We start from the raw sequence: 72,089 nt of genomic DNA on the forward strand, positions 1-72,089 counted from the left end.
GAACTATTTACTTATGCTAATTAATAAAATAAACAACATATATATTTTTTTTGTGTCTCATAACAGTTTAAATTCGTTTAACATAATTTTATGGAAGAAAGCCATTAGCTAAATTTATTTTGATAAAAGGAGCTACAATAAGATAAGTAATCAATTCTGTAACACAGGAAACTGTTACCGGTAAATATTCCACACCACATACCTAATTACCTACCTATGACAAGGCGTAGGTAAGTGACATTGGAAATTCATACAATTGTTTAACGTATTCTGGAAAAAAAATCCAAACTTATTTTCCACATTGACATTCGGATGGCAATTGCAGCTACACTACTGAACCAGCATTACGCTACTAATTCAGCCTATATACGTCCCACTACTCCCACTGCTGGGCACAGGCCTCCTCTCATGTGCGAGAGGGCTTGGGCTATCCCCCACGCTAGCCCAATGCGGATTGGGGACTTCACTGCATACACCTTTGAAATTCCTCACGATGTTTTCTTTCACCGAAAAGCTAGTGCTAATTATCAAATTATATTTCGTACATAAGTTCCGAAAAACTCATTGGTACCAGCCAGGATTTGAACCCGCGACCTCCGGATTGAAAGTCGGACGTCATATCCACTCGGCCACCACCGCGAAATTTACAGTGAAGCTGACACTGTAAATTTTCATGATAAAATTAATGACTGATTAAACGTTCTAATCACGGCAGTAACGTCATTCTTTTTTACGAAATTGACAGTGACAGCGCGCGCGTCCATGTCCCAACAGTAATGTCGCAATAGTAATGCAGTTGCAATCTGAATGTCACCTTAACCCAGAGTACCTAGACCCATTTGACTTATAACGTCGCGGACTGGTCGCTAACAAAACATAAAAACAAGGAAATTTATATAAAAATTTTACTCGGTATATTTGTTGAGAAAACACGGGTTTAAGAATCACTAAAACATCCCAAAATATATAAATTATGAATTGGTTGGTTAATACCATACATTTTTGTAATTTCAGAGGTGGGAAGTCTACCCAAGGTATACCCCATAATATATACGTAGATTATCATAATAATGTTGTCTGCTATCTAAGTCTACATATATATCTAAGCAGTCACGTATTTAGCAGTAATAGGTATGTGTATTGAATCAGGCAATGCAAAGCAAACAGTTTTGGATCGGCTCATTTGTATTCTATTAGCGAGACATCCGCTGCACACCGGCTAGATCAATACTGGTTGGAAATATGCTCGTGGTGCGATTATATCGGTACGTGGGATAAACGTGGGTAATATAAACACACAAAAAACGCAATGTGTTGCAAAGTAGGTACCTACTTATTGTATTTATACACGGTGGCCAAAAAATAAGTGCATTCCCGTTGCCAGGGAGGTTTTGGGATTATACTGAGCAACTTTTACTATGGCACCAATCCCGAACTCGCGAAAAAAATTTTACCCTCCCATAGAAAATGGACCAGCCAAAATGTATGAAACAGCCAAATTTATATTTCGCGATTTCGGGATTGAACCCTTAGTAAAAGTTGCTCAGTATAATCCCAAAACCTCCCTGGAAACGGGAATGCACTTATTTTTTGGCCAACCTGTATATTGTAGCCGCAGTTTTCACAGTTGAAATAGATCGCCCTGCATGGCACTGTATTTACAATGGGGCCGCTGAATGACAAACGTTGAAGCTTAACAATATAGTTAACGAATAATATAGGCACGCTCTCGTGCGTCGTTTTTATTACTCCCCGATGCGTGATCAAAAACGTGAACCATTATAGGTGCCAATTTGATTTCAATATAAATGCCTCGTTTGCATGATGTAATTGCGCAGCATGCGTCACTATCGCAATAACTTCGTGTGCTAGGTCTAGAATAGACTTATTGACACTTTGATGTCTGCGGAGTATAGGGACAGGACAGGATTTTTTATTTTAATTGTAGTTAATTTTAGTTTTATATTCATTTTATAACACTTATCATATAATAAATGAGTTTTGGTAGGGACATAATTATTTATATGCAATAATTATCAAATTATCTTAAATGTACGCTATAAATCATTAATTTAAGTTTGATACAATAGACCCATATTTATTGTTAATCAACAATAAATTAAATGGGGTTTGGTGTAAGGCTGGATTGTAATTCGGCTTATCGGCGAAGTGGGGGCGCGCTACGTTGTAATCTTTGACGCTGGAGCACGTAAGTGGCATTTTTCCAACAAAAATAATTTAAAGAGGTTAATTATTCCAGTCGATGGAGAAACTCAGCGTGATGCTCGATGACCTCAACCGAGTTTCACAACGGGTGGGCTTGAAAATGAACATGGACAAGGCGAAACTTATGTCAAATTCCAATGTTGTGCCCATCCCAGTCTCTGATGGGAACTCGGTACTCGAAGTTGTTGACCTAGAACAAGTAGTCCAATTAGGTAGGTCCAACTTCGAGAAAGAGGTCAAACGCCGAATCCAACTCGGTTGGGCAGCGTTCGGGAAACTACGTAATGTCTTTTCGTCCGACATACCTCAGTGCCTCAAGACGAAAGTCTTTAATCAATGTGAGTTACCAGTGATGACTTACGGGTCCGAAACGTGGTCTTTCACTATCGGCCTCATCTCAAAACTCAAAGTCGCTCAACGAGCTATGGAGAGGGCTATGCTCGGAGTTTCTCTGCGTGATCGAATCAGAAATGAGGAGATGCGTAGACGCACTGTCACCGACATAGCCCACCGGATTAGCAAGCTGAAGTGGCAATGGGCAGGCCACATTGCACGCAGAGAAGATGGCCGATGGGGCCGAAAAGTGCTCGAGTGGAGACCACGGACTAGCAAGCGCAGCGTAGGACGTCCACCCACAAGATGGACAGACGACCTTGTTAAGGCCGCCGGAGGACGCTGGATGCGGGTCGCTTCCAACTGGTACGAATGGAGGTCCAAGGGGGAGGCCTATGTTCAGCAGTGGACGTCTTATGGCTGAGATGATGATGATGATGATGAATTACTCCAACTTACATTGAAAAATCAAAACGATGTCAAGTCGCGCGAGCATTTCGCTCGTGCTTGTCCGTAAATGTACGTCTGACATCATTTAGATATAATTAGGTGTCTCAATGTAATTTTAAATTGGCCTCAAAGTTTAAGAAAATGTTTGTTACAGGGCTAAAATTATGATCATGAAATAAATTTAACAAATAGGGATATATAAATGCAGTAATAATTATTTCATCTTTCTTCTTGATTTTTTTTCTACTGTTAGCTTTTTTTACGCGTCGCGCATTTAAATCGAAACAAATAGTTTATACCTATGCGCATTTTTATTAAACTTAGTACTTAATATAAATAAAATAAATGCCTCTACCACGCGGCCAAGAACCTCTCCTCGGCCTCTTGTTGGTATCCGATTGAACTGAAATTTGGCACACATTGAGTTTGTTAGAATCAATCGTCTCGATGACTATAGTAGCAAGCTGTAGAAAAAAATACATCCAACGTAATTTTAGACAAAAACTTATTCAGCCTTAGCTTTGTATGTGCAGTTATTTAACCCTTTTCGATTTTTCTGATATTTTTTGCAAGGAAGTGCAAAAACGAACGTGGGTCGGCGAGGGAAATTTACTTTACATCTTCCACGGAAAAACTACCTACGGATTCTATGTAGTTGGATCTGGATAGGTTTTCCTTAGTCTGGAGTTTATCCAACATCACATTTTCAGTGGTTCTACATATCTAAGTTAAAACTTTTTTTAATGGGAATTCACGTGTCCTGAATATTTTATTGAAATCACTCAAGAGTCCTAAGTAGTTGAAATAAATCCGATACACATTTCTTAATACAAGCAGCCGCCGGGCAGAGTAAATCTGCCATTCAGAACTAATGGTCCAGCCCCTTAAGATATAAATCTTCAATATCCTCGGAGATTTGGGGAACGACTCTGGGTCTTTGTTAATGTTTTGGTCTGGGTGATTCTATAGAGTTAATCAAATTGTTGGGGAATAATTAGTCTTAGAAATTGATGAATTTAGATTGATTGCGCTTGGTAACGATTCCCGGATCTTAGCGATTAAGTGGTGTGGTTTTGATTGAATGGTGGGTAAATTTTCATTTCATTGCAGCTTGGTAAATTTACAAAAAAATATTAAGTGTATCTTATACCTACAAACTTCTTAATGAATGATTACACGAATAAATTCTATGTCTAATTTAGTTTATTGCCCGTATTGGATTCACTCACTGTATCATGACATCGGAATTCATAACATCAACTTAAATATTAGAAGTTAGAACGTCTCAGATTTTAAAACTAAGATCATGTTTGCCTAACTGCGTTTTATAATAAACGGCGAGTTCAATATTATCCAACATGAACTAGCTTCTAAAGTATTTTAAACGGGAAACGAGTTATTAAACTTTTAACAGTAGCAAACTATGGCAAAATAAGCTCCTCAAACAACAAAACTTTGTAGAATCACTCTAACTGTTGAGATCATAGATTGCGGCTGCGTTATGTTATAACTTGTAATCAATTTGGAGTGCTAAAAAGTTTTTCGCTGGTGTAACTGTTTGGTATTCATTTACTTACCTATATTTTTAATTAACTTTAATAATTGTCTTTGGTTTTTATTTGTAGGTTTTTTGTTGTTTTCTTGTATTATTATTTTGTAGTTTCACAGTGCCTTGGTTTTTACTGTAATGCTGTGTCACTTATTTGAGTAATAAATAAAATAAATAATTTTATCATGTGCTACTGTCCTTCAACTTCCTCTAAAATATAATAACAACCTAATTTAAACAAGCTAAAGCTTAAACGTAAGCAACTAAGCATTTCACAACCCTAGATGCTTAGGGGCTGTCCATAAATTATGTCATCGATTTTTGACGATTTTCGACCCCCCCTCCCCTAACATCATCCAAAAATCATGCTTCGAATGACCCCGTTTCCTCCTACGTCATGCTACCATCATCCGATGTCCAGACCCCCCCCCCCTAATTTGAAATGACGTAATTTATTAATAGCCCCTTACATGAATGATATTACATTATCGGTCCCTAATCTAACTAATCCTTGTCGAGGAATTATGTAGGCTTTGCGTAATGACGCGGTCAATTGTGGCTTATGTTAAAAGTGACGTGATGCTGTTATACTTTGTAACACTAATCAATAATCATAATAAATAGCTTAGCAGTCTGCAAATTTAGATTTAGTGAAACTTGTTACAGGACAGAGCAATTTTTGTCTGTTTATCTGTTTGTCTGTTTATTTGACCGCGCATCACGTGAAAACGGCTAAACGGATTTTGATGAAAACTTTACTAATCTATCGAGAAAATTCCCGGCCAGGGTATAGGCTATAAAAAATCAACCCCTAAAAGGGGGGGTAGCCACAACAGTCGAGTGACTTAAGTTTGCCCTTGAATCTTATGGCGCTACTTAGGAAGGAGGGGCAAACTTTTTTCAAATATGTGCTACCACTATTGAGTACCCTGGTAAACTAACAGATGGCGCTGAATTTAATACGTTGTGACATGAATAAGCCACCGAGGAAAGATTTTGCCAAATTAACTCTAACTTTAGAAAAGGGGTTACGGATATCAACAAAAATAATTGAATAATTATGTAAACAAATTGAATAAATTAATAATACAACAAAATTAAACGACAGTAAATTAATTGCCCCTCATTGCACAGTGCCATCTTCTGGGGAACTGAGTAAACATTAAGTAATCAAGAAAACTGAGTTTACATAGTTACGTAGTGGTAAAATATACACACATATCAACACGCGTATAATTGCATAATTATTTAAAATTATTAATTTTCTCCGTCATGAATTATACCTAATCGTAATTATATCGCATCCATATGAAATCCATATTCATACGTATATAGCACTCAATAATGGCCACGAAGGTGGGTACTTTGAAAAAAAAAACATTGACCTCTGTCATTTGCAGTGCCGGATTAACCCTTTTAAGCAAAATAAGCATTTGCTTAGGGCACCACGTCTAGGGGGCACCAAAACCGTAGGCAAAAAAACGCGCAGGCTGCATCACTATTGCAGTCGTCGTGGAGTAGGTACCTACATGAAACTTTTATACGTGTACAAGTACCCATCTAATAACGAAGGGTCGTAGCGATCAAGTAAGAGAGTGAGGGTACGTAAAAACATCTCCAACGTAGGCTTACGCGGAGGCCCTTAAAGTCATGGAAAAAATCTTGCTTTCGGGCTTGCGGCCAGCCGAGTTTTTCGACATACGTTACCGATTTTATAGCGAATTTTGCTCTCTTGCACGCCAGATTTGTCGGCCAAGCCGAGTTGCTCCTTAGCCGCGATCCTGAGACCTAACTGTCATAGTGTTATAAGGGGCCCCGTGAAAGCCGAAAACTAAAAGCATCCTATCAAGTAGCGCTTTCGAGTGAAGCCAAAGAGCGAGCAGTAGAAGAGTTGTGATTACATGCATAGATTCGATTTCAAACCACTCTTTTGCAGTTCGGCGTAAGGTCTTATGCGAGGTCTTCTGCCTTATGGCAAAGTTGATCTTCTGCCTTAATTACACTTGGGCGTGGATCCAAATCCAAGCTTTCCTCTTTCGCAGCTGGGCCTTCTGCCTTGCTCACACTTCACATTCACTTGGTCAATTCCAAGCTCTGCTTTCTTGCATCTTTTCTGTATGAAAACAACCTCGCTGAGACCCTTAAATATCGAGCCCTATGCGAAGCTAGGCTGATAGAAAACTGTCCCATCCCTTCTCTGTATGAAATCCTGGATTCGCGCCTGGTTGGGACTAAAAGTAAAAATGTACAACTGTCTATCAAATGGCGTTTTATATATCGAAATATTTTCGCGATCGCTTCGCTCGCGTTTACAATTACATTATAAGATATGATAAAGGTGACATTCGGGTGGCGACTGCAGCAGCATTACTCTGTTGTAACGTTACTGCTGCAGCACTGTCAATTTTCCTGATAAAATGATGTGACTGATTTCCATACTAAAAGTAAAAATGTACATCTGTCTATCAAATTGCGTTTTTAAATCGAAAAATTCTCGCGCTCGCTTCGCTCTCGTTTTCAATAACTTTCTAAGATATGATGACTGCAGCAGCAGTAACGTTGCAACAGAGTAATGCTACAACTGTCTATCAAATGGCGTTTTATATATCGAAATATATTCGCGATCGCTTCGCTCGCGTTTACAATTACATTGTAAGATATGATAAAGGTGACATTCGGGTGGCAACTGCAGCAGCATTACTCTGTTGTAACGTTACTGCTGCAGCACTGTCAATTTTCCTGATAAAATGATGTGACTGATTTCCATACTAAAAGTAAAAATGTACAACTGACTATCAAATTGCGTTTTTATATCGAACAATTTTCGCGCTCGCTTCGCTCGCGTTTTCAATAACTTTCTAAGTCAAATTGCGTTTTTTATATCGAAAAAATTTCGCACTCGCTTCGCTCGCGTTTTCAATAACATTATAAGATATGATGACTGCAGCAGCAGTAACGTTGCAACAGAGTAATGCTACAACTGTCTATCAAATGGCGTTTTATATATCGAAATATATTCGCGATCGCTTCGCTCGCGTTTACAATTACATTATAAGATATGATAAAGGTGACATTCGGATGGCGACTGCAGTAGCATTACTCTGTTGCAACGTTACTGCTGCAGCACTGTAAATTTTCGTCATAAAATGATGTGACTGATTTCCATACTAAAAGTAGAAATGTACAACTGTTTATCAAATTGCGTTTTTATATCGAAAAATTTTCGCGCTCACTTCGCTCGCGTTTTCAATAACTTTCTAAGATATGGCGACTGCAGCAGCATTACTCTGTTGCAACGTTACTGCTGCAGGACTGTCAATTTTCGTGATAAAATTATGTGACTGATTTCCATACTAAAAGTAAAAATGTACAACTGTCTATCAAATTGCATTTTTATATCGAAAACTTTTCGTACTCGCTTCGCTCGCGTTATTAATGACTTTCTAAGATATGGCGACTGCAGCAGCATTACTCTGTTGCAACGTTACTGCTGCAGCCCTGTCAATTTTCGTGATAAAATTATGTGACTGATTTCCATTCTCAGCTGTAATGCGGTAATGAACGTCAACTTCCTGCGTTCCTGCTTCAACTTACCAAAAAAATTCAATGTACTTAATCTCGATGACCCTAGGGAGAGGGGGCACCATGGTCTAGAAATGCTTAGGGCATCAAAATATCTTAATCCGGCACTGGTCGTTTGCGGAGTGAAACGATTTGGGACTCGCATTTTATACGCATTACCATGCATTCCCGAAAAAACTCGAATCATTGGCGAACGTCTCGCAACGCATTGAGGTTACAAGGGGCACGTGATCTTCCTCAGGAGTCTGAAGAAGACCACGGTGAGTGGGTGGCGCTCTAGCCAGGCAGGCCGCTTCGCTTTCGCTCGCGCGCGTATACCTTACGTCCGATATACATCTACTACTCTTTCGTTTAAATCACGTTTAAAATTTGAATAAGGGCGAAAAAAACTATTGATTTTGGAGTGTAGTTTTATTTAGTGGTACCTAATTGTAAAATATTTTATCTGGACTACAGTCCTCTAGCATATTCATCTGTCAACTTTACTTCAAGTTCCGCCTTCAGGGGAGAGGGAGAGAAATTGGGCTTAGAAATTAGCTGCTTACTGACACAGACCGAATTCCACGCGGGCGGAGCCGCGGGCACAGCTAGTCTTATATAAACTTCATCCACCTCAGCATTTATAATAAAAATAAAATTAAATAAAAAAACTGAGCGGTGCTCCATTCAACATTGTATTTATATGTCTTTTTTATCCCATCACAGTCAAACATAAAAACGATTACCTAATACAAACTGTTAAAGCGAGATTTGGACTGAAAAGAAAAAAAACATTACAGATATTGTGTGATGACATTAATAAATATTACAGGATATAAATAAGTCCCACAGTAAACTCTGTGTGTTGTCTCTCTTGTGTTGTGGGTACTTAGACAACTTTTTATCACCCATGACTTAGGAACAAATACCTATCACACGAATAAATGTCCTTACCGGGATTTGAACCCGGGACCATCGGCTTCGCAGGGTCACTACTCACTATGCCAGACAGGTCGCAATGGAATAAACCCTTAAACATTTGAAATAAACCACTTCATAAAGTCAGCCTTTTCATATTTATCTGTACCTACCTATAAAATTATGTTTGTAGACATACTCGTACATAGAGTGTATGATTTACGTAAATGAACGTGATACATTTTTCGCTATCGTAACGTATTGTATTCATTCGCTTCGCTTCCACCTTTTAATTTATATTTTCCGTAAAAAATATTTTAATTAAAAATGGATGCGTTGGATTTGTCTTATGATTAAAATACAAAGTAAAATGTATTAAATTGTTATTTTTACATAGCAATAACTAGCGACTCGCCCCGGCTTCGCACGGGTTAAGGGTGACTCACGTTAGACCGGGCCGTGTCCGGGCCGAAGCTTCTGGCGCTTACTTTTCTATGACATGGCAGGCGATCACGTGATGCTTTCCATAGAAAACGATGCGCCGGAAGCTCCGGGTCGGACACGGCCCAGTCTAACGCGAGTCATCCTTTACACAAAACCTTAAAGGGGCCCACTGATTAACAGTCCGCCGGGCGGTATTGGCCTGTCAGTTAGAACAAAATTTTGACAGTTCCGAACAACTGACAGGCCGATACCGTCCGGCGGACTGTTAATCAGTGGGCCCCTTAACAAATTATATACCTAAACCTTCCTCAATAATCACTATTGATAGGTGAAAACCGCATGAAAATCTGTTCTGTAGTTTTTGAGTTTATCGCGAACATACATACACACAAACAGACAGTCGCGGCGCGGTACATTGTTTTATAAAATGTACCTAGTGATAGTGATACCTTTAAAACCAAAGGATACCTTTATAATTGAACATTAAAAATTCGATATATTTTTTGTTATTGATGTTTTATACTCGTATTACTTATTCACTAAAGTATTACAAGCGAGATGCATGGTTGAGTGTTGTCAAAATGAGATCAAATTAAAAATAGGATAGAAGATACTACTGTCTCCAAACAACACAAACATAACTGTATTAAATCATTATTTTCATTTATTAACTGTTTTGTCTCAGAGAATCTCTCTTATAACTATAGCGTAGCAGTTTAATGACTGTTAAGACTAGATTAACAAGAATTGTAATTAAGAAGAACTCTCATTAAGAAGGTTATTGTTAAGATTGTGATGTGGGAAATGACACTCTAAGAAGTTATGACGTAGCAAACTGGTAATAGGTACTTAATTTACGCTTAAGTCAATATCTAATAGTATAGTAAATGAAGCAAGTTGTTGTATGGAGACCCATGCATTAATTTCTCAGTCGATGAAATTTAGCTTGGTTATTGTATAGTATGAGCCGAGACTAACATATAAATATCAAAAAAAAAAAAACACTCCTAAATTAGGTAAAAACACAAATCTGATTATATATTGAACCGAGTAATTCCTCAGTCCAAAATTATTTTACAAAATAAGTTATTTGTATCAGTATGTGATACTAGAAAAAAATCTAAAAGTTTTGTCAAACATGAGAATATTTTTTTAAGATACTTCCTTTTTTTGACGCTCATTTTCATCGGAAAATTGCTCTGTCATTTTTTTCTTCTTATATGATCTTAGAATATAATTTGGCGCAGTGGGTAAAAAAATCCAAAAAAAATGCGTATCGAAATGTATGTATTATAGAACTATTAAAAACTGAGAGTGGAAAATTTTTAGATTTTCATTTTGTAGGTATAAAACGGCAATAAAATGGCATTCTAGTGAAAAAATTAGACTGAGCAATTTTCCGGTCCAAGACACGCCAAAAAATTTTATTTTATTAATACTGGTATTTCTGCTGAGATATTTTTTTGATATTTCATATATTGTTGCAATACGTTACATGAATATGTCTGGTGAAGAAAGTTTGAACGGAGCATTTTTCCGTAAAAAGATATTAACGATTTAAGACTTTGGGTATTTACTTTAATTCTATTATTATTATTCTTTGGAAATTTATACAATACTTTTTATTTATTGATACTTTATCATACTGTAAAGTTTTTTCTGGCTGAGGAATTACTGCGGGGTCCACTATCTTTATTTACTACACTATAAGTAGAATTCGTATGAAAGGAAGGTGCCCGAAAGTTTAACCAAAGATTCCTCTTTTTTCAACACGATTTCCTACAAGAGTTCGAAAAAAAGGTCGCAAATATTGAAGATAAATGAACGTTGCAAGTTAAATAAAAGCTTGTTTCTACTTTCATTTCATTTTATTATTTACAAGTTCATAGTTTTAAAAATGTTATCATACTAAATTTACAGTTTTTCATAAAATAACTTGCGATTAGTAGTTGTAGTGTTGATACAATCCGTAAATTACGGGACTTAATAATTCGCATATTATTTGATTCAATTAAACAAAAGTTCTCCATTCAGTAGATTTCTAATACCTCATTGAATTTAGTGAGCCTACCTAGTAAATCACTACGTAAAATAAAATCACAATTATTTCAGTCGTTTTATAAAATTCCCTGCCGTTGTCATTTCATCACTTTAGTCATGTGTCACTGCTATAACACTTAAATTAGAATCACCATTTGTTTCAGTAGTTGGTTCATAAACGTTCAGGTCAGAATTTCTTGTTGTGTCACTTTTAAAATCGTCGTGTTCATAATCTTCTATATTCACTCTTGATTTGGGATTATGCACATTTAAAATATCACTTAGAGCTCCAACCATTTCAACAACGTCATTGTTGGGCTCAATAACGTCACTGTCATTTCTGAATTCCGCAACCAGGCGCTCTTTCATGAAAAAATTATGTCCGAAGTTTTCATATGTTGTCTGATGATTTTCTATATCTCCTTCACAGCAACGATGGAAAAAAAGGTTTACAACTGGTCTTCCATGGATCGAGCTCAACACTATGTACAATATAATGAGTACAAGTACGCAGAAGGTCAGGAATCTCCACCACATTTTTCCACCATTGTGTGCGACTGATCTGCGCCAGAGTCGATGACTAATGACGTCAGGAGGAAAACACTCAACATTTTTATTCGATCGACGCGTTCATCGTTCGATTGTTTGCTTCCTGCTTGGTGATGTGCGACTTTTAATCGTAACTTGAAATGCGATTTATTATTTGAATCGTAATTCAACTGTTTTTTTATGCTAAAATAGTTGTAAATTAGGTACATAAGGCCCGCGTGATTTTATTATCACGCGTAAAGGGTAACACTACTCACCCATAAAAACTTATTTTATTCAACTGATAATTAATTAAAAACGAGACCATGTGATTTTTCACTTCTGGGTAATCTTTAGATGTCGTTTAAAAGAATTCATTATATCAATAATATGAGTTTTTATGGGGTGGCCCCTTTTACTCCCTAGGGCCATTTAGCCCGAATTACCTATAACCAATGCTGAAACCTAAATAGATACCTACTTACAATTAGTTAAAAAATCTGAAGTTCGTGATGTTGTTGTGAATAATGTATTATTAGAACAAGAAATAAGAAGCAGCACCATTATTATACGATCAAGTGAGTTCGGGTTAGTCACGGCATGTCACGGTACGTTTAGATTTACGTAGTTCGACACGCCCTAACAAATCGTCAAATTAAATTTGTGTACGCGTAACTATTTTCATAAATATATTATCAATTTCAGCTATAACGTAAATACGCATCAAAGAGGCCTTTGATGTGTTATTTGATATAACTAGTAGTTCGCCCCGAACTGAGAACTCGCGGTTTGCGAAAAATTATATAGAGCGATTGACTTTGTTGCACCTACTTATGCGTATAGTTCGACATAAAATAGTAGAAAATAATTTTCAAGAAAAACAAACGACTTCTATGGGGGCCGGTGAAAGATTATTGTACATAGATGGTGCACTATGTAGAAAAGGAGGTAAAACCACCCACTTTTCTAGTAGGTAGCATTTCGTTTCTGTGTTGTTTGGCATCATTATACTTTATACCTACATTTTATGGTAGGTAATCATAGTGGTTTATTTAGTGGTTTTCCGGGTCAAGGTCCGAGTCCGGGTCCGGGTCCAGTTCCGGGTCCAGGCCGAGGTCTGGGTCTAGGTCTTGGTCCAGGTCCAAGTCCAGGTCCAAGTCCGGGTCCAGGTCCGCGTTCAGGTCCAGATAAGAGCCCGGATCCGGGTCAGGTCTGGCTCCAGGGCCAGCTCCGTCAAAATCGAAATTCGAAATCGCCAAACGTGTAGTCATTGAAGAGTTCTGTTCTGATCATCATCAGCAGTTCCACTTCGTCAAATGCGACAGCTTTTAATGTAAATTCTTGATTTTCTGATCAAAATACACAAATTTCTATACGCATGCCTTTAAGATTTGAGGAGTTCCCTCGATTCCTCATGGATACCATCATCAGACCTCGAGCTTGACAAAAATGTGGCTTAAAAACTTAACTTGCTTAACAAACATAACGAAGAGGACAAATCGCCAAACGTGAACTATGCGTTGTTGAAGAGTTCCGTTCTGATCATCATCAGCAGGTCCACTTCATCAAATGCGACAGTTTTTAATGAAAATGCTTGATTTTCTGATGAAAATACAAAAATCTCTATACGCATGCCTTTAAGATTTGAGGAATTGCCTCGACTCCTCGTGGATCCCATCATCAGAACTCGAGCTTGACAAAAATGTGGCTTACAAACTTAACTTGCTTAACAAACATAACGAAGGGGACAAATCGCCAAACGTGAACTATGCTTCGTTGAAGAGTTCCGTTCTGGTCATCATCAGCAGATCCACTTCATCAAATGTCACTTTTTTGAATGTACATGCTTGATTTGTTGATAAAACACATAAATCACTGTAAGTATGCCTTTATGATTTGAGGAGTTCCCTCGATTCCTCATGGATCCCATCATCAAAACTGGGTTTTGACAAAAACGGGACTAATATGTATGTATCAAAAAAAAATATTTTTTTTTGTATACAATCAAAAAAATAATTTTCAAAATCGGTTCAGTAATGACGGAGATATGGAGTAACAAGCATAAAACAAAATCACAATCGAATCTCCTCCTTTTGAGATTTGGAAGTCGGTTAATAAATGAGGGCGCCACTTTCTACGTAGCTGTCACATTTTTAACGTAAAATGCTTACACATGGCGACAATTTATAGTCTGTCAAGCCATTTCCGTCAGTAGAAAAAAGCGGCTAAAAAATGTAGGCGCGAAGGGTTATCGTCCCATAGAAAATTTGAATATAGCGCCTTTTTCTACTGACAAATTTGTTTGACCGACTATAGTATGGAAATTTTAGAGTTCCATTTTATTTAATTTCTACTACTTTATGTCCCACTATAGGCGGCAATGGATCGAAAATCGCGTGGATATATTACAAGGTCTGTGGAGCCCTTAACTGATACTATATCTGTGGTAAGCGGAAATATTTCCTGTCAAATGTCAAATACCTATATTATGTTTATTTTTATCTTGCTAATTATTTCAAAATGGTAAATTTAAAAACGATATTATAAAAGTGCAAGCCGAGCACTTTCATGTGATACCAAACTCGACCATACTTTCTTGCAAAAAGATGACCAGAATAGCAAGACCCCTCACAAATAGCTTTTTAGCCTTCTAAGCTCTTCTAGCTCAATAACCCCTTGATCGTGCCTGCTCATAATTTAATGACTAAAATATAATGCCCTCAACTACACGTTTACCCAATTTCATTTAAATTAGAACAAATTTACTTAAGTTCTTGTGTATCAAACTATCCTCTGATAGTTCAGCTTAAAAACATCGAAATGCCGGGACGTGCCCCTAGCTAGCCGCGTGTCCCAAGTCGAATGTAAGAACTTCGTTCGCTTCGCTCGCTCGTTCGATTATGTATTGGTCACTAAATTTTTAATTTATTCTCACACGAATGACGACCAAAGATGTAGCCGATATATGTAGGTATGCTGTTAGATAAATTTATTATGCTAAATAATGAAATAGAACTGTTAATACAAAGGAAAATCCAAGCCAAACGAAAATGTGGAAGAAGACGTAACTCGTGCCTCAAAAACCTCAGGTGGTGGTTCAAGATGAACACCATATCGCTGTTTCGAGCTGCAGCGTCAAAAGTGGAAATAGTCCTAATGATACCTTCGGCAGGAGACAGCACCATAAGAAGAAGGAGAAGAAGAAATAACAAAACCTTGAATTATAAAAAAGTTTATGTCAATAAAACTGTTTATAGTTCTTCCTTGTAATCGTTCTTTTTTAGTTTAAGTTTATAGCTTTAGTTTTAATTTTAGTTTATTATTGTAATCAAATGTAATGGGTTTATGCCTAAATAAATAACATTTTTTTATACTTACCTACTCGAATTCGATTCCCTGAATGACTTTAAAATCCATAATTATGATACTATTTTGGTATGTTTAACAACAATAGCTTTATGCTTTATTTAATAACAATTATTACATTGAATAAATTAACCACATTACCTCTATCTTGTCTCAGCTAAGTTTATATCAATCATTAATTAATGGCTCACCCGATAGAATGTGCGTCTTATTGTTTTTTTAATACTAAATAACTACGCTATTACCTATAAATCTTCCTTACTATTTAGGTATTAAATATAAATCATCCTTACTAGACTCATGTCAGTCGCGCTGCAAACGCGCGTCTGGTTTGCGCTTAATTGAAATACCGTCAGTCGTCAATTTGTATGCTGATGCCGCATGTTTGCCTGCCTCCACGCATATTAAGAACCTGATATATAGTATATGGAAGAGTTATATTTCCATAATATTGTCGATGCCTTTATTGCGCCTAACGCGACGACTACTGTTAGTTTTATTCATATACTTGTGACCCGCCCCGGCTTCGTACACAAAACTCTAAACAAATTAATTATACACCTAAATCTTCCTCAAGAATCACTCTATTGAAAGGTGAAAACCGCATGAAAATCTGTTCAGTAGTTTTCGACTTTATCGTGAACATACATACACACAAACAGTCAGACATGGCGGGGGACTTTGTTTTATAAGCTGTAGTGATTTTCACCTTGTCGTCGTCACCTTTATGAACTAAAACTTCGTCACCCACAAATTTTTAGATAGGTCCCTTTCGTAATACACGTTTTTTTAGACAATGAGAAAAAAATTGCACTGAATAAGTTTATTCGGGAAATAAAATGAACGAAATCGTTTCGTACCTACTGGCTTTATTTATTAGTTTTCAGCATATGTTTATGGAGGAAAATACATTGTATTAAAAATTAATCATAGCGGCCCCATTATGCGAAATGCTTTCATTTGTATTTTACCTACAATTTTCCTATTTAACTCCTTAAGATAAGATGAACAAGATAGATATTATAGGTATTTGGAAAAATAAAAACAAAATCTTGATTACTTAAGGTCCGGTTCTTTTCTTTTTATTCATAACATAGGGGAGACCGAGGTGAGTTGTGACAGAGGAGTCGATTTTTTGGAATCTATTAACTAAAAACTAGGTCGTAATAGCGCGCGTTTGTTAGTTCAAGTTGCGAGCTAACAAACGCACACTGTTGCGAGCTCACTAACAGTTATTAGATTCCAAAAAATCGACAATGTCACAACTCTCCTCTGACACAACTCACCTCGGTCTCCCCTACAGTTATAAGTCAATAGGTACATTATGGGATTATTTTACATTTTGTATATTTAATGAATACTTAATTAGATTAGTAATAATTTGTGTAAAAATGTCCCATAATATTTATTTATTTATTTTTTATTTATTCATTAGTTTCTATTATTATATTGGAAGAGGTAGATTAAAAAAATCTTGATAATTATAGAAATTATTTTCCTCGAGCCATGTCTTCAGGCTAATTTTAAAAGCTTTGGACGGATGCTGCATTTCTTACCTTGACCGGCAACCGATTTTACACGGAAGGACCCAGGTAGTATACGGATCTTTCCGCTTTGGCAAGTTTGTGCGAGATTGTACTTAGTTTAAAACTGTATGCAAAATTATATTGCCAAAACACGTCTAAATTAAATACTACAAGAATGAAATTAATATAAACTCAGGTTATCCAAATTTAACAGTATCTCTGCAAACAACTGACCATTGGTAAACCTTTGTTCGTTGTTATAAAGTTTGCAAAATGTTCGTTTTAATAGGTTTGTTAATGTTTCCGACAGACAAAATTAAAATTAATTGTGAATCAGGACCACGAAGAGTATTTTTATTACAGTTATTATTTTGTTAATAAAAACGTGTTATTAAGTAATTATACGTAATAGTGTGAACAATCATACATAGGATCCAAAAATATATATCTTTGTCGTTCCTGGTTCATTTAGCTCTCAAACAATCGCGAATTATATGTCCACCCATTTAAGTGAATTTAGAAGTTGGTTGGAATGATATGACTCGGCTAGTTAATTACTAACAAATATTACAAACAACTCGAATTGTTTCAAGTTTCACCAGTATTTTTATAACAGTCTGACGTGAATATATATAGTTCGATTAGATTTTCAACAAAAATACCTAACTAATATTTTGTTGGCTTTTTTTGAACAATTGAACATGTTTTATTCAATTTTCTTTGTTTACTACAAAGCACAAAGCTTTTAAGTTTTTAATAGATAGAAATAAAATCGATTTTTTTTCCTGTTTTAATAGACGCATTCATATTTTATTCATACCTAATCAAACACAAAGATAATCCGCCACACGCTTCGTAAAAACACAAGCGTACTCCGCACAAGCATCGTCATAACATAACTTTATTCTACATTAATACTACTAGGTACTAGTAGTTCGCCCCGAACTGAGAACTCGCGGTTTGCCAAAAATTATATAGAGCGATTGACTTTGTTGCACCTACTTACTCGTATAGTTCGACATAAAATAGTAGAAAATAATTTTCAAGAAAAAAAAACGACTTCTATGGGGGCCGGTGAAAGATTATTGTACATAGATGGTACACTATGTAGAAAAGGAGGTAAAACCACCCACTTTTCTAGTAGGTAGCATTTCGTTTCTGTAAGGGTCGCAGTTTTAGCCTCACGAACCCACTTCTCTGATAGCAGTTCGTTTCTGTGAGGATTGCAGTTCGAACCTAACCAAAACCACTTTTCTAGTAGCATTTCGTTTCTGTAAGGCTCGCAGTTCTAACCTAACCTAACCCACTTTTTTTCGGTTCTGTGAGAATCGCAGTTCAAATCTAACCTAACCCACTTAACGGCGCGTGCGGTGCGGTGTACGGGGGTTTGAGCGGGAGGGGCTAGTAAGTTTGGCATCATTATACTTTATACCTACATTTTATGGTAAGTAATCATAGTGGTTTATTTAGCTTAGGTATCAGTGGTTTTCCGGGTCAAGGTCCGAGTCCGGGTCCGAGTCCGGGTCCGGGTCCAGTTCCGGGTCCAGGACCAGGTCCAGGACGAGGTCCAGGTCTAGGTCTTGGTCCAGGTCCAAGTCCAGGTCCAAGTCCGGGTCCAGGTCCGGGTCCAGGTCCGGGTTCGGGTCCAGATAAGAGCCCGGATCCGGGTCAGGTTTGGCTCCAGGGCCAGCTCCGTCAAAATCGAAATTCGAAATCGCCAAACGTGTAGTCATTGAAGAGTTCTGTTCTGATCATCATCAGCAGTTCCACTTCATCAAATGCGACAGTTTTAATGAAAATGCTTGATTTTCTGATGAAAATACAAAAATCTCTATACGCATGCCTTTAAGATTTGAGGAGTTCCCTCGATTCCTCGTGGATCCCATCATCAGAACTCGAGCTTGACAAAAATGTGGCTTAAAAACTGAACTTGCTTAACAAACATAACGAAGAGGACAAATCGCCAAACGTGAACTATGCTTCGTTGAAGAGTTCCGTTCTGATCATCACCAGCAGTTCTACTTCATCAAATGTCACTTTTTTTTAATGTATATGCTTGATTTGTTGATAAAACACATAAATCACTACATGTATGTCTTTAAGATTTGAGGAGTTCCCTCGATTCCTCATGGATCCCATCATCAGAACTGGGTTTTTACAAAAACGGGACCAATCTGTATGCTTATACATACAATCAAAAAAATAATTTTCAAAATCGGCCCAGTATTGACGGCGATATGGAGTAACAAACAAAAAATATCACAATCGAATCTCCTCCTTTTGAGATTTGGAAGTCGGTTAATAAATGAGGGCGCCACTTTCTATGTAGCTCTCACATTTTTGACGTAAAATGCTTACACATGGCAACAATTTGTAGTCTGTCAAGCCTTTTCCGTCAGTAGAAAAAAGCGGCTAAAAAATGTAGGCGCGAAGGGTTATCGTCCCATAGAAAATTTGAATATCGCGCCTTTTTCTACTGACAAACTTGTTTGACCGACGTATGTACTTATGGAAATTTTAGAGTTCCATTTTATTTAATTTCTACTATTTTATGTCCCACTATAGGCGGCAATGGATCAAAAATCGCGTGGATATATTACAAGATCTGTGGAGCCCTTAACTGATACTGTATCTGTGGTAAGCCGTAATATTTCTTGTCAAATGTCAAATACCTATATTATGTTTATTTTTATCTTGCTAATTATTTTAAAATGGTAAATTTAAAAACGATATTATAAAAGTGCACGCCGAGCACTTTCATTTGATACCAAACTCGACCATACTTTCTTGCAAAAAGATGACCAGAATAGCAAGATCCCTCACAAATAGCTTTTTAGCCTTCTAAGCTCTTCTAGCTCAATAACCCTTTGATCGAGCCTGCTCATAATTTAATGACTAAAATATAATGCCCTCAACTACACGTTTACCCAATTTAATTTAAATTAGAACAAATTTATTTAAGGTCTTGAGTATCAAACTATCCTCTGATAGTTCAGCTTAAAAACATCGAAATGCCGCGACGTGCCCCTAGCCAGCCGCGTGTCCCAAGTCGAATGTAAGAACTTCGTTCGCTTCGCTCGCTCGTTCGGAAACAAACCATAATATTAATTTCTGCAACAAGCTTCGTCAAAACATCTCTAAACTAGTAGTTCGCCCCGAACTGAGAACTCACAGTTAACCAAAAATTATTATAGAGCGATTAATTTTGTTGCACCTACTTAGGTACTCGTATAGTGCGATATAAGATATAGTTGGTCAAGCAAATGTTGTCAGTAGAAAAAGGCGCGATATTCAAATTATCCATGGGACGATATTCCTTCGCGCCTACGGTTTCCAAATTTGCCGCCTTTTTCTACTGACAAGATCTGCTTGACCAACTATAGTAGAATATAAATGAGGGCACCACTTTCTACGTAACTGTCACATTTTTGACGTAAAATGCTTACACATGGCAACAATTTAGTATGGACATTTTTGAGTTCCATTTGATTTAATTTCTACTATTTTATTATGTCGAACTATAGGCGGCAATGGATTGAATGGATCAAAAATCGCCTGGATTTATTGCAAGGTCTGTGGAGCCCTTGACTGATAGATTTAAGCAAAGAGTAGTATGTATAATATATAGGACAAAGAGAGCCCTCTCGTGGAACTTTTTTGCATCCATTTTGAAATGCCATCTGTAATTCTTAACCATAAATATCAACGTCAATATTAGGGGGGGAGGGGCATAAATAGCGTCTAAGTATGTTGCGAACGTAAAAAACTTTGACTTTGAAGAAAGGCCTTCAGGATATTTACTAATACACGAAAACAGATTAGGTACTTTTAACTTGACTGTTGATGTAAATAAATTACCTATCATACACGGCTGGAATAACACACAATTGACCACAAAACACAATTACACGCAGCAGGTTGTGAATCTACCCGCCAAATATTTTTTTAAATGTTTTGGTAATAAACTTCTCAGCAACTGTGATGGCCTATGAAAACTTTTTTTCTTTTGACATTGTAAAACTGAAAGTATTTTTATTTATCTGAATTATGTCGTAGTACAGGCAATAAATGGGGTGTTATAATATTTTGAGTTTTATTTGACAAAGTTGTTTTTTTGTGACAGTCGCCTCCATGGCAACGATGGCCATAAATAATCTGTTCAACAGATATTTTTTGTTTGATCCATGCCCTGGATACAAGACTTGTATGACGTTCTGACGAAATAAAGTGAAGCCATATTTAAAAAAAAAATTTGGCGTTAAGTAATATAGATGTCGCTATTTTTTGAATAAAGTGCTTTATATACGACTGTCCCTCCCCTGGATTTAAGTCATCATAGAAATCATAGAGATTAAAATAAACTGTATCTGTGCTAAGCCGAAATATTTCCTGTCAAATGTCAAATACCTATATTATGTTTATATTATTTTATTTTTATCTTGCTAATTATTTAAAAATGGTGAGTTTAAAATCGATATTATAAAAGTGCACACCGAACACTTTCATTTGATACTAAATTCGACCATGTTTTTTGCAAATAAAATGACCAGAATAGCAAGACCTCTCACAAACAGCTTTTTGGCCTTCTAAGCTCTTCTACCTCAATAATCCCTTGATCGAGTCTGCTCATAATTTAATGACTAAAATATAATGCCCTCAACTACACGTTTACCCAATTTCATTTAAATTAGAACAAATTTACTTAAGTTCTTGAGTATCAAACTATCTTCTGACAGTTCAGCTTAAAAACATCGAAATGCCGGGACGTGCCGCTAGCTAGCCGCGTGATCCAAGTCGAATGTAAGAACTTCGCTTCGCTTCGCTCGCTCGTTCGACTACATATTAGCCTATCCCCACCCTGCAACAAGCCCGGCCCATAAGTCCATTATGCTTGCCGCATTCCTACGCTGTAAGTATGGCGATGGAACCTTGTTGGACCAGCTCGTAATGATCCCCGTTCTGGGTCTGGGTCCTCCCGTTAACGCCTGCCCAACTCCCTAAAAAGCTCCACAGCCTCATTACTTCTCGGTCCAGCATTGTAATGTACAGTCAATTGCAATTCTATTCTATTCTAATATATTACTCTCCGAAGGCCGCAAAATATGTGACACGCTCTTATGGCTCTACGAATAAGATCGTGTCAGATATTTTTGCGGCCTTCGTTGTGTAACATATTAATTGCAGGTGACTGTATACCGTACATTACTCTATATACCGATTTGATTTACCTGATGACAAGATGAAGATTATTGGAAAGCTTTTTATTTATTTTTAATGGTGTTGGGGGGTGTTTTCCTCTCAGCAAAAGCTGGTAATAAATGTCAGCTTCGGACTAAAACCAAGTTGATGACATATAAAAACGAATTTCTTATTTTAAAGATGTTAGAGAGCCTCTGTTCTACTTTCATCTTGTTGTAAGAACTTTCTTACAATTCTGCAGGTGTTTAGTATTGCAGCCTTCTCTAGCTGCACGTAGGTGTTTTGTTTTAGATCAATAAGCATGCCGGTGGTTGACAAGACTATGAGGACCATGTAGACTTTTCTTTATTCCAGATCCTAGTAACTTCATATTTATTTTATTATTGAATATTGATTACTAATTAAAAATATTTTAATAAAACAACATTTCATAACATTTTCAATTTATGTATCTGTCAGACGTTTTTTGAATATTTTCCTTAATCCATTCAAGATAGTTTTCAATTTTAGTAAACGTAAGATGTTTATTGAAGCAGACGCCCGTGTTCGTGGGGCTGCCACTGGCTATTCCCTTCAGCCTCCATTGATCATCGTCCTGGCGTTCTATAAGCATGCCTCCATAGCTCGGACATGTGGTTTCACCTGGAATTTAGTAAAAAAATGTCAACACAATCATAATTTATGTTTTAAACATGACCACCAGCCTTATAAACTTAATAAATATAATATATGTATTACATAGGCACAGTCAGCTGCAGAGAAAAGGTACCTACTTGCACATAAGTTTGTATGTAGATTGTAGGTAATTTTTAGAGTTTCATAGTCAAATAGGGACCGCTAGTTTCGCTGTCCTTCTATCTGTCTAGAGAACTGCAATTTGGCATGAATGTATGTATAAAAATTACCGTGACCCGTGACTAAGTCATAAAAGCAGTATTTGTACAGTGAGAATGTAGCTGGTTGTCGATGGTGTGATTCTCGCGGATTAGGAAACTAATATCTTTGTTTTAAGTAATGATCTGTTTTCTGTATTATTTTCAAAATTTAGGTGAAGTAGTTTCGAACATAAGGGGGGAGGGGTCAACTTCCTGACTAAGGCGAAGGTGGATTATGATGCGTCAGCTGATGAGCAGGTATTTTTAGCAGCGGCGAAGGAATATTTGAACTACAACACTTAAATATCCTAAAAGCATAGGCATAATAAATAGTTGCTACGTGTAAAAATCAAAAAGCGTCAGGCGCAACGCAACAATAATACTTGACAAAAGCCACCATTTTACTGTCCGCTGAATTTTATAGCTTCTGTACTCTGTACTGTAAAAAAATCTCAGTCACTATTATTTCTCTACGTGACTTACTTTTTTTTCGTGGATACCGTTCCATTATATGTCTCCCTAAACCACTTTACGAGTTATCGCCCAGAAAGTACGTCATAAAAATCGGTTGCGGTAAATAAAAAAACTTACTATCACCCAGAGTTGCACAAAACAATTTCATGCAGTCGTCCATCCAACTTTTTTCCGTAGACTGTAGTCCCAAGTATAGCGGCTGCAAAGGACCAGTTGCATGCCAGCCTGTCGTCTGTAAACGAAAGTCTAAAGTTAATTACTTTACACACATTACCTACTTGTATTATCTTAGGCCCTGTATATGTTTGATATTTGCGTCAAGTAGTAGGTAGGTAGGTAGGTAGTAATTACCCATTTTCACAACTGACATGAGCAATTGAGCACACAATAACGACTTTGCCCCATCACGCATACCAAACAGTAAGTTGATTCTTATTCCACGAAAATAATTACATTAGGCTTGTTTTCGACGGAAACTCATATTGACTACGGCAATCCATATTTCTGTACATCAGGCAACTAAGCATACTGACTTAACGAACCAAATAATGAGAAAATTAGATTTCGTATTACATGTTATGTAACAGTCATATTTAGGTATGTACCTATCTATTACAAGGAACAAACTAAAAATATACAGTGAATCTTATGATAATTGAATATGAGTATTACAAGTATTTATAAATTATAATCGGCATGATCAACCGTGTCATTTACGTAGTTATCAAAAACTACGTTACGTTACTCAATCTCCATAAGAAAAAAGCTTATTTACAAAATAAAAAATCCAGTAAAGTTCATTATTTAACCACTAACTATAAACACTATCTATCTATATACATATAATAAAGCTGAAGAGGGTCGAAAGTCTGCACATGGAAGATATTTGAAAAAAAGTTGGCTGGGGATACTTAGAATCGATAACAGAACACATTCCAACCGTTTTTAGAATTTTTGTCTGTTTATCTGTTTGTCTGTTTATTTGACCGCGCATCACGTGAAAACGGCTGATCGGATTTTGATGAAATCTTTACTAATATGTCGAGAAAATCACCAGCCAGGTTATAGGCTATAAAAATTCAACCCCTAAACGGGGGGGTAGCCACAACACTCGATTGACTTAAGTTTGCCCCTGAATCTTATGGCGCTACTTAGGAAGGAGGGGCAAACTTTTTTCAAGTAAGTGCTACCACTATAGAGTACCGTGGTAAACTAACCGATGGCGCTAAATTTGATACGTTGTGACATGAATAAGCCACTGAGGAAGGATTTTGTCAAATTAACTCTAAGTTTAGAAGACGGGGTACGGATATCAACAAATTTAATTGAATAATTGTGTTGATTTAATAATACAACAAAATTAAAGGACAATAAATTAATTGCCACACATTGCACAGTGCCATCTTTTGGGGAACTGAGTAAACATTAAGTAGGTAATCAAGAAAACTAAAAATGAGTTTACATAGTTACGTAGTGGTAAAATAAACACACATAATTATCAACACGAGTATAATTCCATAATTATTTAAAATTATTAATTTTCTCCGTCATGAATTATACCTAATCGTAATTATATCGCATCCATATCACATCCATATTCATACGTATTAAGCACTTAATAATGGCCACGATAATGGGTATTTTGAAAAAAAAACATTGGCCTCTGTCATTTGCAATGCCGGATTAACCCTTTTAAGCAAAATAATTAAGCGCTTGCTTAGAGCACCACGTCTAGGGGGCACCAAAACCGTAGGCAAAAAAACGCGCAGGCTGCATCAGCATTGCAGTCGTCGTGGAGTAGGTACCTACATGAAACTTTTATACGTGTACAAGTACCCATCTAATAACGAAGGGTCGTAGGCATCAAGTAAGAGAGTGAGGGTAGGTACGTAAAGAACATCTCCAACGTAGGTTTTCGATTTGACCTTTCGCGGAGGCCCTTAAAGTCATGGAAAAAAACATGCTTTCGGGCTTGCGGCCAGCCGATTTTTTCGACATACGTTACCGATTTTATAGCGAATTTTGCTCTCTTGCACGCCAGATTTGTTGGCCAAACCGAGTTGCTCCTTAGCCGCGATCCTGAGACCTAACTGTCAAAGTGTTATAAGGGGCCCTGTGAAAGCCGAAAACTAAAAGCATCCTATCAAGTAGCGCTTTCGAGTGAAGCCAAAGAGCGAACAGTAGAAGAGTCGTGATTATATGCATAGATTGGATTTCAAGCCACTCTCTTGCAGTTCGGCGTTAGGTCTTATGCGAAGCCTTCTGCCTTACGGCAAAGTTGATCTTCTGCCTTAATTACACTTGGGCGTGGATCCAAATCCAAGGTTTCCTCTTTCGCAGCTGGGCCTTCTGCCTTACTCACACTTCGCCAATTTAATTCACTTGGTCAATTCCAAGCTCTGCTTTCTTGCATCTTTTCTGTATGAAAACAACCTCGCTGAGACCCTTAAATATCGAGCCCTATGCGAAGCAAGGCTCATAGAAAACTATCCCATCCCTTCTCTGTATGAAATCCTGGATTCGCGCCTGGTTGGGACTGAAAGTAAAAATGTACAACTGTCTATCAAATTGCGTTTTTTATATCGAATAATTTTCGCGCTCGCTTCGCTCGCGTTTTCAATAGCTTTCTAAGGTATAATAAAGGTGACATTCGGGTGGCGACTGCAGCAGCATTACTCTGTTGCAACGTTACTGCTGCAGCACTGTAAATTTTCGTGATAAAATGATGTGACTGATTTCCATACCAAAAGTAAAAATGTACAACTGTCTATCAAATTGCCTTTTTATATCGAAAAATGTTCGCGCTCGCTTCGCTCGCGTTTTCAATTACATTCCAAGATATGATAAAGGTGACATTCGGGTGGCGACTGCAGCAGCATTAGATACTCTGTTGCAACGTTACTGCTGCGGCATGGGCACTGTCAATTTTCGTGATAAAATGATGTGACTGATTTCCATTCTCAGCTGTAATGCGGCAATGAACTTCACTCAATTTACCAAAAAAATTCAATGTAATCTCGATGACCCTAGGGAGAGGGGGCACCATGGTCTAGAAATGCTTTGGGCATGAAAATATCTTAATCCGGCACTGGTCGTTTGCAGAGTCAAACGTTTTTGGGACTCGCAATGAATACGCATTTTATACGCATTACCATGCCTTCTCGAAAAAAATCGAATCATTCGCGAAAGTCTCGCAACGCATTGAAGTTGCAAAGGGCACGTGGTCTTCCTCAGGAGTCTGAAGAAGACCACGGTGAGTGGCGCTCTAGCCAGGCAAGCCGCTTCGCTTTCGCTCACGCGCGTAATGTATCGTCCGATATACACCTACTACTCTGTCGTTTAAATCACGTGTAAAATTTGAATAAGGGCGAAAAAAACTATTGATTTTGGAGTGAAGTTTTATTTAGAGGTACCTAATTGTAAAATATTTTATCTGGACTAGAGTCCTTTAGCATATCCATCTGTCAACTTTACTTCAAGTTCCGCCTCCAGGGGAGAGGGAGAGAAATTAGGATTAGAAATTAGCCGCTTACTGACACAGACCGAATTCCACGCGGGCGGAGCCGCGGGCACAGCTAGTAAAGCAATATAAACTCAACTGGATTCATGACTTGTAAACAAGTTTCCTGCAATTTTACCATCAAAATACAGATCTTAAACTTTATCTTAAAACATTGTATGCATCTACTTATAGGTATGTTTGTTTAATAATTGTTTCAAAAGTCAATAACATTGCTTCGTACTCCATTCTCTCTCCCGTCCGCGCCTCCAACTAACAATGCAAACATAATAAACAGCGCCATGTACAACACTCAGAGAATCGGCGTTGTACAAAAGTTATACTCGTGAACCTTGCAAAATCTACTGAGAGAAAATATATATTCAGCAAATTTTATTTTATTTAGTTTTATCTATACACAATTTTGTCGGATGCTACAATTTTCTGACCGACGTGCATTCGTGCAAGCGAAGCATGTGAACATTTTGTTTCCACCTACAATTTAGGAGGGATTTAGGTCTTCTCGGGTAAGAGGTGTAGGGTTAGATCCCGAGTAGCTTTATTTGACGTTGATAAGCGCATTGTGCTATGCCTACTTGGAAAATAAACTATGTATCTTTATCTCATCTTAGTTACATAATACTCGTGTATAAAAACTCACGGCTGTTGCAAGAGGGGCGGATTTATCATCTAGCCCCAAAGGAGCAGGCTGTGTGTCAACGTTGAACACCACGGGCTCGGCCAGCACGGCGATCGCCAAGTCGTTATCTACAATTTCTCCGGCTGAAACGAAGTTCTCGTGGATCTTGATTGATTTTACCTGGAAATCAAACTTACGTGTTAAATAACAGAAAAGCGACTGGTAAATATCAAATGATACTTCGTAGATAAGTTTCAGCCGTTCTTGAATAGGGGGGAAAGTGTATGAACTGTAGGGGGCAGCACAGGAGCCTCCTGTTTATTGGCACGAATATCAAGTTTAAGCTTCCAATGTAGCCTACAAGATGGCAGAACCTTCAATACACAAGAAAACATAAGTGAACTGTAGAGAGCGGCACTTGCTTTGGCGTGAAGTGTACAGTTTATGTTTACGATTCAGGCCACAAGATGGCAGACCCTCCAACGCGCACGGCCCCTATTATAAAACTTACGTACACCTTGAATGGTGTAACTAACCTGACTTTATTTTATCCATATACAAGTTTATAATTTATATAACAGTGTTTAGTCTTTTAAAGCTTTTGATTTTTAATTTGTACCTGACAAGTGAGTAGGTGCAGGTATAGGATGAATAGTGTACACATATTTGCAGTTGATTGTACAAAAAATACATATAATAGGTACCCTTAAAACTTTTTCATGAAGTCCCATAGACTGCAAGGATCTTTTGCCCATGATAATTAGAATGTTGTTCGCATCCACTGTCACGTCAGATTTGGTGACACATCGGGCAGCTGAAAAGAGAATAAAAACGTATTTACATTTAGGAATTATATTATTGTTTTTTTTTTGGCAAATTAGTAGGTAATATATTATATACTTATGTTACGGGCAATTTGATTAACCGAATAGTATAAATAATGACCTGTCGTTATAAATAATGCTCAAGAGCGTCGGACAAAGTGATTATTACTTTGGCCGGTCCATATTAGTAATGCCCGACGGCCCGTGGTCCATTTAATAAATCAATTACTAAGATCAATCAATACGATATTTATTTATTGTTGTAAACACTTCTAAAGTTCGAATAGCTCTCCTACAGTAGTATATAATATTAGTTACGCAGTATGAGAAAATTAGTCATTGAACATTTTACAATTAATTACAGGATTGTCCATTTGCAGTCGTAATCATGTGTCATTGTCCCGTATTCGTCATTGGCATTCAAATTCTAATAAAATGATAAGGTCATTACGTATTTAGAAGCTTCCAATTTTTATTTGTTCAATTTATAAGCGTAAGAATATTTTCTCCAAACGCGCATCAAAAAATATGGGGATGACATATGTGACACAAAAAGTGCCGCTTTAAGTGCCTACCCTTTGATTTGTTATAAACACTCACATGCAGCGCCTGGAGTGACAGCGCGCCAAAATTCAAATTTTATCCCATTTCCATAATCAGCCTCGTGAGCCATTCGTAACTTCCGGCCCGATTCGAACTTAAAGATACGTCTAGACACGATATAGATGAGATTATGTCATTGTCAAAATTGACGTTTTTGTTTGAAGAAGCGTAAGTTTTGATACTGACATATCCGATACATGTCGTATCTAGACCAAATATTTGACGTATCTTAAAGTTCGAATTAAAATATCTATGTTTGCCAGAATCTGTGTGTACAGTCGACGTCAAAGATATCTTTACATTTTCGCCTTATTGCAAAGGAGTAAAGTGCAAAAGTGTCTTTGACGTCGACTGTACAAGGTTACAATTTGTGACTTCCGAGCGCTTGAATTTAATGACAAGGTGTCGAACATATTCGCATACCTACGAATATGTTTTTATTTAATTTAAGCTGAAATTTATTGTATAATTAACAGTGATCGTACATTTTCCAGCATTTTTGGTGCAGCGGAGTGGTGTTAACGGAATTGGTATAAATAATTTCAACCCTAATGATTAATTACGTTAATATTAACCTTAACTTACCATTTCAGTTGAAATTATCTATACCAATTCCGTTAACACCACTCTGCTGCACCAAAAATGCTGGAAAATGTACGATCACGGATAATTAATTATGTATTTTAACATTACTGGAAAGGTTGAGTAGGTCATCTGGTCTATACGCCGATTATCGGTAAATACCGGTAATTAACATTTTGTATTTTTATTTTAATTTAATTTTGTACACTACCAGCTGCCTGTGACTTTATCTGCGTGGGATGTTAATGACATTGATAATGAGACTTTATTGGGACATAAAAATACAAACTAAACAATAATAAAACTAAACTACATGCAATATAAAACTTAAAATAAACTTATAAATAAACTTATACATATATAAACTTATAAATAAAAAATGCTCCCCAGGTCGCTGTCATGTGTTATGGTGCCCAGTAGACTGGCAGCGTTACCTCATTGGATGGTCAGACTTATTAGTCTCTGGCCGAAGTAGCTGCCAGCCCTCTGGTCACCAGACGCATCTATAAGACGCTCGGAAATGTCTTTATATAAAGATTTGATTTTGTATTTTGAATATGAAATAAAGATTAAATACTCGTTTCACTGTACGTAGTATCCGTAGAAAAAATACGTATAAATATTTGAGTTCATTTTCATAGTAAAATCAAGAGGCCCTTATAACTAGGTAATAGCAAAAAATAACTATAAGTATTATTAGTATATTCCCGTAAAGTTTTAAGTCATAATGTATTATTTGTTCGCCTTTTCGTTAGTCATAATTTATTTTTTCTCAGGAACTCGTTACTTTTCAGAATTGCCATAAAACGAACTTAACCTAACCTAACCTATCTATAGGATAACCTTACGAAAATCCTGAAAAGTTTACGGTTTCAGAATTAAGACTAATGAATGAATGAATGAATATTTTTATTACGTGCAACATATGGACACATTTTTTATTAGTAGAGCTTACAAACTAAGGGGTTAGTAGGTACAGGAAAATTTAAAACAAAACAACACTGATGGGGGAATGCTCATTATCAATGTCCTCACAGTGCAGTAAGTAGGGACAGTCAACCCTATCCGCTATCATGCGAAGGATGCTGTTGAATGATAATCTGACAATCATTATTGCAATAATTATCTCAAACAAAGGGATCAGGGCTGAAAGCCATAAGTGATATTCAAAAATTAAATATGTAATTAAAATTACGGATTTTCACGACGCATTGGCCGAATCGTAAACATAGTAGATGCGCTCACGAGCTGATTGCAGCGACACGGTAAACATCAACATGCACTTCACCTAATGAGATCAGAGAATATTCTGATGGAGTGAGAACATACATATTTGATGTTGTGGCTTTCATGCTTTTCATTAACAAGGATAATTAAGCCTACGAATATAGAATCAGCCCAGTGAACGCGAATATTAAACTAGGTTCTATAAAATATAGTACCTATAGTTGTTACATAAAATATTATTAATCAATAGTAGGTACCTACAAAACTACTAACGTTTCAGTAAACACGGTATCCGCAAATAATATCCACTGGCTAATACTAGTAATAATTTAATTTAGCCATAGTAGTATTAATTTCCGCTACCCAAAGGTTGTCTGGAAGAGATCGCTTTTTATCGATAAGACCGCTTGTTGTTTACCTCTGCTTGTGTTTCAGAACGTGCGTCTTACGGCTCGATTCGGAAAATGAATTAGATTTCTACTAGACTTCAACAAGTTACGATACGGATAATTTAAAGATATTTGTAAGATAGATATGTCAAATTTGACGTTTCCGCGATTCTGGAGGTCCTCTTGAACGATTTCGACAAGTTATGACTTAGATATCCAAGTCACATCTAGTCGATATCTAATGTAGATCTAGTTGATCTCTAAATCGTCTCAAGATCTTGTGATTATCTCGAAATCCGAATAGGCCTGTTAATTGGAGTCGAGCCTAGAAGATGCCTTCTCGTGACAATTCCTATAGATTCAGGTTTCGTTTCAGCTATTAGTACCTGGAAACTTTTCAATACTTACCGGTGAAAAGCAAATAGGTACCTATGTACAGTCGACGTCAAAGATATATTAACATTTTTCGCTTTATTACAAAGGAGTAAAGTGCAAAAGTGTAAACATATTTTTGACGTCGACTGTACAACAACTCGAGTAATAACTTCTTCATTCAAATGTAAAATTGTATCAACAAATCAACACACACCACATCCGGCTTTCCCGACCTAAAAACCTTAAGCGTACATCATTAAAATAAAATACAGATTTTCATCCGACCGCAAGCGAGAGACAGAACATTTTCACATGTCAAGTACCGAGCGTCATATTTTACTTCCAAGAAATTCTAAGCAGGTTTTTTACCAACGCTTTTACCCTTAAATGCCGTCTTTTAAACATCGAGGCACGAGAATTAAACCCTTGTTCTATAGTCAGTTATGTTTATTTTGCCAGTCAATTGGTAATTTACCAAAAAAGTATATTAATGTTCGCGAAACATAAAAGTTCAGTCAACTCCTATTTTTTTCTGTATTTTTCTTATGAATATAGAGATTATTTTGATTTTACCTGATTTTCCATTAATATTTCTAAATTATCATTAATAAAAATATGTTCTATTAGATAAAATTCTTATTAGGTTAGAGCCATTTACACATAGCAGTGCGTGTGGAGCTACTATTGTTAACATTGTGTAACTTTCCAATAAAACATTTTTTTCAAAGTCGTGATATAATGACCTTTTTGACACATCCTGCAGCAATGCAGATTGTTGATGTGCAGCATTTCTGCCGATTGCATTGTTGCGCGAAATTTGAAAATAAATGTGGATGCCTGGAATATTGAAATTTTCTGCAATACCTACTGCAGTCGGTAGAAATGCTGCACAGCAGCGCTACGCTGCAGCATCGATTACGCTGAATACGATGATATTGGTCCAATTGCATGTAAGTATCTGGTAAAAAAAAATCGTGATAGTTACATTTGTAAAATGTTCAATACTTCGTTGTTATACAGGATGGCTTTGTTAAATTAAATCTACTAGTAGTCATACTAAACATAAATTCTTATAATATAATACAGTTCGTGTACCTACTTCTTGCCGTAAGACAAACAAAAGTTGTAATCATTAATACTATTGAGTGGTAATATTTTAATTACGTAGCAGCTCGTACTAACTGCGCCATAAACATAAACCGTAGTAAAACGTATTTTACGCTCCATAAAATGAGTAAAACACAAAACTTAATTATTCCCTCGATCAATCAAATCCTCAGCGACTCGTACCGTCCGTTTTACGCCTTGCTTTAATTTTATTACTTGTTCTCTTGTAACAAAACTATAAAATTAATTAACTTAAGCTCTCACATTTCTCCCTTGGGGATATCTAAAGTTACTCCTGGAGGCGTACTGTTTAAGTTTAACTCGGCTCTGCTTACCAACCTACAGTACCTACCTCAATATTGAATTATTTAGAGTTTGATTACCCAAAACCCCTACAGTTGATGCAGATATTTGTATCAGTTTACTGTATAGTCAACGAAATCAAAAATATTGAAACTCTCAAAGTAGATATGTGAAATGATTAACAATAGGAACAGCTATTTGTAACTAAGCAATATTTTAAAGTTTTTAAACTAATAAAATAAAGTATTTTCATACTTTCCATTACAGTGACATTTTATAAGTAAAACTTAGTCATTTCACTTCACTTGAAAACGTGTTGCTCTAGGAGTCTAGGTTAATAATGTTAAGTAGCATTTAGTATTTCCATGTTTTATTTAATTACCAGTAAGAACAACACGTTCGGAGAGTAGAATGCCATCGCAAGTGTATTCAAATTGTTTGTTGCCTTGGTTCATTATATACACAGTAGCTATCCACGGATACACAGAGTCTATTTTGTCAGCTGGATTCTGAAAATAATATAGAACACAGTTAAAACCTTACATTATAAAACAAACTTACATTATTAATTTAAAAAAGTAAGTTATCTTCCTTTCTTCTCATGTTGATGCAAGTGCGTAAAGTCCCTAGTAGTTTTTAGGGTTCCGTACTCAAAGGGACCTTATTACTAAGACTCCTCTGTCCGTCTGTCTGTCAGCAGGCTGTATCTCATGAACCGTGATCGCTACACCGCTGAAATTTTCACAGATGGATGTATTTCTGTTGCCGCCATAATAACAAATACTAAAAAGTACGGAACCCTCGGTGGGAGAGTCAGACTCGCACTTGTCCGGTTTTTTATTATTCTTGAAACATTGATTTTACGCTTAATACACCTTCTTTCAAATATACAAATAGTTGTTGAAATTGTTACGTTTTTGTAGTATTAGTCTTACAACATCGTACCTAATATATAATATTTATTTAGTGTACCTTAAGTATTTAGAAATTGTGGGTTTCTCCATTTAGAGCAGTGATTTTAAGGAAGATTAAGGAGAGCCTCAGACGGAAATTGGAAAGCCAAGTAGACTTTTAAATATTACAGCTTTAAGAAAATTAAAAATAACAAGTTTTTTAATCCTATTGGATCCTATTATTCCGCCGTGAGTAACAGAAATTTGAATAACGATACTTAGGTAATAACAGAAACATATTTAATATATTAAGTGGGTCCCTCACGGATTTTAAGTCGAAGATTGCTCGACAAGTTTCGCTCCATAACGTGGAACTTCCACGGGAGCAATCTCTGGCTGACCGACGTAAAACCCAAAATATACAGATAGAGATTTGTTATTTTTTTACCTCGGTCATTATTCCATATACGGAAATCGCGTTTGCAGCGCACTCACTATACATTATTTACTTTGTTTTTTACAACAAAAATGCGTAAGGGGCTATTCATAAATTACGTCATTTCAAATTAGGGGCGGGGGGGGGGGGTCTGGACATCGGATGACGGTAGCATGAAGTAGGAGGAAATGGGGTCATTTGAAGCATGATTTTTGGATGATTATAGGGGGGGTGGGGGTCAAAAATCGTCAAATATCGATGACGTAATTTATGGACAGCCCCTAAGCACGTATGCACATTCTTTTAAGCGATATTTTGTATAAATGGGCCAAATGGACCATTTATTTAGTGCGATTCGTCATGTATATTGAAGGACAATTTTTGACACGCCAGTAAATGTTGGCTTTCCGTGGCTATGGCGAAAGATTAGTGTGTCGTACCAAGCGGCGTTGCCTGCGACAAAAGTGCAGGCTGCTAAATACATTGCTGTCACTATTTCCTTCAGTAGTAGGTAGGTAGCAGTGGCGGCGACTCCATACAACCCGATTCCCACCGGCTTGCCTAACATATCTTGCTAAACTTATTATCCATAACGAAAACACTACGTAGTACTAAAAATTAGTAATAGATTTTTCAACCAATCATAGCGGGCGCGCGAAGTGTAGCTTCTCGAGTCTAAACTTCACTATTCATTGATGAACCACCACCACAGATACGAAAATTCACGCACACACGCATAAACTCCGCTATGGTAATCCGCGTATAAGAGCTCAAAAATAACTCGGTCCTGCGTCGAGTTATTTATTTGAATAGAAACCTTAAATGTAAGGTAATAAGGTTTATATTGGAGTGTGTAGTGTTTTCCACAATTTTTTCTTGCTTCATTTTAAATAAAAACCTTAATTCAAGTCAATAAGGTTTATATTGGAGTGTGTAATTTTCCACAATTTTGTGGAAATTGCTTCATTTGAAAATATAACCCATAATTCAAGGCAATAAGGTTAAAATTGGAGTGTGTAATGTTTTCCACAATTCTTTAATGTTGCCATATATAACATTAATTGAATGTTAATGTGCAAAATGTTATCGTATTTCGCTGCTATTAATATCATATTTTGTGGAAACCTTGAAAATACAGATAACTTTTATTACTGAGCCCAAGAATCTTATCTAGTTTCAAATTGAGTTATTTATTAACGGAGGTTTCTTCAAATAAAGTCCTATTTCTAGATCTAGCTTTTTTAATTGGTGGATGAAAAAGAATATCATGGCAACATTCATACGCCATTCCCGGTGTTTTACAAACACTTGATATTGGAAAATTATATGTGATTTAGTTACTTTTGTGCATAAATTGATATTTAAAACTTACTTAACCAGTGAAATTTAGTTTTGCTAGTATTTTGCGTGTAAGTAAGTGTTGTGTATTGTTCGCAGTGCAGAGCCTCTACCATCAGTTTTGACATTGACATAACGCTCACGTCTACGTAATTTACTTTCTGTACATTTCGCTTGCACTAATATGCGAGTACGAGCGAGATGCATAGAAAGTAAGTTACGTAGACGTGAGCGTATATGTCAATGTAAAAACTGATGGTAGACGTACAGGTGTATTTAAGGTCAGTTCGTGTTTTTTAAGAATAGGTATTTTTACGTAGCCCATTTTTTGATTGTTGTGTTGTAAATTGTTTGCTAAATGAGTCAACACGTTTACCACGCTATCTTTTGAGATTAATTAGTGATGACAAGTACGGCAAAGGTTATATTATATACTACTAGGGGCTACACTAACTGCAACGGTTCGCGTCCAAGGTCACATCTAGCGCAGAAGAAGTAAGTACCTATTGTTAGGTTAGGTAGGTGTTTTTTTTTGCTACGGGTTACCTAGCAAAAATTCTCACGCGCCGCTACTGGTAGGTAGGTAGGTAAATATTACTAGAGTTTGACGAGTCCAATCGATCAGTAAAGTCATGAGGATCATTGTTTAACTAAGTAACTTGACTAGCTATAGTCTTTCGGTTGATAAACAAGATTTGTATAGCACAATTTTTTTGTATACACGACGATGACGTGACGACTAGCTAGACTTTTTTGGCCAATTTATTCTTGTCCTAATAAAATAATATATATAGTTGTGTTCGAACAATGAGGCGTGTGAGTACGTAACAAAAGTTTTTCCTCTAATTACACGGCCTCGGGTGGTCGTGAGGAGGCCATTACGGACAAACTGATCAGTTCTAAAAGAACACATGCGGCTCGAGGCAACAATGAGACAAGAGGTCTTTTTTAACCAAGGAATTAAGAGACGTGCGCGCATCGTCGATTAATGGATGTGGCAGTTTGGAAATGAATAAGACCGGTTAAAGTTTTGCAAACGGTGTCATGCACTGCACACATGCACTTTGCTCAAACATAAAAAAGGTATTTTTATGAATTTGAATTTGTATCACAAGTATGTCTTTTAATTGACTGCAAAGATTGCGTAAAGGTGTTATTGATAATTTTGTTAAATAAAAAATAACACAAACGAAGGTCAGACATTTGAAGGAGGGAGGAGAGGTTAAAGTGGCTGTTAGCAATTAAGTAGGTAGTAGGTACGGTAAAAAATGTTCAACATCGTCAGTTAATTACAGCCACAATCAAAAGACTAGGTATAATTAATTAAAAATGGCTAAATCCAAAACCAAATATGTACAATTTAATCCAATCGTGTATTTGAATAACCTCGTCTTGTCCTGACAGTGTATGTAGGTATTTAATCAAAAACACTTTATTTTATGTGGTTCCTGTCCAGGAATTCCAAAATCAAAACAAAAATGTCATTGATTTCACTAACATTAAGCACAAAAAACTTCCTTATAAAATGCTTGGCCAGAATACTACAAAGATTAAGAGGTAAGTAGTAGAGGTAAGGTAGGTAGTAGGTTTTTTGTTTTATTATATTAGTGTCTTGTATTAAGTGTGGTGTAAAATTAAACTTATCTACATAAAATAGCAAGTGCTAAAACAAGCAAAATTTTAAACACAATAGTTTCAGATTACCTACCCGACGAACGTAATAAATATCTTCCGTCGCAAGTTACACGCTGTGTGCTATATCTTTTGTTTCCTTCTAATTTCCTGAGTTTACGCCCCCTCTTCCTTATTAAATAGATACCTATCCTATATCAGTGTTGGGCAAAAAGTAATTGAATTACTAATTAACAATTTCAATTACAAAATGTAATTCCAACAAATAATTTCCATTACATGTGGAAAGTAATTAAAATTTTAATTAATAATTACAATTACAAAATGTATTTATTAATTAAATTTTTAATTACATTTTGAAATTAAAATTTTAAATTAATTACTTTTTCAATTACAATAACTTTTATAGAATGCAAGTTTTTGATCATCTTTAATTCCAAAATCAGATGAACATTTTGAATGGTTTTAAATTTGACTAAGCAACATTGTCAATGTTAACTTTTTATTTTACAAAAAATGCAAAGGAGTACAATGTAATGGGAAATCCAAGCATTAATGTTATTTCATAGTAGTAGAGCGCTGGTGGCCTAGCGGTAAGAGCGTGCGACTTGCAATCCGGAGGTAGCGGGTTCAAACCCCGGCTCGTACCAATGAGTTTTTCGGAACTTATGTACGAAATATCATTTGATATTTACCAGTCGCTTTTCGGTGAAGGAAAACATCGTGAGGAAGAAATTCAAAGGTGTATGTGATTGTGAAGTCCCCAATCCGCATTGGGCTACCGTGGGGACTATAGCCCAAGCCCTCTCGCGGTCGAGAGGAGGCCTGTGCCCAGCAGTGGGACGTATATAGGCTGAATTATTATTATAATTATACATAGTACCTATTTCATTGATACAAATGAGTTGATAATTTTTCACCCCTACTCTCTATTTTTTAAGTATTTGCACACCATTTGTTATAGTCCACGTCGAAAGGCACCTTAGGTCGGCGCTTACGTCATTATTAGCGGCGCCCCAATACTAATGCGGTGCTACGCGACGTAAGCGCCGACCGCCATATTCGACGTGGTTTGTCACATAGTACCCTGTAAAGGTATGATTCCCGAGATAAAAAATATGTTATAACGTTATCCAGCATATAATGGAATTCATAAAAGTTTTTCTTTATAATTACTCCAAGTAAATTTGTTCATATTTGCATATTATTAAAAAGGTAAATGAAAAGTAATTGAGTAATTTAATTACTAATTAATGTAATTGCAATTGCAAATTACACAGAAAATTGAATTACATGTAATTAAATTTTATGTAATTAAATTGCTTGTAATTTAATTAATTGTAATTAAATTAGTAATTAAATTACACGTGTAATTAATTACGCCCAACACTGTCCTATATCATCATTTAAATTGTCGCTCATCTAGGGTTCAAAGTTATCAACACATGTATGCATTAGCGCGTCGTTCTCGTAATGTCTAAATCCTGGGCTGATTTAGACGGCGCGCAAACTCGCATGTGATTTCAGTTACATTGCGGATTGTTGGTTACAATGGTTACGTCCAATTCAACCCACCGACCAAAACCCGCAATGTAATGAAACTCGCATGCGAGTTCTCACATCGTCTAAATGAGCCCTAAATGCCATATTAAGCGTAGGTACATTCTTACATCCTTCCTTCGCCCTCTGTAGAGTGATTGATGAGCGCAATCGCGTGACGATCAGCTATTTATTTGTTACACCTAAACAACTCAATACCTAATACACACCATCCCAGTGGTATTCACAACTACTATTGCTCAGTAAGCCTTGTGAATATTTAATAGGCGATCTACAAACTATAGTAGGTATATGACGTAGGTTACGTAAAGTTATTATTAATTATTATAGATCTCGAAGACAGCTAGTGACGAGGTGCTTTACACGAACTTGTTGAACTTTAGTACTACTTAACTCACGCTTGACCAATTTCGTATTTCGGTGAAGAAAACGTCGTAAATAATTAGGTGTAGTCCCAATAAGTCCTAGTTTCCCTTCTGGGTTGGCCGGTCTATCAATTAACAATAATGTACCTACGCCGTATTTTAATGATAGTAGATACAAAAATAGGTACAACATAAAAATATAAAATTGTTCAAAAACGGGCATCATACCAAATATTCAAAGATACTCATAGAAGAACATATTCTATAATATTGACCAATGCGATTAGCGAATGTCAAAATTAGGTATAAATGATTTCACGCCATAGAAGAATTCCATTTCACTTTTGTAAAAATATTTTCCGTATTTTTGTTAGAAATGATTGATATGAATTCGCACTGGCTGCCCATAAGGATTTTGGGACATATAGTCGGGTCAAATGAAGAATAAAAATTAGAAATTAGTTTTTAGTAAGTAAAACTTATTGTTAGTATAAAAAAATCATGAAGACGTGTTTTTAGTCGCAGAATGAAGAGGAAACACAGAATATAATATTTACTTACCTACGGTTTACGTTGTAGATTTCCACGTTACATGACGACACTATGTCGCAACGTGCACGACGGTGCATCGTGTAATTGTGTGTTGGCCCTTAGTTATCATACAGGGTGGTTCATGAGATGTGAGCAGGACTAATCCTGCACACTCAGTAACTGATAATTGATCGATCACCGTCGTATTTAGGTGAAACAACCACACTTTTTACTATTTTTTAACTTTTTGGTGAGGGCAAATTTAATTCTCTACAATCATGGTATACAAGACCTAATTAATAAACATAAAACCTCTTTAAGAGTCCTTACTCCTACAGACGAGCGTATTTTGCAAAATGCTTCCTTTTTCATTTAAGATTACGACGTAACTATTAGTATTTAATCAAAAACTGATAACGTACTTAAATAATCATTTCTTAAACTAGGGGCTGAAAACGTTCAAATTTTCATTTTCTCTTTTTGAACCTAAAATAAATGAGTTTTCTTAGGAGTCTTTTTCAAATTTTGCAGTGAGAAGGGTCGTTTCGGTTCTCAATTTTGCAGTAAACAAGAATCATTTGGTACATGAATGATTACAATTCAACTCACTATATCTTGTACGAGGGGCTGACATGCTTGAAAATCGAAGATTCATTTTAAAAAATTGATAAAAAACCTTCCGAGTTTTCTTCATTTTTTTGGTGAAAACAGGGTTACATTACATTTTTTTATCGCAAATTGGACTTATATTTTGCCCCAAAAATAATATTTTATCAAATTGTAACTTTATGTCTACTCATAAAAAAAAAATCATAACTATAGGACCTACCTAGCCGTAAATCTATATTTTTTTAAAGACGTATAAATCACGCTGCACCGACACCGCGCGCTCAGTCTCCGCCGAGTGCGCTTAGGGGACGGACCTGTGCTCGACCGTCAGGCGTTCGTTGCTTTCGTAACCATCGAGAGAGTTCCGAGAAGTGCTGTATACTATGATTAGAAAATCTTGATCCAAGGGTGTACATTTTTTACACCATATTTAATTTTAACAACCGACTCTCGCTTATGTGATAGATTTTCAGTGTTACTTGAATTCTGGTTAGGGTTTGCATTTTTATTATACCCGGACGACCTGGATGATGTCCAGGTTCTCATGATGGAGTCAGGAATGGTCACCGAACTCCTAATCTACTCATCATAACTCCATCGTGTTTGGGCTCAATAGATTTTCCTTGACGAACACCATCGATCTAGATGAGGTCCAGGTTCTCATGATGGAGTCAGGAGTTGGTCACCAGAACTCCTAATCTACTCATTAACACTCCATCGTGTTTGGGTTCAAATGATTTGCCCTGACGAGCACCATCTATCTAGATAAGGTCCAGGGTCATGAGACCCTTCTGGTGACCAACTTCTGACTCCATCATGAGATGGTCACCAGAAGTCCTAATTTACTCATCATAAGTCCATCGTGTTTGGGCTCAATCGATTTGCCTCGACGAGCACCATCTATCTAGATGAGGTCCAGGGTCATGAGACCCTTCTGGTGACCAACTCCTGACTCCATCATGAGATGGTCACCAGATGTTCTAATCTACTCATAATAACTCCATCGTGTTTGGGCTCAATAGATTTGCCCCGACGAGCACCATCGATCTAGATGAAGTCCAGGTTCTCATGATGGAGTCAGTAATGGTCACCGAACTCCTAATCTACTCATCATAACTCCATCCTGTTTGGGCTCAATAGATTTTCCTTGACGAACACCATCGATCTAGATGAGGTCCAGGTTCTCATGATGGAGTCAGGAGTTGGTCACCAGAACTCCTAATCTACTCATTATCACTCCATCGTGTTTGGGCTCAATCGATTTGCCTCGACGAGCACCATCTATCTAGATGAGGTCCAGGGTCATGAGACCCTTCTGGTGACCAGCTCCTGACTCCATCATGAGATGGTCACCAGATGTTCTAATCTACTCATCATAACTCCATCGTGTTTGGGCTCAATAGATTTGCCCCGACGAGCACCATTGATCTAGATGAAGTCCAGGTTCTCATGATGGAGTCAGGAGTTGGTCACCAGAAATCCTAATCTACTCATTATCACTCTATCGTGATTGGGCTCATTAGATTTGCCCTGACGAGCACCATCTATCTAGATGAGGTCCAGAGTCATGAGACTCTTCTGGTGACCAACTCCTGACTCCATTACGAGATGGGGTCAGGAGTTGGTCCCCAGAAGTCCTAATCTATTCATCATAACTCCATCGTGTTTGGGATCAATAGATTTGCCCCGACAAGCACCATCGATCTAGAATCTAGATGAAGTCCAGGTTTTCATGATGGAGTCAGGAGTTGGTCACCAGAACTCCTAATCTACTCATCATAACTCCATCGTGTTTGGGCTCAATAGATTTTCCTTGACGAGCACTATCGATCTAGATGCGGTTGATAGATTATTAATATTATTTTATTTTACATACATACTTACAAATAAAGCTTCATTTGCTTCCCACAAGGATCAAGTAAACCTTATAAATCAACTTCGTTCTAAATAAAAACCGGCCAAGTGCGAGTCGGACTCGCACACGAAGGGTTCCGTACCATTATCTATAAAAACGGTCACCCATCCAAGTACTGACCCCGCCCGAGCCCGACGTTGCTTAACTTCTATCAAAAATCACGTTTACAACAGTATGGGAGCCCCACTTAAATCTTTATTTTATTCTGTTTTAGTATTTGTTGTTATAGCGGCAACAGAAATACATCATCTGTGAAAATTTCAACTGTCTATCTCGATTCGTGAGATACAGCCTGGTGATTGACGGACGGACGGACGGACGGACAGCGGAGTCTTAGTAATAGGGTCCCGTTTTACCCTTTGGGTACGGAACCCTAAAAACGGAGATACTTCTGTTTTAGACATAAAATCGAACTTCAGAGAGTTCAGTAGTTGTTACTTGCAGGTACTCTCGAATTTATTGTCATTATACAGGGTGGCCATAAAATAAGTGCTTTTCCGCTGCTGGCAAGAAAATGGTTGCTGGAAAAAAAATTACCCTCCCATAGAAAATGGACTAGACAAAATGTATGAAACAGCCAAATTTTTTTTTCGCGATTTCGGGGTTATCTTTAAAACATTTAATTATTCAACTTCCTTGGTGAACTGACTTGAATAAGTTACTTGACTTCGTGGATGAACTTGTCACAATAATTCCATGACATACAGAGGTAAACAATCATTATTTTTTACTCGTCGTTGGTTATATATTATCTCATCACATATACTCTATTGACTACTACCATGCTTATAAAATAAAATACAGAGTGCCAATATAACGTTAAAATAAATTTACTTGCAAATTAAATTGAAAAGTATCAAAATTATTCTTGTCTGCGTTGAAACGCGCTTAGCTTTGCCGGCGCTCGCGTACCGAGCGCTAACGCCATCTATCGAGTGTTATTTCGCAAAATCGGTGAACGCTCTAAGGAATAAGGGCTCTTAACCGTAATGACAGCACATTGATTACGAAGAAAATAAACTGTCAAACTTGAGTGAGATAAGAGTTTCCAAAATTAACCAGACCATGATGACAGTGATGACATTCAATTTGACACATAATATCGGTAGTTTAGTATTCTAATTTTAGGGTGACCATGCATGTCGTAAATAAATTAATACCTAACTTTTTTTTTCAACACTACTAGAAAATAAACGTTAACCTCACTAATACTGATACGAATCAATTGCTTATAATTTACGAAATGCGCAGTATTAGCCCTACTCACGTCTCCTGAAACACCCTGTATTTTACTATGTGTCATATATACCTAAGCACCTACTTAAGTATTCCTTTTTTTATCAGCCGACTTATCGGCGGGTATTCCGTTCTTAAAATCATCTGTGCATTTATGAGGCAGTGTGTCTCTACACAAATGCGTAGAAAACCATTATTACTTGGCTCCTTTTGCATAAAACATTTCAGTATTCATATTTAAGTACCAAAATACTGAAGAGACTTAAATGTAATGACATTTCCATATTTAAGAGAAGTTGGGAATTTCCCACGGAGACATGTTGACGTGTCTGTACGAAGCCTCATTATTCAACTAAATAATTGTATTGTGATGTCAATTTAAGCTTTATCGTCACAGGTTTTGCCATAGTTCAAATTTACTGTGATACGATATAAGATATCTAAGTAAGCAATTATTTTATCCCATTTCACTTAAAATGGAGTCAACAGAAATTGCAAAAAGTGTAAACAAAGTGTAATAAAAAACATGGTTCTACCAACAATAACTTACCCTTACATTCATTTTGATTTTAATCCAACACATAAAATTTAATAATTAATTCAAATTTCAGTATAAACACGCTTAAATACTATATTTTGTTGTATGTCAAATGTTATTTATTATATCTGTATACGTTTTTAGCATTTCTATTGTGGGAATTATATGTATTGTAAAAAATATTACATAACCGTACTCGTAAAAAATCTATACTTAGTTTTTATCGTAATGTTAAAATAAAAAAAAATACCTGTTCAATCATAATTTTTGTAGCAATTGTAGTTGTAGGTATGTAGAGAGCGGGTAAATATTCGACATCTTCATTCGTTGTATCTTTATACATATCAACATAATCGATATCCAGATAATCTGTCAAATCATCATGAACAAGCTCATCGATAGCGTTCGTGTGATCAATATAATTGTCTCTAACGTTAATTGTTTCATTTATCATATTTATTTTCTGCGTTGAGACCTGCAGTTGAATATTATTTATTCCATTTTTCGCATATATGACACTGTTATTTTTTTCACTGACTTTTACTGTAACCGCAGGTATGTTAGTAAAGTTTTTTGTGGTAACCTTAATATTTTCCTTTTTTTCTGGAATATCATCGGCATTTAAAGAAACAGAAGTCATGACTGTCTCCTGCTTGGTTGTATACTCGTAATTCACATTGTAAGTTGTATGTTCAAAGTTTGATTTATTTATTTTATCTACACTGTTTATGTCAGTAATGTTTTTTGTGGTAACCTCAATATTTTCCTTTTTTTCTGGAATGTCATCGGCATTTAAAGAAACAGAAGTCATGACTGTCTCCTGCTTGGTTGTATACTCGTAATTCACATTGTAAGTTGTATGTTCAAACTTTGATTTATTTATTTTATCTACACTGTTTATGTCAGTAATGTTTTTTGTGGTAACCTCAATATTTTCCTTTTTTTCTGGAATATCATCGGCATTCAAAGAAACAGAAGTCATGACTGTCTCCTGCTTGGTTGTATACTCGTAATTCACATTGTAAGTTGTATGTTCAAACTTTGATTTATTTATTTTATCTACACTGTTTATATCAGTGTTATTTGTTTTGATCATATTTGTTCTTGTTGGCTTTGTTGCTGTTTCTTCAATCATGGGTTCGTTTATTACAGATGCATTATAATTATTACTTATAATCTTATTATCTTCTTTTAACACGATGTTAAGAGTATTATTATCAAAATTTGTATCATTGCTGTTCATATCAAACAGATCCGATTTAATGGTATTGACAATTGATTTATTTTCATGAGCGCCTTCATTTATTTTAAATGTTTGTATATAAATATTAGTATTTCTTCCAATTGTCTTTAACGAAGGACTCTCAATAATGAGATCAGAAAATTTTTGCATTAAAAAACGAGTCAAGTTAGTCAATAAATTATCGTCTTCAATATTATCTATTTCACCATTTAAATATGCCGATATCGCATCGCCTACTTTATTAGTAACACATTTTAAAACACCATCACAATTATTGCAATCACCAAAATGAAGTAGCACGGCACAGATCACGAGTATATTAAATTTCACAAACATTTTATCTTTATGACGTCTTCTATCTTTGTCTGTTCGCACGTAAATGCGGGATCTCCAGACAGTAATTGTTAAGGTCAGTTCCTAATAAATGGACTCTAATTTGGAAGCTATAGAGTTTGGTTTTTAATTCTAGAAAGCACACTAGCTTTGGTATGGAGTCGCCTTGAAAAGCCGCTTGACTTTGACTGACTGTTAGACAACTCAAGAATATAATGACCGAATTCATGAAAACTAATAGTATAGGATGCAGTTATAAAATTTAACTATGGTAAAGTACAAGAGCTTTAAATCGACATATGTACTCGTATCAGCTTTTAATAACACTGACACTCTTAAACACCTATTAGAAATATTTTTGGGAACGATTTTTATTTCTTAGTAAACTTGCTTACTTTTCTTTTTTGCCAATTTAATAAAAATACGAATCGTGGCGTGTAAACGTACAAACACCCCGACTTTACCAAGATTACAAGTAACCGTTAAATAAAAGCAGAGCAAGGTCGGTGTTTGTAGGGGTCATTGAGGGAACATATACAGCTGTGGACATTTTTTACATACAATGTAATAATCAAAAAAAGAATACAATCAAAAACATTATTTTTTATATTATTGCGCAGTGTTAAGATTGCAATGTGTTTGTTAATTCTAGATATTACTTGACAGATTCCATAACTTAATTAACATCGCAGCCGTCTCTCGGACTATTGTTACGAGCATTGTAATTATGTGTGATGCAAACAAACTAGGATGAATAGTTTCTTACGACACTTCGATTGTTATGATTAACCAATAATAAGAATTGAGAAGTTACGCAATGTACAGAATCGTGCAGAATAGGTACTTAGGGCCCGATTCGGATTTTGAAATAGACATCTACTAGATATCTTTTAACCGTCACCAAGATACGATAACGATATGTTTAAGATCTAACCTGTCAAATTAGACATTTATGCGATTCTGGAGATACTCTTGAACGATTTCCACAAGATATGACTTAGAGATCCAATTCACATCTAATAGATATCTAACACGACGTAAAAGTGACACTGGTTGCCCGAATTGAGCTGCAAAAGAGAACTAGTTGAAATCTAATCTAGTTTTACACTTTAGTGTCTTCGGAACTCCTGCCTCGGGCAACACAAGGGTTGATAACGATTCGTTTGTAAGGTTTTATTGTGTGTTTTTTTTTAAATGTATTGTATTTTTGAGTTAAGTTTTAGTTTGTATGTAAGGATTTTATGTAATTAATGTGATAACTGAGTGATTCTCAAAATAGTGGCATCTTACTGTCATCGAGTTTTTGAATTGAATGTATCTTTATTAAATTTGCTCTTTTTCATATGAAACAAAAATGTATCTAGATAAACTAAAATAATGTTTATCGAGGCCAAGGCATTATTTTTATTTAAATTTAATACTTATATTTATAAAAAATAAAGAGTAGCACTTTTCACTGTAACCTGTCTTGTCCAAAAGCATCGCTGTTACAGTTTTAGTTCTTTAGATTTTATAAGCATCAATTTATGTAAATAAAGTATCATGCTATATAATAACATAAACCATACCTTTTAAACTGTACTTTGCACAGGCCTTATATATACATTTGTTTACAACAATATTCACGCACGAAGTTTGTCCAAGGATATTTTCACTATTAACCTGTACCAACCTGTACATGCGCGGTATTGCACCTGACTCATACACAGAAAAAAATATTTAGATCATAACTAACTATGGCAAAATATTAGGTAAGTATCAAGCTAACCACCGCAGGGTACCATCATGACCCAAGTGTCGTAGTTTCGTAGAGACAAGTGGTTAAAGACAGACAACTGGGGTTTTGTAACGGAATGTTAACTTTAACTTGTCTCGATTATTTTAAGAATTTGGTATGGGGCCTAATGTAATAATATCATTTTAATATTGTATGAGGGTATATTCATCTATGCTGAAAGTGAGACATTCGTATTATTATCCGTTCAAGGGAAAAAATAAAAATGAATGTATTTTTCACTGTAACCTGCTTAACTTTAACCTGTGTTCAATGTATAGGTTATTGTAAGTCTTGAAAATAACTTCTTCATTTTCCGTTCCCTTTTGAAAATTTGGGGTACTTGAAGTAGTAAAACTTATTTTTCATTCTTAAAAGTAAAAAAAATACAAAAAAAAAATTTTCATTAACTTTAACCTGTCGATGCCACTTTCTTGAGAATCACTCGAATAAAATGACTTGTAATGATACTAAAGAAATATAGTTTTTATAAATCGTCATTATCATTCCACGCAGACAAAGTCGCGAGTTAAAGCTAGTATTATATATATCCATATCCATACTAATATATATATATAATAATATTATAAATGTGAAAGTGAGTCTGTTTGTCTGTCTGTCTGTTAGCTCTTCACGCTTAAACCGCTGAACCGATTTAGTTGAAATTTGGTATAGCGATAGTTTGAGTCTCGGGGAAGGACATAGGATAGTTTTTATCCCAGAACTCACCCCTTAAGAAGGTGAAAAGGGGTGGTGGATGTTTATATGCGGAATCAATAAAAAGTAGATTGGATAAAAATAAGCTTCCCAAATTACTTATTCACTCAGACGAAGTCGCGGGCGATACCTAGTATATTATATATTATAAAAGCAAAAGCAACTCAGTCTGTTAGTCTGTCGGTTTGTTACCTCTTCGTCACGTTTAAACTGCTGAACCGATTTAGATGAAATTTGTCATTTGAGTCCAGGGAAGTATATAGGATAGTTTTTATACCGGGATAAAAGTAAGTATCCTATGTCCTTCCCTTAAGAGGTCGAAAAGCTGGTTGGAAGTGGGATAATGTATACATCATCTTGAGTAAGCATGTGCTTAAGAATAACTGCCATTGCACTTTATTTATTCGTTATAGTCTCAAATAAGTACATCGTGTTCAAGCAAGTAAGCACAGACCGAACGGATTCTTCGTAACATTACTCTCAATAATGTGGGCAATATATTTATTACGTAAAGTGATTTTTTATATACTTACATTCTTTAGTGTCCCGGCCGAATTTTCTTCATTTTCTTTGACACAATCGTCGTTTTTCGTAATTATTTCAAAATGATTCGGTTCAATCGTAGTCAATTTGGTTTCATTAACTACATTTTTAATAAAAGATTCAGTAGTTATGTCGAAATCGAAAACATAATCGTAATTAGCTTTGACAATTTCAATATTAACTTTCATTTCCTCCAAGGGTATTTGTCTTTTTCTCCTTTTGTCATCTGCACCGTCATTCATAAAATCATCAAAGCTTAAATCAAAATCATCATCATCTGTTGTTACTTCTAAGTAATCACTTCCATCTGTTGTTGAATATAATTCTGTAAATTCTGTAGTGTAGTCAATTTCGTGAATTATAACCGGATGAAGTTCAGATATAGTTGGGATTCTTTTAATAGTTATATTCGCATTTATATAATTATACACATCAGGCCAATATTTTGCACTGTATAAAAATGCAGATATAATAAATAACATCACAAACAATATAAGTAATATGAGTAGCCTTATAATTAACTTCAAAATTTCTAAATTGGGCCTCATTTTTTTCAAAAAGATGTAGTTCCTCCAAGATCGAGATTGATACTAAATAATAATGTTTTAACGACTTCTTTTCTATAGCCTATTGATGCTTCCATATTTAGAATGTAATGTCTTAGGACTTTATTCGAATACAATAGGCTATACATGTATGACATATGGCCAGAATGACTGCCACTATTGCATTTATACGGCCAGTTAATGTGTGTTTCAGACGTGAGATTTAGGAAGTCATGCAAGCGTTTCTGATATTAAGGGACCCATTATTACTTACTTGCAAATAATTTGTTTATTTGCATTTTCACAGTACAACCTAGCCCCAACAAGCGTGTACTATGGCAATTAAGCGACGATATACATACCAATGACTCAGGAACAAATATTTGTGTTCATCACATAATTAAAGTCCTTACCGGGATTCGAACCCAGGACCATCGGCTTCACAGGGAGGGTCACTACACTCAATACCCGTACCTAATCCTTCTGTGTCTGTCGTAATTAGTTTGTACTTCAAACCTTCAAGAAAAGAGCGTACTCCCATCTTAAAGGCCGGCAACGCGCTTGCAACCCTTCTGGTGTTGCGGGTGTCCATGGGCGGCGGTAATCGCTTACCATCAGGTGATCCGTCTGCTCGTTTGCCTCCTATTTCATAAAAAAAAAAAACTTACTCCTTCTGTTGTGAGTTCTTCTTACCTTTATCCATTAGACAACCTTTTATTGGTCGAATCTGTTGTCACAGAGAAATAAGTAAAGATAAAAACCTATAGGTACGTTTTCATCGAGCTTTGCAAAAATTTATTTAGTAATAAGATTGATTAAGCTTTATAAGTAGGTAACTATTGAATTTTCAACAAGTTTCAAACTTATTAATAATACGTTTTACCATAAGTACAACTTAATAAATAAAGTAAGAAACATTATGTATGTAGTGAGCAATCTATGCTTACTTACATATTTCTCTATGGTTGTACATGTAGTAGTAGGAGTATAGATGGAGAGAAAATTAATTAAAATTAACTTTTATAAGCCGATATCTAGAATGCGCAATTGTTTTATAATAAGGCATGCTTTGGAACCAAGTGTTATTACTGTTTTTTAAAATATTTTAACAGTAAATTCCTAAATTATAAATAAAGAAAAAAAGGTTAAGTTCTAAAAAAATACAAAGGTTCCGGTGGCAGGAGTCTAAATTCGAACCCATGTGATTTACTGTCGCGACAATAAAAATAACTTGATTTATCAATAATTGTATTTATTAATTATTTTCAAATAACTAACACATTTATCAGTATATTATTAAAAACTTGTCAATATATATCCTAATTTTTAGACGATCGTGCTTTACATTATTTTGTGTTTGTACATTTAAAAATGCTTCGTAAACGACAGACCGATCTGTGGTCTCCAGTTGTGGTCGAAGGCGGGATTGGACGACTGCGACTTGGTCCAGCCACCGTTGAGGTCGAGCGAGGACGTGGGGTTGCGGTACAGGTTCAGATTGCCCATGGCCGAGTAGTCGGTCTTCTTGAAAAGGTCTGTGTGCGCCATGCCCAGGGAACCACCGATTTTGTCCCTAAAAGAAAGTGTTAAGATTTTAGAATAGAATAGAGAGCGTTTATTCGTGACAAAAAATAAAAGAAAACAACAAGTAACACAACAACATAATGGTCACGAAATGGTCCCGACTCAGCAGGTGCTTGCCTGGCTGTGCTACGCTGGTCTTCCGTCTGGGCCATGATCTTTTACAGCACTAAGTTATAAAAATAACACATTGTAAAAAAGACAGACCATTATTATAAAATTAACAAAACACAACAAAACGTGGGTCGTGGTTAACGACTTAACTAAACTACAAAAAAACGTGAGTCAAATTGACACTGATACTTAATTGCCGATTTTAGGTATAGTACCAGTACCTATAATAATGCTAAGCCTCTAGTTTTAACTGAATTCAATTCCAACAAGGAGAAAGTTGTATTCAGTTGTGCTATTTTTGAATATATTTTAATTAGAATCTATTAAATGTCTCTCAAGCCAATAGTCGGACATATGGTCCGATTCTGATTTTTAGGGTTCCGTACCCAAAGGGTAAAACGGGACCCTATTACTAAGACTTCGCTGTCCGTCCGTCCGTCCGTCCGTCTGTCACCAGGCTGTATCTCACGAACCGTGATAGCTAGACAGTTGAAATTTTCACAGATTATGTATTTCTGTTGCCGCTATAACAACAAATACTAAAAACAGAATAAAATAAAGATTTAAATGGGGCTCCCATACAACAAACGTGATTTTTGACCAAAGTTAAGCAACGTCGGGAGTGGTCAGTACTTGGATGGGTGACCGTTTTTTTTTGCTTTTTTTTTGTTTTTTTTTATATGGTACGGAACCCTTCGTGCGCGAGTCCGACTCGCACTTGCCCGATTTTTTTATTTCTTGTTCTCACACTCTTATGAATTTGACCTCAGTCAGCTGTCAGAAAAGCCATTTCTGGACCATTAAGTTATCACTGCTACTTATTAATTAGTTTAATTTACTAGCAAACTGACACCAAAGAAATGCAACAAGATTTTTCAGGATTATACCTATACACACTTGTAGGTGTTTCTGTATGTTTCTGTCTTCTCTTACACATAGTCCTCCTCATCGATTTCGATGACGACGACCTCAGCAATTACGGATTACGCCTATTATGGGCCCGAATGTGACTGGCGAGGCCTAACTTGGTCTTGTCTTTCCTTAGAGGAGATTCTATGCTACATTAAGAGCCAACGGGAGTGGTCATTTCTCCATACAAACGTACTCCTCGTTTTCCTCCGTGGTTTTTGAAGCTAGAGCAATGATTTTTTCAACACAGATTAATATTGTCAATATCTGTGTCGGACCGTTTTGCTTTTTTTGATATTTTTGTTTTTTAAGGCGCTAAAGCCCTTCAAAACTGGCCAAAATGGCCTAATTGACTATGCCGCAATGAGAGGCGTGGCATTCAAAACTGATATCAATTAGCCAAAAAAGCAAAACGGTCCGACACAGATAATTTCATAATCATTTACATTTCCAAATTTGGTTACGATTGGTTAAGTTTTGGAGGAGGAAACAGAGGAGTACGAAACCTCGATTTTTGAGATTTTTACGCAGGATTTTTCGCCTTGTCCTTATCGCACTACTTTTAGGTGCCACTTCCGTTAGCGAGACGGGTATATTTACCTAAAATATTTAAAACTGAGCTCCTGTTTCGTCTTAAAAGCCGTAGGCGAGTTGGAGTTTTCATACGTTCAACCTGTTTATTTACTAGTCCCCAATTTCATTTTATCGAACAACGTTCCGCTTTAATTGGATAACGAATATAGGCCGAACTCCAAAATAGTTGTGTAAATATTTACTCTATTTATGTTACTGTGTTATTCAAAATAAAAACCCGTATTTTTTATTCTTCAGTAAGCAAATATTTCCATCTAGCACGTTTAAATATTACCTATATGAACTTACTTGAAAGTATAGTCCACGCTGCCACCATAAGTGTTGTAGTTGGGGAGGTCGGGGATGTTCGGCATGGTCCTGGTGACGAAGGCGTTGGCGCCCAGCTTGTGGTCAGGAGTGTTGATGAGTCCCACCCTCCCCGCTACCGTCGCCTGGTTCCCGAGATTGGGAATGTGCTGGCCGGTCACACTTAGTCCGTGGCCGTTGCTGAAAAATTTACATTATTTTTAAGCATCCTAGTATAATTCAATATATGGTGTACCTTATTTTACGATTTTTAAAAATCAATAACGCATATCCTCTACGCATATTCTCTAAATGGGTTTCTATTACCCTAAAATACTCCGGAAATAAATTTTAGGCTATAAGTACCTGTAACTATAACCCGTGCTAACTTTCATGCGATTTTCACATTCAATGTACTTATGAAAAAAAGCATTTTTTTTTTAGTCAAACCGCATATACTGGTAAAAATTACCTACTAGGTACCTAATTTTTATAGAGACAAGGTAATTGTCGGATTTTTTATGGGCTCGGAACCGGTATTTTTAAAAAACCCCGAAATATACCAATATTTTGAATTATTTTATGCTCTTTACGTAGGACTGAATCATGTATTTAGGTAACGACTTTGTGTTATAAGATTGTCCAATTAAAAATGAAATAATACACCAAAGAACGAAAAAGAACGTAATAATACCGGTATTTTTGTATGGAGCAAATACCGGTGTACGACCCCTAGTACACTACACAAAAAATACACAACCGACTACACAAAAAATATCGATGCGAACAGAAAACAAATAAAAATATACAGTAACAGAAATACTTACATATTGTCGAGAGCCAATCTGCCACCAGCAGCGGTGTACGCTGGACCAGGCTTCACTCCAGCTTTAAAGTGCTCGGCATCCGTAGACTGTATCCCCGAAGCCGATCCAATAGCACTCAGTACGTTGCTCTCACCCCGTGCGATAGGAACTTTTAGGTTCCAATTCACACCTTCATCTGGATTGGTGCTCATGCTGCCGAGCTGACGCCTGACCCGGTTGAGGTAGCCCGGATGCACAGATTCAAAAGCCTGCTCTGATAACGCGTCTTCGAAGTCATCTTGTGCGAGGTTGGCAACGTCTATCACGTAAGGTTGTATTTGTAAATCCTGTAAAGCGATGTAACGAGCTTGAGCTGTGGCTAAAAGCGCCAGGGCAAAGAAATGAACCTTGAACATCTTTGAACGAAAATTACACAGTTAACTCTGGATCAAGTCAATGTGTACTGAGTCACTATGTGGAGCGGGCCACTTTATATGCAGAATGGACTTGATAAGCGTTTGTGCAAGGGATTCCCTGGACCGCCGCGTTTGAGTAAATGATGTATGTAGGTATATATTATCAAAGACATATGTAACTTCGTATAAGACGAATAAAGTCTAAGGAAAAAACGTGCCTCGGAATTCAAGTAAAAGTCATTCTCGAATAGATGCCGCACACACCTTTAGCCTATCCTCGGCTAGATGGCGTGACGACACCGTTTCATATTTAACAATTTTAACACATAGATATCAGTGAATGAACATGGATCAAAATTATATAAAAATAATAAAATCATTTATCCATATACAGGGTGATTCAGGAGACGTGAGCAGGACTAATACTGCGCATTTCGTAAATTATAAGCAACACTTTCGTATCAGTATTAGTGAGGTTAACGTTAATTTTCTAGTCGTGTTGAAAAAAAAAGTTATTAATTTATTTACGACACGCGTGGTCACCTTAAAATTAGAATACTAAACTACCGATATTCTGTGTCCAATTGAATGACACCACTGTCGTAAATAGCTATTAGGGTTCATGTATGTGTTTAATTAGTCTCTACGTTTAGGTTGCTATTTTTACTTGTGTATATCATGTTTTACTTTGTGCTCGTATATTATGTCAAATGAATTGCGTGGAATGTTTTATATCTAGTTATAAGTCTAGGATTCATGCTCCTTTCATACGTGCTTAATATTGTACCTATTTATAAGTCTAGGATTCGTGCTCCTTTCATACGTGCTTATTAACGAGATTGGCAAAAATATACATTACTGACTCTGCATGATACACCCACTAGTTGAAGAAGGTACCAAACGGCCTTGTGTTTTACTATATAAGGCAGAGCCGTTTCGTGGCTTATTCAGAGATATCAGAGACATCAAGAGAGCTTCACTCATACCAGCCTGAACACTCTCCAAGTGAATAAATCAAATATATGTGTTTTCATTTCACACAACACATATACCGGTAAATGGAGGTATAGCGGACTTCGAGACAGCACAGCGGCCAGCGCGTTCCAGCGGCGGATTTCTACGCTTCTCCCAACGAACCCCCACATCACGAAAAAGCTACAGTCTACACTCCACAGTTTGGTCCTTTTGAAGCCGGATGAAGATAGAAAAACGTACGCGCTGAGTTTCAAGTGACATAGCTTAACTCAGACATCAAGATAGAAAAACGTACGCGCTGAGTTTCAAGCGACATTGCTTAACTCAGACAGCAAGAAAGAAACAAGTACGCGCTGAGTTTTAAGCGAACGTTGCTTGACTCAGACGGCAAGAAAGAATAAAGGACGCGCTGAGCCTAGAAGTTCGCTTCGGTTTAGACCCAAACCCTATACCTTTCCGTAACCCATTTACCGGCTTGCCGGACGGACCGTGCAGCGTCGTAGATTAATCTCCGCTCACGTGTCCTGGCAACTTTCGTTGCATGTGTCACATGGTTGATGCCCACACACTGCTTTCGAACGTTCTAGGCATAGCACTTTGCCATTGCGGGAGATTCAGTGCCACGAGGGATCCACGCTTAGGGCACTGACGTTGCGCACGGCAACGGTCAGTCATAGGCATAGGCAGGTCAAGTTAGGGACCCCCCGCGTGTGTTAAGTGAAGTGGTTCCAGCCAGAAAGATGTCCGAAAAGGAAGAAAGGAGCCTACGATCACGCACCAAGGGCCCACCTGCGCCCGCACCGAACATGGATACCCCTACCCCCTCGTCTGGTAAGACTACGTCCAACGAGACTAATACGAGGAGCAAGGGCACCAGTGGCAACCCGAATGCTACCGGTGGAACCGAGTCGGTACACTCGGAGACGTTAGATTCCACCGTAGTAGTTCGTAGTAGGTCGAATACGCTAGTGAATAAAGACACCGATGCGCCGCCGCCGCCGTCGCGGGCGCCGTCTAATCGCGAATTAAAGAATCGCAAATCGGTTAGGGAACGCGACAATAAATTGTCCGTGCTAATGGCCGAGCTCGAGGTTCATAAAGCCCGTCTAGCCGTTGCTAAGACCGAGTCCGACACTGCCAATTTACGGCTGCAGGTTGCGCAATTGAAGGCGCAGTCTCGCGGCGGCAGTGACGCGACCGTCGAAGCTTCTAAGACAGGGTCCGACACTGCAAATTTACGGCCGCAGGTTGCGCAACTTAAGGCGCAGTCTGTCGGCAGCAGTGACGCGACCGTCGAAGAACGTACTAGAAGTTGGGTAGAACGACAAGCTAGGTTACAGCACGAGGTCGCGAAAGAAAACGTTAAATTCCCGCCGCCGAAAAAGACCGCGCAGCCGCCGCCGCGTGCAGCCGCCGACCGGGCTAGCAGACCGCCCCCGCGCGTTTTAGAGGTACCGCACGGTACCTACGCGCCAATGTACCATAAACCGCCGGAATTACCTGCATTCGGCGGAGATATCACCGAGTGGATATCATTTAGGGCAGAGTTCGAAGATACGTCGCCCATGTTTAGTGCCGTCAATAACGTCAGTCGGATTAGGCGCGCACTTAAGGGCGAAGCTCGGACGGCCGTAAAATCAATAATGTACACAGTTCAGGATCCGTACGAGATAATGGAAGCGCTGGAACGGCAGTTCGGCGACCCTGAGGAGATTGTTCTTACGGAAATTCATAATGTTAAACGCATGCCGCGTTTATCCGAAGACAATTCGAATATAGCCTCATTCGCCGCGCATGTAGCGAATGCCGTCGCCACCATTAGATCCTTGCGTCAAGAGAAATACTTGCACGCGCCTGAGCTCGTGAATAAAATCGTGGATAAATTGAATCTGATAGTGCGCTATGAATGGGCCAAATACAGGCAGTCTAACGTAGAATCACCCGGGTTAGTAGCAATTTCCGAGTTTCTTAACGAAATTAGTACTGCGGCCAAGCGCATAAACCGATATAAGCCGTCTAACCGATCACGGAATGCAGTGAATGCGGTTTCCTTTGTGCACGAACCGAGAAGATCGAGCCAAGCTCTCTCTGGGTCTCGTCCCCCCGCGTTCTACCGTGATACGTCTAATAGATCGCGAAACGCGGTAAACGCTGTGCGCGAACCCAGTCGATCGAGCAACGCTCTCGCTGGGTCCGGCGCCCCCGCGTACTCTCGCGACGTTAGTTCGGATTCGGAGTCAGATTACCACGAAACGTACACGCGTGATACGTCTAATAGATCGCGAAACGCGGTAAACGCTGTGCGCGAACCCAGTCGATTGAGCAACGCTCTCGCTGGGTCCGGCGCCCCCGCGTACTCTCGCGACGTTAGTTCTGATTCGGAGGCAGATTGCCACGAAACGTACACGCGTGATACGTCTAACGGGTCACGGAATGCAGTGAGCGCGGTTTCCTCTGCGCGCGAACCCAGAAGATCGAGCCAAGCTCTCTCTAGGTCTCGCGACCCCGCGTTCTACCGTGATACGTATGATAGATCGCGAAATGAACGAAACGCGGTTTCCTCTGTGCGCGAGCCCAGTCGATCGAGCCACGCTCTCGCTAGGTCCCGCGCCCCCGCGTCCCTTCGCGACTATAGTTCGGATTCGGAGTCAGATTCCCGCGAATCATACACACGTGATACGGGAAATAGATCGCGTACTAGTAAATCAACTATAGCTCAAGTAAAGCGCCGCGATGGTAATTTAAAAAAGCCAGCGTCAACCGGAGCTAAGCCCCAGCGGGAGATATCGTCTGTCTCTGTCTCGCGCGATGCGTGCGCCATATGTAAGAACGGCAAAGAACACAAAGTCAGCGAGTGTTCGAAATTTCTAGCCGCGACTATATCTGAGCGATGGGACTTGGTAAAGGGTACTAGATTGTGCTATAGATGTTTAGGCGCGAGTCACCGTGCGCGTTTTAAATGTAAATATGTCGCGTGTGGCATGAGTCAGTGCGAAGCCGGACATAATAAACTATTACACGGATTAAACGCGGCCGCATCCGCGAACGGTAATAGTGTCCCGGCGGCACCTGCAGTACTCAATGTTAGGCTGCCGCAGACGTGTCTCAAAGTCATTCCTGAAGAGGTGTCGGAACCGTTAGGTACCGTCCAAACCCTCGCGCTATTTGACGAAGGCGCGGCAATGGCTTTGACGATACACGAAACTGCGGACAGCATCGCACCTGCGGTACAATTTGTTGGGCACGCAAAGCCTAATACCGCGGAAGACGAGGCCTTACAACTTGCGAAACGACATTCTGAGACAGAATCATTAGGCGTTTCGCAGAAGGCACCTCGGGCCGACCCCGGCCAACGTGCGCTAGATTTGTTAGAAGCCACCTGCGAGAAGATACCGGGGGAGCAAAGGTATCACTCGGGCTTACTGTGGCGACCAGATGACGAGAAACTCCCCGATAACCGAGCGCAAGCATTGCAACGGCCGTACAGTCTAGAACGAAAGCTAGACCACGATGCGAAACTTAAAGCCGAATACGCAAAGCATATGTTGCTTGACAAAGGTTACGCGGAGAAAATGGACTCGCCGCCCCCCCCCGAGGCACCCCGGACGTGGCCTTTGGCGCACTTCCCAACTTTTCAGCCGCAAAGCGGGAAAACGCGATTAGTTTGGGACACGGCAGCCACAGCTTACAGACGTTCGTTTAACAGCGCGCTGTTGGCTGGCCCCGACCTGTTAGAGTCTTTACAGATCGAAATAATTGAGCAAGATCGCGATACGTTACGTTTCGTTTGGTGGACAGGGATCGATTGGGACTCGCCTATACCCGTCTCACTCGCACCCGCGTGGCGATCGTTCATTATTAATAACGTACGATTAGTTCGCGCCACCGCTAGTATTCTGGTTGCCGCCGAGGTTTTCAAAGCCGCATTGTTCGCTAAGAAAACAGACATAGAGATAAAAAAGGGGCATTTAGATTTAGCAGAGATATTACTAATCCGACGGAGTCAACATGCTGCATTTCCGGAGGAAATCAAGCTTCTGGAAACTGGGCGGCCACTCCTGAAGAAATCTCCGCTATACAAAATCGCTGTACAACTTGACAAAAACGGAATCATCGTTCTAAATGCTAGAATCGATAAAAACACGCACATGCCTGTTTTACATGCAAAAGAGGATTTCGTCAAGTTATTAGTACAGCATTTTCATGCACTCTACAGTCACGGCAACCACGCGATCGTCATCAACGAGTTGAAAGAAAGAGCACCCCACGAAGAAGTTCTACATACTTTACTGCTAGAATCAGAGCACATAGTCAATTCCAGACCGCTGACACCAGTGAATCCAGATTTAGACATCGAAGCCCTGACGCCGAATCACTTTCTAATCGGTCGATCAAGTGCCATGTCGCCACTGGGTGTCTTCACAGACGCAATTATGTCGCTCTCTTCGTGGAAAACAGCGCAAACGCTAGCCGACCAATTTTGGAGGCGCTGGCAGCGGGAATACCGACCCAGCCTCCTCCCCAGGCCCGGTGCTCACCAAAACGTGAGAAAACTGCATGAAGGTGACGTAGTCATCATTGCGGATAGCTCCATGCCACGAGGAACGTGGCCCAGAGGCGTAATCGCCCAGCTATTTCCTGGCCCAGATGGTCATGTGAGAGTGGCCATTGTTCGCACACGCGCAGGTGACGTCCGCCGCCCAGTTTCTAGACTTATCCCCATTTACTCCGCGCATGAAGACGGTGTTGACACACGTGGGGGAGACTGTCGTAAATAGCTATTAGGGTTCATGTATGTGTTTAATTAGTCTCTACGTTTAGGTTGCTATTTTTACTTGTGTATATCATGTTTTACTTTGTGCTCGTATATTATGTCAAATGAATTGCGTGGAATGTTTTATATCTAGTTATAAGTCTAGGATTCATGCTCCTTTCATACGTGCTTAATATTGTACCTATTTATAAGTCTAGGATTCGTGCTCCTTTCATACGTGCTTATTAACGAGATTGGCAAAAATATACATTACTGACTCTGCATGATACACCCACTAGTTGAAGAAGGTACCAAACGGCCTTGTGTTTTACTATATAAGGCAGAGCCGTTTCGTGGCTTATTCAGAGATATCAGAGACATCAAGAGAGCTTCACTCATACCAGCCTGAACACTCTCCAAGTGAATAAATCAAATATATGTGTTTTCATTTCACACAACACATATACCGGTAAATGGAGGTATAGCGGACTTCGAGACAGCACAGCGGCCAGCGCGTTCCAGCGGCGGATTTCTACGCTTCTCCCAACGAACCCCCACATCACGAAAAAGCTACAGTCTACACTCCACAACCACTGTCATCGCGGTCTGGTTACTTTTGAATACTCGTATCTCACTCAAGTTTGACAGTTTATTTTCTTCGTAATCAAAAATTAAAGAGGTTTTATGCTTATTAATTAGGTCTTGTGTAGGGTGACCATGATCGTAGTGGATTAAATTTGCCCTCACCAAAAAGTTAAAAAATAGGAAAAAGGTGTGGTTGTTTCACCTAAATACGACGGTGAAATTTACAAACATAAAGAGATTTATTAACTTTCGCCAAGTGCATTTTTTTGGCATAATAAAAATGCAGGTAATTTATACGGAACACAATTGCATGAAGTATCGTTATACTAATATAGTACCTACCTATAGCGTTAAAATATCTTGTATTAGTATTTTACTTGCTGGTTTGTCACACTCTCTGCAAAACCCACTTAATGCAGAAATCACAATCAAAACACATGGTATGCTTGTTTTGTAAGTGTAAATAAAAGATAAGTAGGTACCTAATTATCACATTGTATATAAATAAATATATCCTCCCAAAACGTGGTAACTATACCTCCATTATTTTACATTTCGATAAGACCATGTCCAAATCTTCTTTTTATTACTCTAAAACTAGCAAAAAGCAGAGCTTTGTAAGGGCTCGCGGAGGTTTTCTACCTTAACGTACCGAACCGGTTGCTGTCCGGTACGCCTGTCTGTTACAGCTTTTACTTTGTCCTTTGAAAACGTGTCCAGACGACAAAATCAAATTGCCAATATCATCCACACGTAATATACAATTTCATAAGTGCATTACATCCTACACGGTCGCCCAGTACTTTTTGTAAGGAACCCAACTGGCTTTCCTACATAATATTGGGTCAGCGAGCCAATGTTCTTGAATTTATTTTTGCGTCCACTCCACACAATTGATCGAAAAACTATCCCGTCTGGACACCTACTGGCGGTAATCACGCTGCTCCGCACATAAACTAACACACACAGTTCCACTAGGTACAGCCAGGGTCCAGCATCAGCTCTATCTTGGGTACTGCTCTTCCAAGTTCTCATTAAGACGTGTCAGATGACCAAAACAGCGTGTGCCTATGTTGCACCAAACCTGAGTTCCACTAGGTACAGCCAGGGTTTAGCATCAGCTCTATCTTGGGTACTAATCTCCTAAGTGATCATCAAGACGAGTCGGATGGCCAAAACAGCGTGTGCCTATGTTGCAACAAACCTGAGTTCCACTAGGTACTGCCAGGGTTCAGCATGAGTTCTATCTTGGGTACTGTTCTCCTAAGTGCTCATCATGACGAGTCGGATGTCCAAAATAGCGTGTGTCTATGTTGCATCAAACCTGATCGAGTTCCACTAGGTACAGCCAGGGTTCAGCATCAGCTCTATCTTGGGTACTACTTTCCTAAGTTCTCATCAAGACGAGTTGCATGACCAAAACAGCGTGTGCCTATGTTGTATAAAACCCGAGCTCTATTAGGCACTGTCAGGGTTCAGCATCAGCTATCTTGGGTACTGAAAGTACTGATCTACCCAGTGATCATCATGACGAGTCGGATATCCAAAACAGCGTGTGTCTATGTATGTTGCATCAAACCCGAGCTCCACTAGGTACTGCCAGGGTTCGGCATCGGCTCTATCTTGGGTACTACTCTCCTAAGTGCTCATCAAGATGAGTCGGATGACCAAACCATAATGTACCTTTGTTACACCAAACCTGAGTTCCACTAGGTACTGCCAGGGTACTGGGTCATTTTGCTGAACTGCACGCCGACGTTTCGATTGGCGTGCAGTTCCCATACAAGTTGCAGTCGGGTTGTAGTCCGTCTGTATCGGCCCTAAGTCACTGAAGTTTGTATTAATTATGCTTATCTTTATTTATAATTTTAGCAGTTCCAAGCAATAGTAACACTAAAAGCGCCATTCATTAATTACGTAAGACAATTTTTGCCAGCTTTTGACCCCCTCCCTACCCTATGTAAGAAATAATAAGAATAGGCTGACCCTGTCCAGCCACCGATATAATTTATTTTCAAAAAAATATTTTTATGAATGTTTATTTGTACCTGTCCAAAGGTACTTGAGCTCGTTTAAGCTAACTCTGCACCGTGTTTGATAGCATAGAGTGTGGAAGTATTATTTTAAACGTCATAATTTCATAGAAATTAAAAAAAATATCGCATCTTTGTGATCTTATTTAAGAACTATGAAAACCCCCTCCAACCCCCCTGTAAGAATAAATAAGATGTGTTCGACCCCCCTCCACCCCAAAATCGTCTTACGTAATAAATGAATGGCGCCAAAACTGTATCTCGAACTGAAAATACCCGATTTAAGTTTGCTAACACAACATGACTGATGACGTGGTATTGTGGCCCTGTAAATTAAGCTTGGACAAACAATAACCTTGGCCACACACCTCAGAGCCACTTCCTCACGGAACGAGCCTGAACCACTATAATTCGTGTTCGTCTGGGACGAAAGTAATTAATTCTCGACCGGTATCGCGTCCGACGCCAGTGGAGGCGCGGAACAGTTCTTCCTGAGCGTAAGTGAAAAGTACTGAGCACGGCAGTCTCTGAGATACCAAAGCTTCTAGGACTGATTCCGTTTGCGCTACCCACGTAGAGGCCTGTGTCTACTATGTGTGTAAGCTAGCTATCATTTCGTATGGAGGGTTAGCAGGTGCACAGGTGCACTATGTGATGTCGGATTTATTTGGTGTTAAGCGGTATACCTTTAGTATTACTTGGGAGTGGCCACTAAGCTAACCCTCGGCGCCTCGTATAAGGTAGACACAGGTTGCTCTACGCAAGTCGTATAACCTCGATGTGTACTAGTAATTAATCTAGTCCCTAGACCTGCGGTCACAATGGTAACGGCTTATTCCCCGTAATTTAATAGCAAATAAACCCTTGATCAAAACGAGTGACAGAAATTAGATATTTCGTAAGTTATAATGAGCCCAATCGACGGCTAGAGGCCGTCAACAGTCAGGCCGATTGGCGTCGTCGTTTATTTCCTCTAGCCGCGTCAAAACTACCAATACACATCAAAGCTTTTCTACCTGAAATCGGTTCTAGTCGCTTATTAAAGCCAGGTATGTAAGGTATGATGGATATTACCTCAGTTTCTAACTAAATACCTTCTTGTCTGTCCAACCTAACTACAAGGTAACTATGAAGGCTTAGGGCCAAACTAGAGTATGAGAGGAAACACTGAATTAAAAGCAAGTCAAATTTATAGATATTTATTTGTACCAGCGATTCGGAAAGGTGGACACTGTAAAGAGGAAGAACTGCCTAAGAAACCCCTTCAGTTTATTCTTTTGGTCTCTTTTCAAACTAAAGTTAACAAAGTTACTTATAAAGAACCCTAATCAGATCTATATTACCAATATAGGTAACCTAGCCAACTAACATACGCTGTCTTTATTAAGGTTGAACGAGAGTATAGCTAAACTTCCATAAGACAAATACACAATCAGAATATATTAGCCTAGTATTGGTTGATATGTTTCGGCAATAACAAGGGGTGAAGCGAAGTGATAGCGAAATAACCCGCGGTCTATAGAGAAGAACCTAATTACTACTTTATTTCTTCTCAACCAATACGTCAGGCCAACACAGTATAGTACACACAATGAGGTCAATCTTCAGTGACTAATCGGATAAGTTTCTACGAAGACTATTCTACAAAGCCCTACGGCCTTGCTCTACAACGCTATGAAAATATGGTGAGATAAATTGATTGGTATTTATATCCGATTTGTCACCTCACATTAACAGAGTACTTAGCTTTGTATTAGCTGCTCGTCTGCCACTCGACACTGACTCTACAACTCTCTATTTGGTATAGTATTGAGATACTTGTTGATCGTCAAAATGGTGAATTAAGTCAGACAACCTATCTCTTCTGCGTCTTTCAAATAAGTGTCCTCAACTTCCTGCGACAACCTTAACCAAACTTAATTACTACAACTTTATTATTTACATATTATCTTAACCTAAATACAATGTAACAGGGAAGATTTTCGCTCGTCTCTGGTCCAGTGTCTTTGCAGCCCCTCCTAGCAAATGCTCCGTCTCGCTCCTTCGCACTGCGCTGTCTCGCTCGCTCCTTCGGCGGCGCCGGAGTTCGTGGAAGTGGCGATGTCGCCTTTGAGTAGCAACCCGTTGTGTTGCACGTGTAGACTTATTCTGCAATGATTTGAAAGAACCAGAGTAGTTGCCTGCATTGTATAATCGCTCGTATATGTCAGCGATAGGCTTCATATTAGGTCGTATTCAACTTTATGGGTTAATAAATTTCTTTATTATTTTCCTTGAACTGTCTTATCGCACACTTGTCCATTTTGTATTTGTTTTACTTCCTTAGACCCTAACTAGAAACATAAATCGTATTGTTTTTATGTTTCTTTGTTTTATTAATTTATTACTTTCGAGCGTTTGGTTTTCTCGTTCTCAGAATACGTTCGTTTAAATTTATCACTCTCCCGTCGGTTTTAGTTCCGTCTCAAATTACTTAACAATGTCTTTAAATCGGATAAATATTTATGATGCAATCCTATGTTACCATCTCACCCCCCTCTCTTGTGGTCGATCAAAACATATAACCATTCTTTTGGTCGTCTACAACAAAATACGGTTAACTAGCTACTTAACCTACTCCCGTAACCCTATCATAAACCTATTGGAATTTATACACCGCCGAACGAAGAACTCTCAACTATTATTTCCTATACAATAGCTTTAAGCACACCATTTACTGCGGTTCTACTATGCTAAGTGTGTCATAAACCCGAACAATAACTACTTAGCGCCGGCGCTATATCTATTGTCTTCTCCATTTCTACCTGCTCTGACCCACTGACCGTCAACCTGTTAATCTCTACTACTGGTACGATCTGTATAATAACGGAAAAGGTATACGGCATTGTAATTTCCTTTAAATTCACCTGTATCCGGACAAACCAACGTATAGACATTATCATACGGTATAGCTCCTATCCTGAACGGTCCTCTATATAATTGTGAAAACTTTTTAGTTAACTTTTTGTCAGCTTCAGATTTGGGAAAAGCCTTAAGCTTTACATAATCCCCAATATTAAATTGTATCAGCCGATGTGTTCTATCATATGACTGTTTCCTATCTTCTGCCGCCTTTGCTAAATTTTTCCTAGCCCTTTCGCGAATTTCACTGATTGCCATACCGATAGGTCCCGTGACCTGGTGACCTATTGTCAAATCACTAGAGAGCTTTGTGTCCTCTCCGCGTAGTATCTCTAATGGAGTAAACCCGGTTGAGACCTGGATAACATGGTTATAGCAATCTTCGATCTGTGAGACTACGTCAACCCATGATTTGTGTGATTTACTGCAATACGTCCTAAACATCCTCCCTAACTCTTTGTTAACCCGCTCACACGAATTTGCCCTTGGATTACGTACTGAGGTATGCCCTAGTTGTATACCTAACTGTGCTATCCCTTTCTCCCAAGTATTTGAAATGAACTGTGATCCATTATCCGTTATGATTCGTCCTATTTTGATCAATTTGTGAAACTTCTTCACGCAGCCTAATGCGCCACTACCTGTTGCCTTTCTTAATGGGTATAGCTGTATGTACTTGCTAAATGCATCCTGCATCACAAAAATATATGTTTTACCAAACCGCCCTGGAGGTAGTGGCCCATAAAAGTCCCCAAAGACTATTTCTCCTACTTCTTTAACAATCACTGGCTTACATGGCCCAGAATGATTATCTAACGCATGTTTAGATTTTTGACAGACGTCGCATTGGCGCAAGACATTTGCTATTTCGCGCGACATACCGGGGAAGTAATATCTTTTCTTCATCAACGCTAAAACCTTGAACCTGCCATAATGGCCTATTTCTTCGTGGATATTTATTATCAATTCCGTTTGTAATTTCTTTGGGACAACTGGCACGCGTCCCCCTGACTTAGGATTTACGTGATAGAGGACATTGTCTTCCAACTCATAGTACCGACCTACCTTGTCCCTAGCTATGTTTTCTTTGTTAGACAGACTATCTATTATTATTTTCAGATCCCCGTCTTCTACCTGGTGTCGCCCTATTTCCGCTAGCTGTTGCCTAATTATCCGCGAATTCGTAGTTTCAAATAAGTTTATTTCTGGGTGCTGAACTTTCGCGGTGTTGATATCCGTAACCCCCTGTATATGACGTGATAGAACATCAGCAATTACGTTGTCACTACCCTTTACGTATTCTATGCTGTAGTCAAAATGTCCTATGTAGTGTACCCAACGAATCATGCGTGCACTCAGTAACTTGCATGAATTTAGAAACGTAAGACTTTTATGATCGGTTCGTATTACTAATTTTGCTCCCCGTAAATAAGTCTCGAATTTAGATAAACTGTATATAATAGCCCACAATTCTTGTTCCGTGACTGTCCATCTCATTTCCGCTTCGGTGAGCCCTTTGCTACAAAACCCTATCACTTGTTTCTCACCTGTATCCGACAGTTGATATGCGCACCCCGCAATACCTATGGCGCTACTATCCGTTTGTAGATAATAAGTCTTATTTATATCAGGATGCACCAACATCACTGATTTTAAAAACAGCGTTTTAACGCGTTCAAAACATTCATTCTCTACATGCGTCCATTTGAATTTGATTTCCCCTTTAAGAAGATCACACAATGGCCTAGTCTCCTCTCCGTACCGTTCTATAAACCTTCTAAAGTAATTTATTAGTCCTAGAAACGCCCTAACTTGCTTCACGTTTTTAGGAACGGGGAAGTCCTGGATAGCTTTTGTCTTGTCTGGGTCCATCTGAATCCCTTTAGTGCTAACTATATGCCCTAGCAGCTTTACCTCCACTTGCAGGAATTTACATTTCTCTATATTACAAGTCATATTTGCGTCACGTAGCTTCTCAAGAACCTGATCAATACGTGATAGATGTAAATCAAAGTCCCCAATCGTATATACAATTAAATCGTCTAGATAATTCACACAAAATGCCCTAACTCCGCCCAATATTATGTCCATTGCTCGAGAAAAGCTAGCTACTGATGTCTTCAAACCTTGAGGCAATACGGCGTATGTATAACTTTTGCCCATGAACGTGAAACCAGTATACTTGGTTGAGTCTTTATGAATCGGTATTTGGAAGTATGCATTATTGAGATCAATCAAACTAATGTAATTTACCCCGTGGAACGATTGTAGAATCTCTGATGTAATTGGTGGTGCCTCCGCGTCCCCTAACATCCTTTTGTTAAGTTCTCGCGCATCTAGTAACAATCTAACGGAGCCGTCCTTCTTCTTCGTATAGGTAAGTGGACTACAATACGCAGTGGCCTCACGTTTGATAACGCCTAAACTCTCTAATTCGTCTATTTTTGCCTTTACTAATTCCCTATGTGCAAACGGTATCGGGTAACTACGCTTTATAAATGGGGTCCCATCTAGCATTTTAATCTCGTGCGTATATTTATTTGTCAGCCCTAACTTTTGTGAAAATACATTTTGGTGTTTCTTCAATGTCCGCAACAGTAAGGTCCTATGCTGTTCATCGACGTCCATAATCGCTACATACCTATCAATTAGTTCGGAACCTGCACCTTCGCCAAACGTCCTAACATCGTTCGTTTGTGTCCCTGATGGCTCGGCCAAGGCCTCCAAGGAATACATGACTTTAGCTAGACGATCTTCTTCAGTCTGATCGTTGAACGTCGCATTCGCCGTCACTCCTAAATGTTTTATTGTTAAACTTTGATCCTCACAATCAATAGTCCCTTTCACTCTCCTTAACCAATCCCAGCCTAAAATAACTGACCGTCGTATCTTTTGTAGTACTAGCGCGGGAGTCTCGACTTGTGTTTTTGCAATTTCTACAGTAATTAGATAAAGACTCCTAACATTTTCGCTTCTAGACCCAAAAGCTCCCGTAAGATGTATCGCGGGTATAGGTACTTCGGGTAATGGTCCTAGCTCCGATCTCAAATTAACATATAATTCACCGGAAATAGCCGTTATCTGACTCCCTGTGTCTATCAGTGCCTTTATCACACGACTACCTACTTTAATTTCTACCTCAGGTAATCTTGGCAACGTCGGATCTACGTTCCCCTCTTGTTCGTCTATACTTTCATCTAAGTCGTCAAGTATGGTATATAATTCCCCTTTCCTGTTATAACACGCAACGCACGGTCTACCCCATTCTTCACATAACATAGCACGCTCGTTCTTATCGCTAAAAAGTCTACCTACGCATTCTAACGTCCTAAATTTATCTAACCCTAAACGCGCATTACAACCTATCGGTTTTCTGTCCCCATCTCCTAGCTTGCCTAAACCTTGACCCGCACGCCAGCCCCAGCGATTCATTAACTTATAAGCTACTCCTATTTTACTGACTACCACGTCCCGTTTTACCTCTCTATCTACAGTCTTACAAACGGGACTTATTTGTTCGACTGAGTCCCGTTTCCCTGATCCGAACCTACCCCTGTGCATGTGGATTGATTAATTCCCGCGATTCCTGGAGTTGAAGACTCCTGTGAAAAACTAGGCCTACTTGTTGACGACGAAGAAGCCGGTTCCCATTTGATTGCCGGGAAATTGCGCCTGTTATAATTATTTCTACCTCGTCCGCGCCACCTGCCTCTATACGACCTTTGATTTTCGCCATCTTGCCTTCCCTCTAGTATTGCGACTAAGGGTGTATTACCACGCGTATGTCCTATTCCTCTCCTATTAAACGATTGTCTATGCGAAAAATTGTCCCTACTAGTTCCCTGGCCTGCCACACTACTATTAACACTATCGGAACTAATATTCTGGTCGTAATCGAACAAGAAGTCCGTCGCTGCCCGTACGCTAACTTTCCCTACCCGTGTATATGTGTACCACATTTGTTGTACATCCCTGGGATAGTGACGCATAATATACCCTACTAAGTCACTCTCCTCTAACGGTATAGTTAATGCACTAACCGTATCGACTTGTTCCGCGAAATGTTCCCCCATACTCAGTTTTCCTTTAGCATCGAACCTTCCTTTGATAAGTCTAATTTTCGCAGCCTCTTGATGTTGTTTGGTCCAGTATCTATTTTTAAAATCCATCTCAAAATCTTCGAAATTTCGCCAATTTTTACTATCTAATCCCAAGACGGTACGCGCGGACCCCGTCAGGCACTCGGTCACTACATCTAAGACCCTATCTTGCGCGTTAATCGAATTAATGTATCTACGTAATTTTTCAATGAATTTCATCGGGTTTGGGTCGTTATTTCCATTAAAGCTGGGCTTCGTGAACGGCGGCATCACATAAACGCTAGTCCTCTTATTACTGCACGCGTTCCCGTCCGCCTCTATGTTCTGCGCCGCCTCGGATTCGGTCCGCGAGACTGCACTCTCACTACTCCCACTTGCGGTTGACGACATAGAGTCCACACGCTTTACTAGCTCGTCAAACCTAGTTAAAAGAGACTCAAAACTACGCTGCTGTAAAGCAAACAAATCTACACTAGCCTGCTGTCCCTCGTCATTGTCGGTTTCAATTCGTCGTTGTTTACTTGGTTCGCTTCTATTCGTTAACACTGCGCTACGTTTTGCGCCACGAACTTTACTACCACGTCCTGACATCTTGCTACGATTAGACGGTTCAAGGAATGAAAAACCCAAGCGCTATATTAAAATTAATTATCTGTAGGGACTGTAAGTAATTATAATACGCTCAGATGTACCCTCGTTCAACCTTTTAAATCTGAATTAGAGAAAACTATATTGTAGATACCCCTCTCCAATCTTTAGACTAAAGTTACTGGTATTAATGACTTGCCTCAATCGAAATCTCTCTACTTAATGTATTTACTTTAAATTGTATTTCTTTAAAAGTGATCGTCAATTTTAGTTTAAATGCCTACGTTGTGTTTATTTATTTTATAGTAAGTTTGAGTAACTAATCAAGTCCTTCTAGTTGTGTCTATTTGTTCTTATAGTATCTTGACACAAAGTCTAGAATCCTGCGTCATGCGGCACCACGTGACGTGGTATTGTGGCCCTGTAAATTAAGCTTGGACAAACAATAACCTTGGCCACACACCTCAGAGCCACTTCCTCACGGAACGAGCCTGAACCACTATAATTCGTGTTCGTCTGGGACGAAAGTAATTAATTCTCGACCGGTATCGCGTCCGACGCCAGTGGAGGCGCGGAACAGTTCTTCCTGAGCGTAAGTGAAAAGTACTGAGCACGGCAGTCTCTGAGATACCAAAGCTTCTAGGACTGATTCCGTTTGCGCTACCCACGTAGAGGCCTGTGTCTACTATGTGTGTAAGCTAGCTAGCATTTCGTATGGAGGGTTAGCAGGTGCACAGGTGCACTATGTGATGTCGGATTTATTTGGTGTTAAGCGGTATACCTTTAGTATTACTTGGGAGTGGCCACTAAGCTAACCCTCGGCGCCTCGTATAAGGTAGACACAGGTTGCTCTACGCAAGTCGTATAACCTCGATGTGTACTAGTAATTAATCTAGTCCCTAGACCTGCGGTCACAATGGTAACGGCTTATTCCCCGTAATTTAATAGCAAATAAACCCTTGATCAAAACGAGTGACAGAAATTAGATATTTCGTAAGTTATAATGAGCCCAATCGACGGCTAGAGGCCGTCAACAGTCAGGCCGATTGGCGTCGTCGTTTATTTCCTCTAGCCGCGTCAAAACTACCAATACACATCAAAGCTTTTCTACCTGAAATCGGTTCTAGTCGCTTATTAAAGCCAGGTATGTAAGGTATGATGGATATTACCTCAGTTTCTAACTAAATACCTTCTTGTCTGTCCAACCTAACTACAAGGTAACTATGAAGGCTTAGGGCCAAACTAGAGTATGAGAGGAAACACTGAATTAAAAGCAAGTCAAATTTATAGATATTTATTTGTACCAGCGATTCGGAAAGGTGGACACTGTAAAGAGGAAGAACCGCCTAAGAAACCCCTTCAGTTTATTCTTTTGGTCTCTTTTCAAACTAAAGTTAACAAAGTTACTTATAAAGAACCCTAATCAGATCTATATTACCAATATAGGTAACCTAGCCAACTAACATACGCTGTCTTTATTAAGGTTGAACGAGAGTATAGCTAAACTTCCATAAGACAAATACACAATCAGAATATATTAGCCTAGTATTGGTTGATATGTTTCGGCAATAACAAGGGGTGAAGCGAAGTGATAGCGAAATAACCCGCGGTCTATAGAGAAGAACCTAATTACTACTTTATTTCTTCTCAACCAATACGTCAGGCCAACACAGTATAGTACACACAATGAGGTCAATCTTCAGTGACTAATCGGATAAGTTTCTACGAAGACTATTCTACAAAGCCCTACGGCCTTGCTCTACAACGCTATGAAAATATGGTGAGATAAATTGATTGGTATTTATATCCGATTTGTCACCTCACATTAACAGAGTACTTAGCTTTGTATTAGCTGCTCGTCTGCCACTCGACACTGACTCTACAACTCTCTATTTGGTATAGTATTGAGATACTTGTTGATCGTCAAAATGGTGAATTAAGTCAGACAACCTATCTCTTCTGCGTCTTTCAAATAAGTGTCCTCAACTTCCTGCGACAACCTTAACCAAACTTAATTACTACAACTTTATTATTTACATATTATCTTAACCTAAATACAATGTAACAGGGAAGATTTTCGCTCGTCTCTGGTCCAGTGTCTTTGCAGCCCCTCCTAGCAAATGCTCCGTCTCGCTCCTTCGCACTGCGCTGTCTCGCTCGCTCCTTCGGCGGCGCCGGAGTTCGTGGAAGTGGCGATGTCGCC

The 72,089-nt window shown here is 38.2% G+C and overlaps 2 protein-coding genes and 1 long non-coding RNA gene across 3 annotated transcripts; all 3 read right to left on the reverse strand.

Annotated features, from left to right (window-relative positions):
* Positions 1 to 22,579: 22,579 nt before the first annotated feature.
* Positions 22,580 to 45,226, reverse strand: LOC134800293 (uncharacterized). The gene is made up of 6 exons (XM_063772800.1): positions 44,342 to 45,226; positions 33,421 to 33,547; positions 28,333 to 28,442; positions 27,650 to 27,808; positions 23,607 to 23,721; positions 22,580 to 22,782 (listed from the first exon to the last, which is right to left on the reverse strand). Exons 1-6 carry the CDS (start codon positions 45,224 to 45,226, stop codon positions 22,580 to 22,582), a joined length of 1,599 nt encoding a protein of 532 aa, XP_063628870.1.
* On the reverse strand, positions 40,288 to 42,914 carry LOC134804281 (uncharacterized). Its single transcript, XR_010146099.1, has 2 exons — positions 42,165 to 42,914; positions 40,288 to 41,891 (listed from the first exon to the last, which is right to left on the reverse strand). It is a non-coding gene; the product is annotated as an uncharacterized LOC134804281 (long non-coding RNA).
* A 5,358-nt stretch (positions 45,227 to 50,584) lies between the features above and the next one.
* On the reverse strand, positions 50,585 to 53,975 carry LOC134799365 (attacin-like). The gene is made up of 3 exons (XM_063771778.1): positions 53,557 to 53,975; positions 52,733 to 52,930; positions 50,585 to 50,819 (listed from the first exon to the last, which is right to left on the reverse strand). Exons 1-3 carry the CDS (start codon positions 53,949 to 53,951, stop codon positions 50,612 to 50,614), a joined length of 801 nt encoding a protein of 266 aa, XP_063627848.1. The 5' UTR covers positions 53,952 to 53,975; the 3' UTR covers positions 50,585 to 50,611.
* Positions 53,976 to 72,089: the final 18,114 nt, after the last annotated feature.

Source organism: Cydia splendana, chromosome 2, assembly GCF_910591565.1.
Source record: "Cydia splendana chromosome 2, ilCydSple1.2, whole genome shotgun sequence".
In the NCBI taxonomy this organism is placed as follows: Eukaryota; Metazoa; Arthropoda; class Insecta; order Lepidoptera; family Tortricidae; genus Cydia; species Cydia splendana.

What these genes read in the sequence shown, in the direction of transcription:
- LOC134800293 (XM_063772800.1), bottom strand. Translation starts at nt 45,226, where the DNA reads ATGATTGAAGAAACAGCAACAAAGCCAACAAGAACAAATATGATCAAA. An exon ending in CAAAAATTATGATTGAACAG is followed by an intron (nt 33,548 to 44,341) that starts GTATTTTTTTTT and finishes TATTATTTTCAG; the next exon opens with AATCCAGCTGACAAAATAGA. An exon ending in TTCATGAAAAAGTTTTAAGG is followed by an intron (nt 27,809 to 28,332) that starts GTACCTATTATA and finishes TTTGATTTCCAG; the next exon opens with GTAAAATCAATCAAGATCCA.
- LOC134799365 (XM_063771778.1), bottom strand. Translation starts at nt 53,951, where the DNA reads ATGTTCAAGGTTCATTTCTTTGCCCTGGCGCTTTTAGCCACAGCTCAA. An exon ending in AGATTGGCTCTCGACAATAT is followed by an intron (nt 52,931 to 53,556) that starts GTAAGTATTTCT and finishes TAAATTTTTCAG; the next exon opens with CAACGGCCACGGACTAAGTG. An exon ending in AGCGTGGACTATACTTTCAA is followed by an intron (nt 50,820 to 52,732) that starts GTAAGTTCATAT and finishes ACTTTCTTTTAG; the next exon opens with GGACAAAATCGGTGGTTCCC.